The sequence below is a fragment of the Oryctolagus cuniculus genome, chromosome 8, assembly GCF_051225735.1.
Source record: "Oryctolagus cuniculus isolate XC-2025 breed Fujian yellow rabbit chromosome 8, ASM5122573v1, whole genome shotgun sequence".
Lineage (NCBI taxonomy): Eukaryota > Metazoa > Chordata > Mammalia > Lagomorpha > Leporidae > Oryctolagus > Oryctolagus cuniculus.
This window is the reverse complement of record NC_142874.1, coordinates 12,323,762-12,375,921: the sequence shown is the minus strand read 5'-3', so window position 1 is coordinate 12,375,921 and position 52,160 is coordinate 12,323,762. Positions and strand designations below refer to the sequence as shown.

The following is a 52,160-nucleotide window of genomic DNA, read 5'->3' as shown; positions in this document are numbered from 1 at the left end:
TGCCAAAATGTGAGGTAAAATATTTTGCTTAGTATCTTACACTTCAGGTGCACCACAGACCTAAAAAGGAATTGACAGGGCCAGCTTTGTGGGGCAGTTGGTAAGCCACCACCTATGATGCCAGCATCCCATGTGATCACCTGCTTGAGTCCCGGCTGCTCCACTTCTGATTCAGCTCCCTAGTCATGCTCTTGGGACAGCAGTAGAAGATGATCTAAGTGCTTGGCCCCTGAAACCCACGTGAAGACCTAGATGGAGTTCCAGGCTCCTGGCATTGGCCTGGCCCAGCCTTGGCTGTTGTGGACATTTAAGGGAATGAATTAGTGGCTGGAAGATTCCCTCTCCCTCTCCCTCCCTCCCTCTCTCTGTTTCCCCACTGTCTCTCTATAACTCTGACTTTCAAATAAATATTTAAAAATTTTTAAAAAAATAAGATTTTAGAAAAAAGAAATACAGATTCTCTACTTCTTTTCTTACCGTTAACTGAAATAATCCAACTCTGGAAAATCAAAGTTAAATGTTATTCAGCTGGATAGGAAGTGGAGCAGCCGGGTCTCGAACCGGCGCCTATATGGGATTTAGAAGCAGTCTGAACTGGCTGCTTCCCAAGCTTCTGTTTGGTTGCAGGTTTTCTGCTTCTCTTACAGGGTGGATATGTACTTTGAGTCAAGATTTCAGCAAGACAGCTTTATGTGTAATTGTTAATCACATAAAAAATCCCGAGGAATACCTGGTGATAGCCACAGTCTTGGTTATTCACATTCTCATGCTCAGTGTTGTTTGTTTGCATCGAGAGGTAAATAATGGAGTTGTGAATTACTTTTCCTGAAAAGCTTACTCCTTCCTAAGGTAGAGTTCCTGGGTCCCAGAGCGTGATGAGAAGTCATGTTCGCTGGGGAAGTGACTGTAGGGCGTCTTCACAGCACACAACAGTTTCCTGGCTGACTTAGGCCTCGACAGTCACCAGTCCACCCTCAGGTCTGCATCTCTCCGAGTTAAACAAATGAGGAATCTTCACAAGGCGTCATTCATGAAAAAATGAAGTAGGATACACTTTTTTTAAAAAAAGATTTATTTATTTATTTATTTGAAAGTCAGAGTTACAGAGACAGAAAGAGAGAGAGAGAGAGAGATCTTCCATCTGCTAGTTCACTCCACAGTGGCCACAACAGGTAGGGCTAAATCAAGCCAAAGCCAGGACCCAGAAGCTTCATCTGGGTCTCCCACGTGGGTGCAGGGGCCCAAGCACTTGAGCCATCTTCTGCTTTCCCAGGCCACAGCAGAGAGCTGGATCATAAGTGGAGCAGCTGGGACACAAACCAGCACCCATATGGGATGCTACAACATCAGCCTGGGAGACACTTTCATATGTAAAATTTCCTTACAGAGTTATGTCTATTTAAATCTTTTTATATGAACTAAGATTTTAATGCTCTCTGATGGTGACTAGGTATTAATTCCCCATATATATCATCTGTGCCTGAAGTGCCTTAAAAATACTCTGAGGTTGGGGCCGGTGCTCTTTTATTTATTTTATTTGAAAGTCAGTTACACAGAGAGAGAAGGAGAGGCAGAGAGAGAGAGAGGTCTTCCATCCACTGGTTCACTCCCCAGATGGCTGCGACGGCTGGAGCTGCGCCGATCCAGAGCCAGGAGCTTCTTCCTGGTCTCCCATGTGGGTGCAGGAGCCTAAGGACTTGGGCCATCTTCCACTGCTTTCCCAGGTCATAGCAGAGAGCTGGATCGGAAGTGGAACAGCTGGGTCTCGAACCGGCACCCATATGGGGTGCTGGCACTGCAGGTGGCAGCTTTACCTGCTACTGGCCACAAAGAAATAAAGTCTTTAAAAAAATAAAAATACTCTTAGGGAGGGTGCATATGGGACAAAGTTCCACAGAACTCTACTTATGCACCTAACCTGTTGTTTCTGCTTATATTTCCTGAGAATTCATATCAATGACTCTCAGTAACAATTACAGATTTCCCTTTATTTCTAACTTTTGACATGGATAAACTAAACATGAAAGAGTATCTATTCTGGTGTGGCTAGGCCTAAACAACCTCCTAGGACCAGACGGTTCATGTTCCCCTTCTTCCTTCTAAAGAGTCACCCTGACCTTCCAGAGGGCATCCTTTTCTCCTCACTCTATATCCTGGAAGTCAAGGTCTCCTCCTGAACCATACCTCTTAGCCTGACAAACTCACACATCCTCTCCCATCCCATGAAGCCGTGCCCAGTTCAGAATTCTATTTCCTGACACCACTGCCCCCTTCTGGTTTATGCTGGCTAAACACAGATTATTACTATGAAAGTGAGAACACTCCCTTTAGCATACAAAGTTCACCATCTTTTTCCTCCAACCTTCCTTTATTTTGATACTTTTCAATCTCTAGAAAAAAACATGTGCTGTGCTGAGCTATTTGAATGACATAATATTTTAAAGACTTTCATTATTTGAAAGGCAAAGAGACAAAGAGAGTGAGATGTCCCATCTGCTCTTCACTTCCCAAACACCACCACAGTCAGGGATGGGCCAGGTCAAAGCCAGGACCTGCGAACTCATCTGGGTCTCCCACCTGGGTGGCAGGGACCTAAATACTTGAGCTATCACCACTGCTTCCCAGGGTGCATATACGCAGAAGACTGGAATGGGAGCAGAGCTAAAACTTAAACCTGGGCACTCCAATGTGGGATGCTGGCTTTGAAAGTGATGGCTTAACCACGGCACCAAACACCTGTCACTAACACAATATTTTAACATTTTTTTAAAGATTTTATTTATTTATTTGACAGGTAGAATTACAGAGAGAGAGAGAGAGAGAGAGAGAGAGAGAGAGAGAGAGAGAGACATAGAGAGAAAGGTCTTCTTTCCGTTGGTTCACCCCCCAAACTGCCGCTACGGCAGGTACTGCGCTGATCTGAAGCCAGGAGCTTCCTCCTGGTCTCCCATGCGGGTGCAGGGCCCAAGCACTTGGGCCATCCTCCACTGCCTTCCTGGGCCACAGCAGAGAGCTGGCCTGGAAGAGGGGCAACCGGGACAGAATCCGGTGCCCCAACCAGGACTAGAACCTGGGGTTGGCTGGCGCCGCGGCTCACTAGGCTAATCCTCCGCCTTGCGGCACTGGCACATCGGGTTCTAGTCCCCGTCGGGGTGCCGGATTCTGTCCCGGTTTCCCCTCTTCCAGGCCAGCTCTCTGCTATGGCCAGGGAGTGCAGTGGAGGATGGCCAAGTGCTTGGGTCCTGCACCCACATGGGAGACCAGGAGAAGCACCTGGCTCCTGGCTTCGGATCAGCACGGTATGCTGGCCACAGCGTGCTGGCCGGGTGGCCATTGGAGGGTGAACCAACGGCAAAGGAGGACCTTTCTCTCTGTCTCTCTCTCTCACTGTCCACTCTGCCTGTCAAAAAAAAAAAAAAAAAAAAAAAAAAGGAACCTGGGGTGCCGGCGCCACAGGCGGAGGATTAGCCTAGTGAGCTGCAGCGCCGGCCTCCTGTCTGCCTTTCTTAGGCACTTCATTCTCACCCCAGGCAAGCATGGAAACCAGAATTCCTCTCCCAAGGCATTAAAGAACTACTTTCCCCCAAATCCAGCCATAGACCTCAGAATACATAATGCAAAACTCCCTTTCTGTGTAAGAGCTGGACATAAGGAATTGTCTGACCTAGCTGGTCATAACATCCCCACTCCAGAAAGGATTCTGTCCCCCACGGGGAAGGAAGGAATGTTGCAGAGAGGCCAAGAATCAGAGCAGACAGGCCCAGCTGCCTCCTCAGTCTGTTTCCAGTAGATCATACTCTTCTGTCCAATAGTTCTACAGGCTGTTCATTCTAGAACCCTTTGCTCTGTGTGCTTGATTCCTCATTTCTGGAGGCTTCTGTGTCCTGTAAAACTTATATTGAAATGTTAAGCTTGGGGGATTGGCGCTGTGTTGCACCAAGTTAAACCTCCGCTTGCAGTGCCGGCATCCCATATGGGTGCCAGTTCGAGTCCTGGCTGCTCCACTTGGGATCCTGTTCTCTGCTATGGCCCCGGGAGAGTAGCAGAGGGGAGCCCAAGTATTTGGGCCCCTGCATCCACATGGGAGACCCAAAAGAAGCTCCTGGCTCCTGGCTTTGGCCTGGCCCAGCCCCAGTAGTTTGACCCATTTGGGAAGTGAACCAGTAGATGGAAGATTCTCTCCCTGCCTTCTCTCTTTTCTCTGTATCTCTGCCTTTCAAATAAATAAATCTTTAAAAAAATTTTTGTCATCCTTTCCTTTAGCTAACCTGTCTTTTGCTAGAGGACTTTCAGCTGTGATCATGGGAAGAGATAGTATCGCTACAGGGACAGTTTGAAAAACATTGGCCTAGAGTAGTTAGTAAACATACAATTATAATACTATGCTATGATGGTAGTAAACATAGTATTATGAGTTTTCTTAGGTGTGTAATGATTGTCTTGATGAAGGAACTATCCTTACTTTTAGGCAACGGAGTATAGCGTTTCATATTGTCCTCAACGTTTACATGGTTCAGTTACACACACACACAGCAGTTTTGGTATGATATTAACAACTGATAAATTCACATAAGGGGCACATCCACGGATTTCAGGGTACTAGTATTTCAGCATTGCTATAGCCTTGACAATTTTCCAAATATGGAGGGGAAATGCGTATCTAGAAACTTGAGAAAAAATTCACAGAATCTCGGGACTGAGACACCTTCGGACCACGTGGAGTCCGACACCGTCCTTGCCTTTGCTGACATTTGCGTGGTTTCACCACGTAATGTTTTACGTGTTTTCATGTTTCCCCAGCCTTGCAAACAGGACCCCAGTACACGCCATATGCAAATAAGCATTCATCCGGTTGTGGGGGGAGGGGTGGCACTGACAGAAAATTTCACTTTCCTTTTCTGACTACATTTTAATTATAATGTATTATCAGATAATTCCCCAGCCTTCTCTGTTAATTCCTTTAACAAAGGAGCAAAAAAATCCAAAAATTTGTTTCCCACGGTGCCTATTCCGCACACCGATCGTGGTGTGACCCTGTGTAGGACGCTGGTGAAGTTAAACCACTCAGACGCCAGGTAAATCAGGTTTGTTCCGTCCCTCTCCGGGTGGGGTGGGATTTTACCACGGGGTCTCCCTCAGCACAGAGCAAACACCTTACCGCAAAGGGTTCAACTGGCGGACCAGCCACGCAAGCACGCCCGAGCGCGGCCGAGAGCTGACAGAGACGCGGCGGCGCGAAGCGGGAGCCCGCGCTCTCCGGGCGCCGCTCAGAGCCCGGGGCTTGGGCGAGGCCCGCCCCTCCTTCCGCCCCGGCCAATCGGGAGCGAGGGGAGGCGGGGCCCGGGCCTGAGGGGCGGGGCGGGCGGAGAAGGGGGCGTGTCCGCGGGGAGGGCCCGCCGGTCCCTGAAGGTGGAGACTCGTCCTGGGCCGGCGGCGGCCGGGCGCAGGTGGGCAGGCCGGGCTGGCCCGGGCTCCGGTCTCGGGCGTCGGGAGATGGCAGCGGGGGCCCGGACGGAGGACGTGAGTGCGCGGAAGGGGAGGTGGTGGGCGCTGCCTCCGGAATCCCGTTCTTCCTGTGCTGGGGCGCGAGGGGCGGAGACTGGGGGTGCGGCGCGGCCCAGGGCGCGGGGCTGGTTGCGGGCGGCCCTGGAGGCCGAGTGCTGCAGGCTGCCGGCTTCTCCCGCGGGAGGCCGGGTGGGCTTCGGGGGGCGGCCGCCCCAGGCTGGCGCGCAGCCCACGTGCGGCGCGCGTCCGTGGCCCCGGAACTGCGCGCTTCACGTGACGCGCGTCTGGCCCGGGCGCCCTGCGTCCCCGCGCGTGTCTGGGCGCCGCGCTGTCCCCCTGGGCACGCAGAGGGGCCCGGGTCCCCGCCGGCAGGGCCCCTGAACAGGCTGCGGCAGGTCGCGGCGTCCCGTGGGCAGCCCTGGACCTGTCGCTGTCATAGCCCGGAAACCCCCATTGGAGGAAAACAGTGTCACGTGCTGTTTTTCTATGTAAGCATGGTAGCATGAGAAGGGTCTCAAATCTTCGATCCAAGGCAGAGGACGTAAAATCCCTGTGCGTATAGTGCAAAATTGCAGAAGTCTTACTTGCCTGAGTTTATACGAAGACTGTTTATAATTATTAACTGGGTTGCCCATTACACATAATGAAATGCTTGCTCTCTTCGGAACGCAAAGATGGCAGGTACATTAAAGCGCTTGCTTGGGTTAATAAACAAATAGGAATATTGCTATGATCCTTTCACTGAATGGAGCACATTGGGAAAGGCGAAAGACATGGGAACCCTGGTTCCAGTGCTGCAAGACCTTAGGTTGTAGTACAAATAGTGACCATAGTTAAATCATCTTGACAAAATAGAGACCAATTCCTAATGATATGACTAAAAATTTTAGTTCTTTTCTAGCTGAGAAAACAGAAAGCTAATGGTAAAACCTGAAAGTAGATTGGAGACTTGTAGTTAAAGCAGAATCCCTGGTGAATTTTTAAAAAATGTTATTTTTCACTTTTATTTGAAAGGCAGAGATTCAGAGAGAGAGAGGCAGAGAAAGATCTTTCAACTGCTGGTTCACTTTTCAAATGCTTATAGCAACCAAGGATGGGCCAGGCCAAAGCCAGGACCCCAGAGCTGGGTCTCTCACAGCTGGGTCCCCCACACGTGTGGGAGGACCGCAAGTACTGAGCCATCACCTGCTCTCCTAGGATGTGCATTTGCAGGAAACTGAATCAGAAGCTTAGGAGCCAGGACTGGAACCAGGCACTCCTGTGTGGGATGCAGGTGCCCAAGCAGCTGCTTAACCGTAGTGCTAAATGGCCACCACTTTTTGTAAACGTCTAGGGATGTGATTTTTTTTTTTTAAGATTTATTTATTTATTTGAAAGGCACAGCAAGAGAGAGAGAGAGAGAGAGAGAGAGAGAGGGGGAATCTTCCATATCCTGGTTAACTCTCCAAATGGCCACAAGAGCCAAGTCTAGGCCAGGATGAAGCCAGAACTTTATCCTGCTCTCCCACAGGGGTGGTTTCCAGGCCCACTAGCAGGAAACTGAATCAGAAGCAGAGAAAACAGGCACTCTAAAAATATGGGATGTGGGTATCCTAAGCAGTGACTTTAAGTGTGGTGCCCAGTGCCTGCCCCTGTTTATGAATTCTTCAGGATGAGATTAATGAACTGACAATTTATGGAAAAATTGGATATCTAAGAGGAAAATGAGTCTTAGAAAAACACATTAAATGCATCTTGGTTGGGTGCTGGCTGCTCCAGAGATCTTGGGTCTGTGACTTTCGGTTTCAGGATGAGTACAGACCTACCAATCTCCATTTCACCTAGCAATTGTTTCACCAACAGTTATGTAACTATATCTCTTTAGCTCTAAGTCACTCTTTTTGGTAATTATTTATTTTCAATTGAGAAAATGGAAAGACTGTAGGTTAGTTAGGGTTTATTGTTTGCAAACAGTGAAACCACCTATGGCTAATTTAAGACAGGGATTTATTTGGAAAGATATAGGGTGAATGACCAGCAGGGTCTCTGAAATGAACCATAGTCAGCTCAAGGGGTCTAAGTTACAGGAGTTCTTTTAGGGCCTGCCGCAGAATAAATGTGCAACAACCGTAGACTTTGCTGCCCAGAAAGAGTTGGATTGACCCAGCTGCTGTTTGCTCCATGACCACCCCCGGGCCTGCAGAGGGTGAAGAGTCCTGAAGATGTTCCCACTAAGACTTAAGGCAAAGGTACACAGTGGACAGGAACAAGAGATGTCCTTTACAGGTGGTAATGGAATTGTTAATACTGGCCATGAAGAAATATTTGATTTCAGGAATCCTTGTCCCCTCCTCTTTCCCTTGCACATAGTGGGTTCACAGAATGATTGGTCCTGGGAGTATGGTCCTGCTTCATACTTCCTGTTGGAGCTGCTGGACAGTCAGTGTGTGAGTATTTGATACACAATCCAATCATTACAGGTCCTAACTGCTTCAGGAGAATCAAGATATACACATAAAGAAGAAAGCAATACAAGGCAGCATAAGAAATACTGCTAACGAATATTATGAGTACTGTGTTTTACAGTAGTTTAAAGCAGAGAAAAGAAATACTTTAGGACAGATTTTTGTGGAGAACTAGACTGTGAACAATTAATTGAATTCTAAGAAAGATAAAAGAAAGTGGAAGATTTATGGGGCACTATAGGAAGCCTGTATGGGTGAAGGTTGTGGCTGGTGCATAGAAGTTGATTACTGTCCTGCAGTTGAGATCTCAATGTTGGCTTTGTTTAAATTTCTCTGATCCCAAGTAGTCGAGAAGTTGGGCAATCTTTTATTCAGTCAGCACGCATACTGGACTCCTGCAGTGTGTCAGGTGGTAAAGGTGCCAGCCAGTGCTTAGTACTGAAGTTGTGATTGAGATGTACAAGGATGCAGTGGGTACTTCTGTTCCCATCCAAGGTGAAGGACCAGGGACCAGGGACCAGATCTACCCTTGTGCCAGAAACCACCAGAAACCAGATAAAACAGATGACCCACGCTTTTTGAGGTACTGGCATCAGGCAGTGAGGAACTGGGACCTCAGAGATAAGAAGCAAGTGATGTGAGCTGCACCCACCTTGAGAACGCTGGTCAGCTGTGACGAGGAAGAGAGAACGGAGGCAAAGTCTGATAGACCCTCCGAGTTGAGAAGATGGAGCTGAGCGTCTGGGAGCTCAAGGAGAGGAGAGTTCTCAGGACAGAGAGCGGAGAGCTCTGAAGAGCTGAGGGCACCGAGCCCGGGTGTTAGGAGTCCTGATGAGAGGAGGAGGAGACTCCCGGAGGCCTTGGAAGAGTCATGGAAGACGATTAGAGAGAACGGTCCTTCCTGCAGGGCCAGGGACAGTGCCTTCACCCCCCAGCCAGACTGGGAGCCGCAAGACTCACAGGACTTCTGGGCAGAGTGCTCACAAAGGTCTCGCCTCAACAGTGGCCAATAATTAACCCCGGACTAACCCTGGCTGCGTGAAAGGCAAGAGATCAAACTGTTTCCAAGTAACTAAACTGCCCCCCAGGGCAAATGTAGAGCTACAAAAGTGTTCAGCCTCACAGAGGTAAACGTTACTGTGTTTGGCATCTGATCAGAAATAACCAGGCATGCAAAGAGGCAGGACAGTCCGACCTATAGTAAGTCCATTGAAACTGACCAGAATTGATATATGTAAGAAATAGCGGCTGGTGCCGCGGCTCAATAGGCTAATCCTCCGCCTTGCGGCACCGGCACCCCGGGTTCTAGTCCCGGTCCGGGCACCGGATTCTGTTCCGGTTGCCCCTCTTCCAGGCCAGCTCTCTGCTGTGGCCAGGGAGTGCAGTGGAGGATGGCCCAAGTCCTTGGGCCCTGCACCCCATGGGAGACCAGGAGAAGCACCTGGCTCCTGCCATTGGATCAGCGTGGTGCGCCAGCCGCAGCGCACTGGCCGCGGCAGCCATTGGAGGGTGAACCAACGGCAAAGGAAGACCTTTCTCTTTGTCTCTCTCTCTCACTGTCCACTCTGCCTGTCAAAAAAAAAAAAAAAAAAAAAAAAAAAAGCAAGCAAGGCCAGTACAAAATATTATATCTGTTGTCAAAGTGATCAAAAATGTAGAGACATGGTAGATATGAAGTAGACTCAGCTTAAACCTGTAGAGATGAAAACGGGGCAGTAGAACAGGACCGCAGGAAGCTAAGCAGGCATCACAGGAGGTGACCGTTTTTTGCTGTAACAGAAGCATTTGCCAAGTGGGGAACGATGAGTAGAGGTGATGGAGAGAAGAGGTGGAGGAGAGAGACGTGAATGTTCATCTCAGCACTGAGAGGGCCCCAAGGCCAGAACACGAGGAGGCGCTCGCAGAGGCCTTGGAAAATGCTGGGAATACAGAGCAGAGGGCAGCTTTGGAAGTCGTTAACTTGGGAAGCAAGGGAAACGGTAGAATTAAAAGAGGTTGCTCACTCCGTCAGGCACTTTGATGTGGGGTAACTAACTCCTTTAATCTTCCCAGCGAAGCTGCGAAGCAGATGCTATTATTAGTCTCCTTTTTTCAGTTGAGAAAGCTGAGGCACAGGGAAGCAAGTAACTTGCTCTGAAGCCGCAGGCCACCTCACTAAGTATTTGCACCCGGCAGGTTGTCTTAGAAATCTGCCTTCGCTGCCTCTGGTCAGAGTTTGTCCTGCAGCTCCTGATAACCTTTTCCGATTCATAGAGCTCTTGGATGATGTCTGCAACTGGATTAGGGAACTTTGTAAAGACAGGGTTGGGGCATTCCTTCATTCGTCCACGGCATGTTTGCCAAGTGACAGTGTGAGACCCTGTCGGGCTCTAGGATGGTACAGACAAGGTAGGGAGTTGGTGGTCTAGTGGGGAAGACAGATCAACAGAGAGACCATCACAGGACTTGAGACAGAAGAGATGAGCTCTGGGAGCCATGGGAGGTGGCGTGACCAGATCTGGTTTTCCAGAAAGCTACCTGGAGTCAGTCACCCCATCTGGGCAGGGTGGGAGGCACAGACATCAGCTAGGGGAAGAGCTGCCTGGGCTTAGACATCTGCTGATACCAGGGTAGAGGAATACCGACAACAGAAATAAGCAGATTTGTACCGTGAGTTATGCAAACTAAACAGGAAGCTGTCTGGGCGATGAGTAAAGAATTGCAGCATGGCCAGAACGGAGGAACAGGGAAACAAAAGAGAAAGCTGCAGAGCAGCTCGAGATTGGAAATCGAGGCGCCCACCCCAGACCTGGGCCTGCAGCAGGAGATGTGGTTATCCGATGGCTGCAAACTGAAGTCCCCTCGAGGGTCCATCAGGGCACTCTGTTCCCTAAAAGGCCGAGAAGGGTTCTGTTCCCTTTATAAAATGTATTTCTAGCACGAGTAAAAGTTGTTGTTTTTTTTTAAAACAACCTTAATAAAGCTTCCATCAGCTTTGCAAAATATTGTGTAACACCAGAGACAGCTTAATTGTACCAGTGGTGGGGTGGAGGTTAGGTAGTGGGAGATGTGGGTCAGAGGACACAAAGTAGCAAATAGGAGGCAGGCATTGGGTATCCCTGTGTGGCTTGGGAAGCCTGCATCACATATTGGAGTGCCTGGGTTCAAGTGCTAGCTCCACTCTTCATTCCAGCTTCCCGTTAATTCAAACCTTGAGAGGCAGCAGTCCATGGTTCAAGTAGCTGGATCCCTACTACCCATGTGGGAGGCCCGGCTTGAGTATCTGGCTTCTGGCTTTGACCCGATCCAGCCCTGGCTATTACAGCATTTGGATTGTGAACCAGATGAAGGGAGATCTGTCTCTGTCTCTCTCCCTCTCTATCTCTATCTGTCTTTGAAATAAATAAATGCAGATCTATAGCGTGGACGTGGCTACAGATGTGATGTACAACATGAAGACTATAGGTATACAATTGCACTGTATATGTACATGTTAAATGAGTAAATCTTAGCTGCTTTTTCCATAAAAAAGCAAAGTCGCTAAGTGGAATGATGGATATGCAGGTCTCTGCTATGGCCTGGAAAAGCAGTGGAGGATGGCCCAAGCCCTCGGGCCCCTGCACCCACGTGGGAGACCTGGAAGAAGCTCCTGGCTCCTGGCTTCAGATTGGCTCAGCTCTGGCCGTTTCAGCCATTTGGGAAGTGAACCAGCAGATGGAAGACCTCTCTCTCTGTCTCTGCCTCTGTCTCTCTATAGCTCTGCCTTTCAAGTAAATAAATAAATCTTTAAAAAAAGAAATGATATGATGGATATGTTAACCTGCTGTACTGTAGTAAAGAGGTGGAGTTATCACAGGTATTTGGGAGGTGAACCAGTGGATGGAAGATTGATGTCTCTACCCCTCTCTCTTGCTATACCTTTCAAATAAATAAAAATAAGTAAACTTTTTTAAAAAGTTCATGAAAAACACATAGGAAAAACACATATGAAAAAACTATGCACGGATTTCAAAGAAAATTTTGGTACCAACATGAGCTTACCTTCCAGTTGTGTTTTTCCGTGAGCTTTTGGAAATGTCCTTGTATACATATCCCCAAACATCTTGTTGTGTACTCTAAATATATTCAATACAGTTTATTTATGGAGCAGGAATTTGGCGTAGCACTTCACATGCTAGTTAGGGTACCCTCCTGCCATGTCAGGGTATCTGGGGTCAGACCCCAGCCCTGGTCCCGACTCCAGCTGCCTGCTGGTGCAGATGCTGGGAGGCATCAGTGATGGCTGCATCACCGTGTGGGAGAACTGATGTGAGCTCCTGGCTCCAGCTTTGGCCTTGTCCGGTCCTGGCCTTTGCAGACATTTGGGGGAAACAGAGCTGTATCTCTCTTTATGCCTCTCTTGCTCGCTCTCTCTTTCCCTCCCTCCCAAAGAAATAATTTTAAAAGTTTATTTGAAAAAAATTAAATCATATGCAATGACTTCAGTGCTATGAATAATGTTAAATAAATCAATATCTAAGTTTTGGGAGCTTGAAGGGAATGATTTGCCTAAATCTCCTTTTGTATTACCTTCTTTGTGAGATGTAGAAATAATTGAATTAAAATTTATTTTACAGATTTTTCACTCTTCTTGTTTTCACCCAGTTTGATATAGTATTTATATAAGGAGGGTTTTTTTTTTTTTAATTGGCTTTAGGTAGGGATTAGGGTTCTTCTGCATCTAACTTTTTAGTTTTAAATGAAGGGAGGAAAGGAATATCATTATGTTCTTAGAATTGTATCTACAAATCACATGAACTTTTTTTTTTTTTTTTGACAGGCAGAGTGGACGGTGAGAGAGAGAGACAGAGAGAAAGGTCTTCCTTTCGCTGTTGGTTCACCCTCCAATGGCCGCCATGGTCAGCGCGCTGCGGCCGGCGCACAGCGCTGATCCAATGGCAGGAGCCAGGTGCTTGTCCTGGTCTCCCATGGGGTGCAGGGCCCAAGCACTTGGGCCATCCTCCACTGCACTCCTGGGCCACAGCAGAGAGCTGGCCTGGAAGAGAGGCAACCGGAACAGAATCCGGCGCCCCGACCGGGACTAGAACCCGGTGTGCCAGCACCGCAGGCGGAGGGTTAGCCTAGTGAGCTGAGGCGCCAGCCCACATGAACTGTTAAAAACCAATTAAAAATTAAAATTAAAACCATTTTTAAAAAGCTTTATAGTTTAGCAGATTGGTTTTGGCAGTGTAATCAGAAAGTGGTGGCTCTGTGATCCTTCCGTGTTTTGTACCCCAGGGTTCCTTGGAAATCATGCAGAGTGTGGACGACGACCCACTTCTGGACGCCCAGCTCCTGCCGCACCACTCACTGCAAGCCCATTTTAGACCCAGGTTCCATCCTCTCCCTACAGTCATCATAGCGCATCTTCTCTTGTTCATCCACGTAAGTTGGCTGGGAGAGAGGGGCCCACCCAGATGTGATGTTCTTCAACTATGTTTAAGTGCTTCAGGAGGGCATCAGGCTACCAGCGTTGAAGACGTGTGCACGTTTTTACTCACGTCTCTAAAGAATTTATCGTAGATGTATTTGCACGTGTGTAAGGATGTTGTTGATCATAGAAATGTCTGTCCTATCAAGAGAGTGCAAACTGCCTGCTGTCAGAGGGCAGTTTGTACAATGCTAAGAGAACTAGCAGGGATGTGTGTGTGTGTGTGTGAATATGGAATAGTGCTCATGATTACACTGAGTGAGAAATTACCATTTTGTGCAGAATGTTTCTATTTGCAGTTTTTGAAAGGGCTTTGGGAGGGATGGTGAGTACATGCACTCCTGGATATGACAGAACATTCCAGAAGCACTCATAGACCTCGTTAATGTAGGTTGTCACTAAGGTGAAGCTGAGGACCTTGGTGGAAATGATATTAATACATGAAAGTACTTTAAAAAGTTCATAAAAATTAATTTATTTTGGTGCAAAAAAACCTTTGAAATCAGTACATAATTTTTTCATGGACTATTTGAAGACCCCGTATATGTGTGGATTTTAAATTTTTTTTTTTGCAGTAGAAGAAGCCTATCTTTTGTATTTATTTGAAAGGAAGAGTGACACAGAGAGACAGAAATCTTCCACCCACTGGTTCATTCCCTCAACAGTTGAGCCTGTGCCAGGAACTCCATCTGGATCTCCCACCTGGGTGGCAGGAACCCAAGTACTTGAGCTGTTATCTGCTGCCTGCTAGATCGGAAGCAGAGGAGCCAGGACTCGAACTGACACTCCAATATGGGATCCTGGAGTTCCAGGCAGAGGCTTACTCTGCTGCACCATAACGCCCACCCCTAAACATACCTATTTTCCATGAACTTTTTGAAGCACCCTCTTATTTTACTGTTTACTTTTTGTGCTATTATTTATTTATTTATTTATTTTTTGACAGGCAGAGTGGACAGTGAGAGAGAGAGACAGAGAGAAAGGTCTTCCTTTGCCGTTGGTTCACCCTCCAATGGCCACCGCAGCCAGCGCACCGCACTGATCCGATGGCAGGAGCCAGGTGCTTCTCCTGGTCTCCCATGGGGTGCAGGGCCCAAGCACGTGGGCCATCCTCCACTGCACTCCCTGGCCATAGCAGAGAGCTGGCCTGGAAGAGGGGCAACCGGGGCAGAATCCGGCGCCCCAACCGGGACTAGAACCCGGTGTGCCGGCGCCACAAGGCGGAGGATTAGCCTACTGAGCCGTGGCGCCGGCCATGTGCTATTTTTTTAACCATGTGCATGTATCCTTTTAAAGTCATACAAACCAAAGTGCTGTAGATGAGTTTCCATAAGTTGACAAAGTGATTTATCAGTTTACTTGTACTCAGGAAATAATGTTAAACGGAGAACTCAAGTTGCAGCAGAACAATAGGTGCAGTGTTGCCTCGTGTTCCTGTGATGCTAAAATTAGAGATGCCTAGGGACTTTTAAAAACACATTATGTGAAAGGTCTTATTGTAGGCCTCCTTGGAGGTAGCTCTATTCCAGGTCTAATTGGCTTCCTGCGTTTTATTTATTGCGATCAGAAGCACTAGGGCTTATCGTTATTCCGTGCTGCACTGTGACAGATCAAACAGGGCAACGCTTGCTGCTCCTGGGTCGGGTGAACAGGTGGTTGAGGTCAGCAGACTGGCCCAGCAGCTGCTCAGCCGCTTCCTGTGTGCCTGTCGGTCTGCAGAGGCAGCACGCCTGCTTGGGCTGCACGCAGGGCGTGTTTCCACGTTGGCCTGCAGCCAGGGCCCCCCTTCAGTGGGGCGCGCTGTGAGATCCTGCAATTCAGAACTGAGTCGTCCTCCTTGTGGGGCTTCTATAGACGTGGCAGCTCTTGCCAAGGCTTCCTTATCCCTGGGTCTCAGCTGACGCACTTCTTTCCCGGTGCTGCCACATGCAGTGGTGGCCTTGTGGTACCTAGATGTTGGCCTGTTTCTCTTCTTCCTTTTTACATAACATATTGTGTATGTACAAATGCACACATATCACTTTAAAAAAAACTTCAGGCCAGCGTATGGCATACTGGATAAAGCTGCCACCTGCATTAACAGGCATTCCATTTGGGCATACTTTCAAATCCCAGCTGCTCCACTCCCAATCCAGCTCTCTGTTAATGGCCTGGGAAAGCAGCAGAGGATGGCCCAAGTGCTTGGGCCCCTGCACCCATAGGGAAGGCCTGGAAGAAGCTCCTGGCTCCTGGCGCCTGGCTTCAGCCCAACCATTATGGCCATTTGGGGAGTGAACCAGCAGATGTCTCTCCTTCTTTGTCCTTGTAACTCTTTCAAATAAATTAATAAGCCTTTTAAAAAAACCAAATAGAGCATTAGCAAAGTATGTACAGGTGAAACATAATCTCCCTTTTCTCTACTTGGGCCCTTCTCCCCGAGTTAATGATGGGGTCAGGTCAGTTCCTTGCATTTCCTTCACTGCCTTTTGTTAAGTTCCTATAAATATTTCAAAGACATTAGCACATGTCTAAGGGTTTCCCCTCATTTTTTTCCCAAAAATTTGTGTAATACTGTACTTATTACTCTACAATGGTTTTTTTTTTTTTTTTTTTCCCCAAACTTCACACTTCAGCATGCGTCACACTGCCTCTGGAAAGCTTGTGAGAGCACAGATTGGGCTGTACCCCCAGGGATTCTAGCTCAGGCTGGCGAGGGCAGGTTCAAGAATGTGCATTGCTAACAGCGTCTCAGGTGATATTGGTGCTCCTGGTCTGAAACCAGGCTCTGAGAAACACTGCTCTAAATGTTTCTTTTCATCTTAATGTACCATAGAGGTCTCTCCAAACCAGTGCACAGAGATTTAGTTAATTCCTTTATAGCTGCATAATATTTTGCAATTTGTATGGATGTGTCTCAATTAATTTTAAAAGATATTTATTTATTTGAAAGGTGGAGTGACAGAGAGGGAGGGAGAAATAGATCTTCCATCCACAGGTTTACTCTACAAATGGCTACGATGGCCAGGTCTGAGGCATGTGGAATCCAGGAGGCAGGAACTCCATCCTCATCTCCTGGCAGGAGCCCACGTACTTGAGCCATCTTCCACTTCCTTCCCAGGTGGATCAGAAGCAGAGCAGCCAGGACTGGAGCCAGCACCCCAATTTGGGATGCTGGCAGCACAAGCAGCAGCTTAAGCAGCTACAGCACACCAGCCCAGATGTGTCTTCATTTATTGAAGCATTCTTCTGTGTATGGATGCATACTTGAGAAGTTTTAAATTGTTTCGAATACAAAGACTATAATATCTATAGATCCTAGCTCCTCTGCCTTTACTTTTGAGGAATAACGTCCTTAAAGAAGGATTTCTAGGTCAATATACTTAGAAATTATTTTCCAAAAATAATTCCCAATCCATTTAGCAAAATATGAGTGTCTGTTGGCAACAATCATTTAAATTTTTGTCAATCTAATCACTGGTTATACTGTTCTCCTAAAAATTCTTTAAAATTTTTTAAAATTTAAATTTTTTTTTTTTTGACAGGCAGAGTGGACAGTGAGAGAGAGAGAGACAGAGAAAAAGGTCTTCCTTTGCCGTTGGTTCACCCTCCAATGGCCGCCGCGGCCGGCGCGCTGCGGCCCGCGCACCGCGCTGATCCGATGGCAGGAGCCAGGAGCCAGGTGCTTTTCCTGGTCTCCCATGGGGTGCAGGGCCCAAGCACCTGGGCCATCCTCCACTGCACTCCCTGGCCACAGCAGAGGGCTGGCCTGGAAGAGGGGCAACCGGGACAGAATCCGGCGCCCCGACCGGGACTAGAACCCGGTGTGCCGGCGCCGCTAGGCGGAGGATTAGCCTAGTGAGCCGCGGCGCCGACCAAAATTTAATTTTAATATATATGTTTATTTAACACATGAGAGAACATCAAAAATTCATGAAAATTGAATTAAGTGAAACATTTAATATAAATAATTGAAATCCTTGTAAAATTTTTGTAATATATACACATTACCATAAATTTTGTGAGTACCCTTCATATGCATAGATTTCAGGGTTTTTTTTTTACACCAAAATAAATTTATCTTTTAATTCCATTTTCTGAAATCCTTTCATAGTAATTGTAGTATTTATGAGTACAGTGTAGCATTTCAAAACATGTTTTTAATGTATGGTTATCAGATCAGGCTAACTGGCATATCCACATATGCCATTTCTTTCGTGTAGAGAATGATTAAAATACTAGCTATTTGAAAATACTCAGCTGATCCCTGTCAATGATAGTTCTCCTACAGTAGTAGGATGTAGAATGTTAGAAGTTATTCCTCCTATCCAGCTGTACCCATGTACCCATGACCTGTCCTCTCTCCACCCCTGCCTCCCCACCCTCAAACTAGTCTCTGCTAACTACTATTCTATTCATTACTTCTGTGAGATCTGTTCAGCTTCCACATGTAAGTAAGAACATGTGGTAATTTATATATATATACATAATACATATATTATAAATATACTATGTATTTTATATATATACATATATTTCCTTATCCATTCCTCTGTTTTTGGGCATGTAAGTTGGGTCATTATATTGGCTGTTGTGAGTAACACAGCAGTTTTCCCAGAAGTGGGATAGCTGGTCATATGGTAGATCTGTTTTCAGTGTTTTGAGGAACTTCCACCCTGTTTTTCATAATGGCTGTACTAATTTACATTGCCACCAACGGTGTATGAAAGTTCCCCTTTCTCTACGCCCTTGCCAGTGTTTGTGAATTTTTTGTCGTTTCTGTTATAGCCGTTCTCATTGGGGTGGAATGACATCTCACTGTGGTTTTTGATTTGCATTTCACTGATGATTAGTAATGTTGAGCATTTTTTCACACACTTATTGGCCATTTGTATGTGGGTCATTTGCTCATTTTGTAATAAGATTATTTGTTTTGCCGTTTTTTTTTTTTTGCTTTTGTTTGTGTCTGTGTGTGTGTGTATATATATATGTAAATATTCTGGAAATGAATCTCTGTCAGTTACATGGTTTGCAAATATTTTCTCACAATCTATAGTTTGTTTCTTTCCTCTATTGATTCTTTTGCTGTACAGAAGAATCTTAGTGTGATAAAACCCCATTTGTCTAGTTTTACTTTTGTTGCCTGTGCTTTTGGGATCTTACCCAAAAACAACATTGCCTATACTGATATCTGGAAAGTGTTTATTTGTGTTTTTTTCTGGTAGTTTCATAGTTTTAGTCCTTACATTTGGGTCTTTGATCCATTTGACTTGAGTTTGGTATGCGGTCAGAGGTTGGGATCATTTTCTTTCTTCTGTTTGTGGGTACCCAGCTTTCCAAGTAGCACTTGTTGAAGAGATTTTCCTTTCTCCAATTTATGTAATAGCTGCCTTTGTCAAAATCCAGTTGGCTGTATGGGCTGGCCTTGTGGTACAGTGGGTGAAGCCGCTGCCCTACAATGCCAGCATCCCATATATAGATGCTGGCTTGAGCCCTGGCTGCTCCAATTCAAATCCAGCTCCTTGCTGATGGCCTGGGAAAAGCAGCAGAGGATGGCCCAAGTGCTAGGGCCCCTCATATCCACATGGGGGACCTGGAGGAGGCTCCTGGATCCTGGATCCTGAGTCCTGGCTTTGGCCTGGCCCTTCCTTGGCTGTTGCAGCCATCTGTGGAGTGAACCAGTAGATGGAAGATCTCTCTGTGTCTCTCCCTCTCTCTATAACTCTTGGCTTTCAAATAAATAAATAAATAAATTTTTTTTAAATTATCTGTAATTATATGAATTTATTTCTCAATTCTCTTCTGTTTCATTGGTCTATGTGTCTGTTTTTATGCCAATACCATTTAGAAATAAACTCTTTTAAGCCATGATATTTATTATTTACTTTTGAGATGCTAAATTAACCTTTTTTTAAAAAAAGATGTTTTTTTTTTTTTATTTGAGAATCAGTTGAGAGAGAGAGAGGTCTTCTGTTGGCTGGTTCACTTCCTAAATGGCTGCAACTGTTGCAGCTGGGCCAGCCAAAGCCAGGATCCAGGAGCTTCTTTTAGGTCTCCCACCTGGGCGCCCAAGCACTTGGGCCATCTTCCACTGTCTTCCCGGGCTGCCAGCAGAGAGCTGGATCAGAGGAGGAGCAGCCAGGACACAAACGAGCACCTATGTGGTGTGCCAGCCTCGCAGGCGAAGGATTACCTTACTACACCACAGCGCCTGCCCTCTGTAGTAGGTTTTCAATGTGGGTTTCATTGTGATGAAGTAAACAGAATGCACTGGGACCAGCGCCTATATGGGCTGCTGGTGCTGCAGGCGGAGGCTTAGCCTACTACGCCACGGCACGGGCCCCTAAAAGTTCTTTTTAATTGAAGACAGGTGGAAAGGAAACTGCCTTTGACATTAAGTGGTCTGCGAGGTAGGATTGGGGTAGTTTTTATCTTCTCATTTGTGATTTTGTTTGTTTTCCAGATTTTCTGCAAATTTGTAAAATCTGTTTTTAAAGTTTGTAAAAATGTTTAAAATGTGATTAAAATATCCACAAAAGAGGACAGTGAAAGTATGAGCTGGGGTGATGGTGATCGCGTCCTGATCCCAAGTATTGAACATTAACCCTGCCGCTTTCCTGTCCTCCAGGTGGTGTTTGTTGTTTTAGCCTTTTTAACAGGTGTGCTTTGCTCCTACCCTAATCCAAATGAGGACAAGTGCCCAGGAAACTACACCAACCCGCTGAAAGTGCAGACAGTCATCATCCTGGGGAAAGTCATCCTGTGGATTCTGCATCTCCTTCTCGAACGGTACATCCAGTACCACCACCGGAAAGTGAGAAGCCGGGGTTACAGCCTGATCTACCGCTCCACCAGGCGTCTGAAAAGCCTCGCGCTCATGATACACTCGACTGGTAAGCCCTGCTGCCTCTCAGCCTCTCTGCGGGTTGTTGGTGTAGGAGGCAGAAATCAATTTTTCTTTTAAAAAAAAAATTATATTTTGGGGGGCTGGCACTGTGGCATAGTAGGTAGGGCCACCGCCTCCAGTGCTGGCATTCCATATGGGAGCTGGTTCAAGTCTCGGCTGCTTCACTTCTGATCCAGCTCTCTGCTGTGGCCTGGGAAAGCAGTAGAAGATGGCCCAAGTGCTTGGGCCCCTGCACCCACGTGGGAGACCCAGAAGAAGCTCCTGGCTCCTGGCTTCGGATCGGCACAAAACTCTGGCTGTTGCGGCCAATCAGAGTGAACCAGCGGATGGAAGACCCCTCTCTCTCTCTCTCTGCCTCTCCTCTCTCTGTGTAACTCTGATTTTCAAATAAATAAATAAATATTTAAAAAAGATAAATATCTTCTATCCACGGGTTCACTCCTCAAATGGCCATAATGGCTGGGACTGGGCCAGGCCAAAGCCAGGAGCCAGGAGCCAGGAAAACCATCCAGGTTTCCCAGATGGGTGGCAGGGATCCAAGCAGTTGGGTAATCTTCCACTGCTTTCCCCGGCACATTAGTAGGGAGCTGGATTGGAAGGGGAGCAGTTGGGACTTGAACTGGAACTCGTGGGATGCTGGTGTGACGGACAATTGCTTAATCTGCCACGCTGCAGTGCCAGCCCCGAGGTTTCATTTTGTAGTCAAATACATCCTCCTATTTTTCTGAGGTAACTTGTGTTGTGGCTATTAAAATTTGGATCACCTTAATGTCTTGAAGTTTTTTGTTTTTTATAAGCAGTCTTAATTTTCACTTGAAATCTGGATTTGTTCTCAACATGGTATACATGCAACCCTGTTTGAAATATAAAATTTCCTCCTTTTTGGATATCATCAGGTTTTTTCATATTTCTGAGGGTGAGGGCTATGTTGTTTTTTTCTTACTGAAAGCTCACTGCTTTTTCCCAGTAGGAGATGGTGATGGTGAAAGTCTCGGAAGCAGACACTGTTATGTAATGAGATGCATTTTTCAAAATGGAAACTTGGGAAAATGCACAGATCTTTATTTATGGAGGCAAAATCAGAAGGCTTCTAGAGGATTTAGAATACATTAGTGTTCCTTTTCTTTGTTGTTGCAGACATTGTATTTTATTCTTATAAATTCTGTTTGCTTTTATTCATTTGAAAGGTGGGGAGACAGACAGAGGCCTCCTGTCCACTGGGTCATTCCTAAATGCTTGAAGTTGCCAGGCCGGCCAGGCCAAAGCCTGCAGCTGGGAACTCAGTCCAGGGCTCCCACGTGAATGGCACGGAGCTGCTTGAGCCATCACCTGCTGGCTCCCAGTGCACATCAGCAGGGAGCTGAAACGGAGTGGAGCAGGGATTCTGACCCAGGCGTCCTGCTGTGGGATGTGGGTGTCCCATGTGGCTTCCTGCCAGCTACCTGAGAACTCACCCTTGTTGCAGACATTGTAAAGGTTTAATGGATTAATTTGAACTTTTTTGGGGATTTTTGATGTAGTATCAAATTTTCCACCTTTTTAGAAGATCCTCCTCAATTTGAGTTCAGAATGCATCGTTGAAAATTTGAATCCAGAGTAGGAATGACTTCTTCCCCAGAAAACCTGCTGTACAGAATTTGCTTTTCTTCTGTGTTCTTTGAACATGTTTTCTTAAAGGGCAGGCTGCAACTTCAACCCCGCAGTGAAGTTCTCAGTGTAAGCTAAAGGGCGTGTCTCAGCAGAAGGTAGATCCTGACCCTGGGGGCCAGTGACTCCCTGCCTCTTCTGAGGATGAGCTTGGTTTATATATTCAAGTTGTGGTTGTAGCATTCTTTTTTGGCCTAAAGATATCATCTAACCACAAACACAAAATCAAAAACCTCTGTAGCTACTGAAAGACCTTTTATAGTATATGACTGAAGTAATGCCCAGTTTCTCAAGTGATGGTCAGGAAATAGTGTTGTTAGGGTGCACAAAGAGAGTGACCATTGGTTTTTTTCCTGACTTTCCAATTCTTGTTAAACTTGTGACTCTTCGTCATGATAAGTTTCCAAACCACTGGACTGTTAATCAGTATATCAGTTTTATATTGCTCATGTGAGGACCCAGAAAATCAAAGGGTTTGGGGGCAGCTATGTATCTTGTTTCTGTTTTCTTGTAGTCTTTAATTTGGAAAAACAAAAAATTAAATCCGTGGCAGCACAGAACTCTAGCTGAGCAAAAAAATGTGACCATTCTGTTTTCCCATGTGATGGCCTAGCTAACATGGACTAACCTCATCCTGGCCCTTTTCATTGTTTTCTCAGGAGGGAAACAATTATTTTGGGATGGGGGTGGAGATGGAGGGAAGGACCTCACTTTCCTCTTACGTAAGTCAAAAGTGTTTCCCTGATTTATCTGTTCTCCTTTTGTAGACCCACATACATTTTGGACTGTCAGATATTAGTTACATAGAAATTGCGTATTTGAATTTTCCCCTTCTCCCATTGCCCCTGCACTGAAAAACAGTCACTTTCAAACTGTCAGGTGGGCCCATAGAAGCAGCGTTCCTCTCTAGGGCTGAGAGAGGGACCCCAGAGATTAAGGGAGCTAGTCTGGAAGGTAAATACTGGAAGGAATACTATTTATAAAACTCTACTACTGGCCGGCGCCGCGGCTCACTAGGCTAATCCTCCGCCTAGCGGCGCCGGCACACCGGGTTCTAGTCCTGGTTGGGGCGCCGGATTCTGTCCCGGTTGCCCCTCTTCCAGGCCAGCTCTCTGCTGTGGCTCGGGAGTGCAGTGGAGGATGGCCCAGGTGCTTGGGCCCTGCACCCCATGGGAGACCAGGAGGAAGCACCTGGCTCCTGCCATCGGATCAGCGCGGTGCGCCCGCCGCGGTGGCCATTGGAGGGTGAACCAACGGCAAAAAGGAAGACCTTTCTCTCTGTCTCTCTCTCTCACTGTCCACTCTGCCTGTCAAAAAAACAAAAAACAAAAACAAAAAAACTCTACTACTAACCCAGCCTCCTACTAAGGCATACCCTGGGAGGCCGTAGGTAATGGCTCTCCCCTGTCACCCACATGGGAGACCCATATCATGTTCTGAACACCCAGCTTTGGCCTGGCCCAGCCCTGGCTGTTGTGGGCATTTGGGGAGTGAAACAGCAGGTTCGCTCTGTTCAAGAGCTTTCTTAGCACTTGAATTTCCAGCATCATCTTCTTCCCTGAGGTTGGTGGGTAGGGCTGAGGTTTCCAGCCCTCTGATAACTTAGTTTTTCTGGTGACCAGGGCCCCACTCGAAGTAATCTCGTTAACATAACCTCCCATGCTTGTTATGAATCATGAACCATTTGTATCACTTGGAAATTTCCAAGGGTTTTGGGACCTCAGTTCAGAAACTGAATATTAACAACAGAAACATGCTCCTGCCACTCTTACCACCTGGGAAATTTCAGGGTGTCAGGCACTGGGTGTTGGGGAGCAGACGGACACCAAGCGTCTACTGGAGGAAGACGAAGTACGCATTTCCCAGGACACACCGTGTCTTGTGTTTCTCCTTTCCAGGCAGCACGGTCCTCCTCCTCATACTGTGCCTGCAGCACTCCTTCCCCGAGCCCAGCAGGTTGTATCTCGACCTCATCCTGGCTGTGCTGGCCCTGGAACTCATCAGCTCCATGATGTGTCTGCTCCTTTACGCAGGTGGGCATCGCACCCAGGCTGTTCTGATCAAGACCTTTACCTGCCACTGTCCTCCCTGTTTGAAGCACAGCCCTAAGTTATCTTCAGCACCAAGTAGTGACAAAGAAATTTTCCTGTGTAACTGAGAAGCTATTTAGCACCCATGTGTATCTCTCATTGCTGATCACATCCAGACTTCACTCATTGCAGACCGACAGGAAGTTCCAGCCACCACCACACAGTCACATTTCCAAGTCTGGGTCGTCCCTGCATTGTTGTCAGCTACAGTATGGCCCTGCCGTTAAAAAAAAAAATACAAACTTTTGCCTGTCTGCCTGTAGGCAACTGAAATGTAAGTTTGGCATTTAAAAATAACAAAATAGGGAAATAAATAAGTAAACTATAGATGCAAGACTACATTTAGCCCATGACTGCTTTGGGAAAACGCTTGTAGGAACCTGTTTCTCAGTGTAGAGCTGCCTGAGAGTGGGTCAGTCAGTCTCTCTGCAAACTTTTAAAATCAAGTAGGCCTCAGATATGTTAATGTGAAAAATAGTAAGGATGCTTAAACAGAAAAAAATCCAGGCCCTGGAGAAATGTAGATTTCTCTCCTGATGCAGTATTAACATGCAGTGAAATCTGTCCATGATAGTAGCTAACCTGGTGGCATTGAGCTGACATTTGTTTTGTGACACTAAATATTATTTATTTTGAAAGAAATCATTTCTCTGATTATCAAAGAAGTCATGTGGGCGTTAGCTTGGTGTTTCATGAACTGAATGTTGTGTGTCTCTTGAGTCCAGAGGGGAAGGGTATTTATACTAGAAATAGAATGACAAGTTTGTAAATGTGAATGATGTCACATTCTTTTTAAAAAATTATTCATTTATTTATTTATTTATTTATTTTTAGAGAGAGAGAGATGAGAGAGAAAGACGCAGAGACCATCTACTGGTTCACTCCCAAAATGCCGCAACAGTCAGGGCTGGAGTAGGCCGAAGCTAGGAACCAGGCACTCAGTGCAGGTCTCCCACATGGGTGGCAGGGGTCCAGCTACTTGAACCATCACCACTGCTTCCAGGATCTGCATTAGCAGGAAGATGGAATCTGTAGCAGAACCAGATCTTGAACCTAGGCACCATGGGATGCAGGTGTCTTAATGGCCAGGCCAGACTCCTCCCCTGGATGTCATATTCTTACTCATCTTACAATTTGTCTGTATTTGTCAGAAAGTAATTAGCACAGTTAGGCACAAGATTACATTTACCCTTCACTCTAAAGGATGCATACCACCCAAATAACCTCATTGAGTGGAATAAGACTACTTTTAAGGCTAATTTTTCAGTATGTCGAGAATGGCTCAGTGTATCAATAAAGTGATCCATGTGTCATGAGTGAACACTGAATCATATTGATTGAATCAGTTCCATTGTGTGATGTGTCATGTCTGTTCAGTGCTGTAAACTGGGCGTCGTAGTTTAGAGCTACGCATATAATTCAATTAGCTTCTTACTTTTTGGTATCTGTGCAGCTTATGTTTACTGCCGAGAGATGCAGCCTTCAGTAAAGTTTTAGGTGGATACATTGGAAAAACTATTTTCTATGATACCTCCTAAGGCTCTGTGACATAGAAGGAGGTGACAGTGTCATGGAAATGCAGGGAATTAACATGGGTAAAATGAGGCAGGGCATTCGGCTTAGCAGTTAAGATGCCATTTGGGATGCCTGTATCCCATATCAGAGTGCCTGGCTTCAACTCTTGGCTCTGCTTCCAGTTCCAGCTTCCTGCAGATGAGCAGTCTGGGTGGCAGCAAGTGATGGCCCAAGTACTTGGGCCCCTGCCATCCGCATGGGAGGCCTGGATGGAGCTTCCTGTTCCCTGCTTTGTCCTGGCCCAACCCTGGGCCATTTGGGGAGTGAACCCATAGATGGAAGATCTCTATCTGTCTCTCTCTCTTTCAAATGAAAATAAGTACATAAATATTTTTAAAATGCATATTATAAAAATGTAGTCTGAGATTTATTTCTCTAGGATTTACTCCATTAGTTTTAAAGGATTTTCTATAATTAATTATGCTTTAAGTAATACAGATACTATTTAAAAACAGCAACAAGACCCAACCTGAGCCCATTTAAAGGGAGCTAGAGAAAGCAGATGCTGTAAGAGTTCTCGTGGCAGTGCTGTGGTATAGCGGGTAAAACCACCACCTGCGGCACCGGCATCCCTGTGGGCGCTGCTGAGTCCTGGCTGCTCCACTTCTGATCCAGCTCGATGTTAATGGTCTGGGAAAGCAATGAAGGATGGCTCAAGTGTTTGGGCCCCTGTATCCACATGGGAGACCAGGAAGAAGCTCTTGGCTCCTGGCTTCAGAACAGCCCAGCTCCAGCCGTTGTGGCCATTTGGGGAGTGAACCAGCAGGTGGAAAATTCTCTTTCTCCGTTCGTCTCTCCCTCTCTATCTGTAACTGTCTGTTGAATGAAATAAAATCTTTAAAATAAAATCCTCAGAAGAACTCAGTTTTACAGTTGGGCACAGATATACAAGGCTGCTTCAGAAAGTCCACGGAAAATGTCTATTATGATAAAAAGAATATTGAAGACTTTGTGCTAAAATGAACTTATTTTTAATCCATTTTTCCCATGAGCTTTTTGAAGCATCTTGCATTAGTTACATGACACCTAAATTTGAACAAAAAGATAGAATTTCTTCATTAGTATGCAGCGTTTATTTGGTCCATTGTCTCCCAAAGTTAAAAAATATTGTTTTTGTCTATAGTTAAAGACATAGTAACATATTTCATGTTCATTTACATTAATTTTTAAATGTTTTATATGAATGAAATTCACCATTCAAAATTGTCTTTTTAAATCTCAAATTGATAGACTCCCTACTTTAAGAATATCTGATAATCCATAAGTCAGATTTGCAAAATAAATGAAAGATTATTTGTATAAGGAAGGTTTGTAATTATTATAAACTTATGTGATACAGGGTTTATACAAATACAGCATTTCTTTAGGAGGTTTAATGTGACTACTTTTCTTCTACCTTCCCAGTGAAAGGCTTACCTCTTTTTTAAGTATTTATTTATTTATTTGAAAGGCAGAGTTACAGAGAGAGAGATTTTCCCATCTGCTAGTTCATTCGCCAAATGGCCACAATGACCAAAGATGGGCCAGGCTGAAGCCAGGAGCTTGGAACTCCACCTGGGTCTCCCATGTAGGGACAGGGATCCAAGAACTTGGGATATCTTCTGCTCTCCCAGGGGCATCAGCAGGGAGCTGGATTGGAAATGGAACATCTGGGATTTAAACATTTGTTTAAACAGTTTCCTCTTGTTCAGCATTAATTTGCCTTACTGCCTGTACATGGAAAAATGGGAAATAAAATTTAGTTTCAGAATACTAAATTTCATTACCTCTCCATTCATTTAAAAATAAGCCGGGGCCAGCAGATGATGACCCCAGTACTTGGGCCCCTGCCACCCAAGTGGGAGACTGGGATACAGTTCCTGACTCCTGGCTTTTGCCTGACTTACCCCAGCTATTAGAGCCATTTGAGGAGAGAACCAGTGGTTGGAAGATCTCTCCTCCTCTCTTCAAATAAATACATAAATGTTCGAAAGAAAGAAGAAGCAGAGGACTCCATTCCTGCCACAGTTACCAGCCTTTCAGCAGCCCCAAAGTTGTGAGAGCTTCAGTGTGGATCAAAGAACACACAATGAACAGGTCGCTGTGGCCGTGGTCTTCCGACGGTGTAGCACACTCGCTCTGCTTGGCTTAGGGTTTTCACAAGCGGGAGATTCTTTTTCCATGTGGTTGGCCTTGGTGTTGTTGTTAGACCTGATCTAAAAGCTGCTGAATGCATCCAAGTGAATTTATTTATTTATTTTAAAGATTTATTTTATTTATTTGAAAGAGTTATAGAGAGAGGTAGAGGCAAAGATAGAGAGGTCTTCCATCCGCTGGTTCACTCCCCAGATGACTGCAACAGCCAGAGCTGAGCTGATCTGAAACTAGGAGCCAGGAGCTTCTTCCAGACTCCCACGAGGGTGCAGGGGCCCAAGGTCCTGGGCCATCTTCTGCTGCTTTTCCAGGCCATAGCAAAGAGCTAGATTGGAAGTGGAGCAGCCAGGACTCAAACTGGTGCCCGTATGGCATGCCAGCACTGCAGGCTGGAGCTTTAACCTGCTGTGCCACAGTGCCAGCTCCCAAGCTTAATTTATTTTAAAAACTGCAAAAGTTGGGGTGGGTATTTAGCCTCTGGTTAAGACACAGTTAAGGAAACCTGCATCCCACATTGAAGTGCGTGGGTTAGACTTCCAGTCCTGGCTCCTGACAGCAGCTTCCTGCCAGTGCAGACCCTGGGAGGCAGCAGTGGTGACTCAAGTAATTGGGCTCCTGCCACCCACATGAGAGACCTGGATTGAGTTTCTAGCTCCCAGCTTCAGCCCTGGCCCCACCTGGGTTGTTGTGGGCATTGGGGGACTAAACCAACAAATGGAAATACTCTCCGTCTCTCTCTCAATAAATAAATAAATAAACACTTTTTTAAATGACCAAAGTGAGTCTGAAAGATGGACATATTCATATTGTCAGACAATGTGTACGTTTTTAATTTCTGCCCCTTAGTTTTGATAATACTGTATAACTGTTATCCCCTTTCCCCCAATTCAAGAAATTTCTAAGTCTAAGAAGTAAACACATCCCAGGGTTTTTTGGTTATTTAGAAATTACACGGGAGACACCATTTTAGGGAGAAATGATATGAACACACACAGCTGGTGTCAGATTGACAGGCAGCCCCCACCTTACTGGATCTTCCTGTGACAGTGGACACAGCTGGTCACTCGCAGCTTGAAATGGGCTCTGCCCTTGCTCCGGGACGCACTGTTCTGGCTTGGCGAGCCCCACTCGCCATCCTCTTTATTCAGCTTTGCCGCGTGTCCTCTGAGACCCGTCTGAATAAGCCTCAGGGCGCGTCTCTCTCTTCTCTAGCCTGGCAGGGTGGATCTCATGTTTTGTGCCCAGTTCCGTTTGAAGCTTCACGTGCCTCTCATTTCCAGCTTTCCTGGCCTCTGGGTGAAGGTCAGAGGCTTCTGGTTATACGTCTTCACTGTGTTCTTTAGGCGCAGTACTGCCTGCTATTTTCCTGGTTGTTTCTGGTGGTGCCCTAAAAATCTCTTAGTCTTTCCAGTTCTTCATCTTTCTTCTTCAGCTTCTTCCACCTAGTTCTCAGCCACTGTGTGTAACAGCACTGGAGTCCGACAGCTCCTCAAAGGAAGTTTGCAGTTGCACTCCTGCCTGTGTATCCCAGAGAACTGGGAACACAACCACACAAAACATGGATGCGAATGGTCAAAGCAGGGTTATTCATAAGAGCCAAGAGGTGGACACTCCCAAAACGTTGTCGGGATGAGTGACCTGTGTGTGTGATTTTCATACAAGGGAGGAGTGTTCTGCAACCAACAGGGAATGAATAGTGAGTGAAGTTACTACAGACCTGGATGAGCACATGAACCTTGAACAATTATGCTAAGTGAAAGAAGCAGTTACAAAAGACTTCATAATTCTGATTCCACATATGTGAAATGCCCGGAGCAGGCACATCTGAGGAGACAAGTGGTTGATTAGTGGTTGCTCAAGGCTGGCTGGAGGGAACCTCACTTGAGGAGTGACTGCTAATGAGTACAGGTTTCTTTTGCAAGTAATGAAAATGTCCTAACATTTATTATGGATATAACAAGAGAGCAGAACTCTTTGATATCTTGAAACCACTGAATTGTATACTTTAAAAGAGTGAATTATTTACTTGAAAGGTAGAGTTACAGGGAGAGAGAGGAGAGACACACAGAGATCTTACTCCCAAATGGCCACAATGACCAGAGCTGGGTCAGACAGGAACCAGGAGCTTCACGCAAGTCTCCCACGTGGGTGACAGGGGCCCAAGCACTTGCATTCGTTTCCCAAGGCTGTGCAACAGAGCACTGTGTGGCTTAGCAGACATTTATCTTCCTGCAGCCCCGGAGACCGGAAGTCCAAGATCAGGGTATTAGCAGGACTGGTTTCTACTGAGGACTCTGTGGGCTTACAGCTGCCTTCTCCCTGTGTCCTCACAGCCTTTCCTCTGGGCATGCTCTTATAAAGATGCCAATCCCGTTAGATTAAGGGTCCCACCTTGATGACTTCATGCAACCTTAATTACCTTCTTAAAGTCCCCATTCTCAAATATAGCCACACTGGGAGTTTAAGGCATGGACATGTGAATTTTGGGGGCAAGTAATTACCCCATAGCACGATCTCCCAAACACTGCCTGGTTCATTAGTGGCCTCCAAATTGCCGAAGTCAGAAACCCAGGTGTCACCCTGGGCTCTCCTCCCCTTCTCCCCCTTACTCTCCAAGGACTTGATAGGATTAGCAGTCCATCAGTCATCAGTCCTGTGCAGTCCACCTGCCTCTCAGCTCTGTCTTTTTTCCATTGTCACTGCTACTGCCTTGGGTTCTCGTCATTCCTTGCCTGGATGATTCCATTACAGTTTCCCTCTCTGTATCCTCTAACTCCTGCCAGTGTTATCTTGTTCCTAGAGAACTCAGGTCATTAACAGTGTCCCTGCCCGGAGTTTTCTCATGGCCTGTGGAAGAGAAATATGGAATCTGAGTGTGCAGGAAAGACTGCACAGCCCATCCCACCCGCTCCTCAGTGAAGGTGGTGGTGTCTTTCCAATGACTGCCAGTGGCTTTAGGGTAAAATCTGCCTTGGCTCATGTCGTGTTCCCTCCCAGCCCTCCAGCCTCACCCCTTGTCTGTTCCCTGCATCCCCCATGGGTCCCCTCCCAGCCCTCCAGCCTCACCCCTTGTCTGTTCCCTGCATCCCCCACGGGTCCCCCTCCCAGCCCTCCAGCCTCACCCCTTGTCTGTTCCCTGCATCCCCCATGGGTCCCCTCCCAGCCCTCCAGCCTCACCCCTTGTCTGTTCCCTGCATCCCCCACGGGTCCCCTCCCAGCCCTCCAGCCTCACCCCTTGTCTGTTCCCTGCACCCCCCACGGGTCCCCCTCCAGCCTCACCCCTTGTCTGTTCCCTGTATCCCCCACGGGTCCTCCTCTCAGCCCCCCAGCTTCACCTCTTGTCTGTTCCCTGCATCCCCCATACACACACAGGTTTGTTCTCAAGACTGAAAGCATTGGTTCAGGCCCTTCCTGCACCCGAAACCCTTTCTTCTCCACTCCCCTGCTCTGTGTGGTTAATCCCCCCCCCCCCCCATGTTTCCCTCCTCCTCCTGTTGAACCTGCCAAGTCAGCACCGGCTTTCCAGGGATGGTGACTCCTTGTGCAAGCTTGTTTAAGTGACTTTTCCTACTGTCTTAGAATGTAGACTTATTATCTGTATTGTCCCTAGGCCTCTAGCTCCTTTATAAAGTAGTGTCAGTGGTCATGATTCCTGGGTAGAAGCCTGGTAAGTAAAGGACTTGACTTTTGCATTTATGTAACATAGGAGGAGTAAGAGCACCCACCCCATGGTGAAGAGCACCCAGGTGAATCAGTAAAACCACATCTCGCATTGGGTGTGCACAATGAAGATCAGCTGTTTTTATATTACTCTCATATTTTCTGTATTTCCAGAGCTTAGTACAGGCCTGACAGGTGCTGACACATTTGAGCATGTTAATAAACCCATATATTTACTTCATGCAACACTTTTATGCCTGTTAACTTATCTGAACAAAAATTAACGTAATTTGAATAGATGAAAATAAAAATTTTTCCGGGAATTGATAATGTTGACTGATAATGACTTTCTTGTTTTAGAGAAAATTAGAAAATTTAATAGAGCCAAACCACAGCCTGATGTACTTGAAGAAGAAAAAATCTGTGCTTACCCCGGCAACATTACCTCAGAGACGGGATTCAGGTAAGGTTTGGGTGGGATACAAGATTAGAGGAAGAAAAGACTGTTTCCAGGGTGGCCATTTGGCCTCGCAGCTAAGACGCAGGTTGGGACACCCGTGTGCTACACTGGAGTGTGGGCCTGGTTCCACTCCTGTCTCCAGCTCCCTGCTGATGCAGTAGTGACAGCTCAGGTAAGTAGTTGGCTTCCTGCCACCCACTTGGGAGATGAGTTCTGGACTCCTGGCTTAGGTCCCAGTGGGGTGCCATTGCAGGCACGGGGGAATGAACCAGCAGATGGGGCTTGCTGTCTCCATCTCTCAAATTAAGTAATAGTTAATTCACTTGAGGATTTTCCCCCTCTTGGTAATCTAGAAACTGTTCTAATCTTGGAGCTTGTAACTTTCATTTGTACCTTCAGGGTTAGGTCCGGTTTGTGTAATATGTATTCCTTTACCTCATATGGTTAACTTTGAGGTAGCAAGATTCATTTCATGGCCTTCCTTTAATTTTAAAATCTGTATGAATTGCCCCTTTGAAAATGTATCTGGGTTTGAAAATTCGAGTACCATCAGTTAAAGGCTCTGCATCAAGCTACACATACTTACCTCATCCTTTCTCCAGGCTTTTCTGGATCGTAGTGAAGGAACAGAAAAGGCCCCACCACTCGCACTTACAGAGGAACTGAAGGAGGAAGGGGCCGCCAGTGCACGAGTGATTTCTGAGTGAGGAGGGGACAGGCATTTGGCCTAGCAGTTAAGACTAAGCTGTACATGTCCCACGTTGGAGTACCTGGGTTTCACAAGCAGCCGTGGGTCCTAACTTCACCTTCCTGCTAATGTAGCCCCTGGGAGGCAGCAGTCGTGGGCTCATAATTGGGTCCCTGCCACCCATGTGGGAGACCTGGATTGAGGTCCAGGATCCTGGCTTTGGCCTGGCCCGGTCTCAGCCATTAAGGGCACTTGGGGAGTGAAGCAGCATATGAAAACTCTGTGTATCTGTCTCTCTGCTTTTCAAATGAGTACGTTTTAAAAAATGTGTAGGGTAAGGATAGTGGATGCAGGAGCTGTACTTTGTATAGTGTAGGACAGAGCAGCTGCAATTGGAGGATACAGAAAAAGTGAGAAGTGTTAAGAGGTGGCTGTTCGCCGGCGCCACGGCTCACTAGGCTAATCCTCCGCCTAGCGGCGCCGGCACACCGGGTTCTAGTCCCGGTCAGGGCGCCGGATTCTGTCCCGGTTGCCCCTCTTCCAGGCCAGCCCTCTGCTGTGGCCAGGGAGTGCAGTGGAGGATGGCCCAAGTACTTGGGCCCTGCACCCCATGGGAGACCAGGAGAAGCACCTGGCTCCTGCCTTCGGATCAGCGCAGTGCGCCTGCCGCGGCGGCCATTGGAGGGTAAACCAATGGCAAAAGGAAGACCTTTCTCTCTGTCTGTCTCTCTCACTGTCCACTCTGCCTGTAAAAAAAAAAAAAGAGGTGGCTGTTCTTTCTGTGGAGCCTGAAGGCCTTGGGACTCAGAAGTAAGCAGAATGCCCCAGGGAGTGAGAGAGACACTTCCCCCTGTCCTGCTGGAGCCAGGACAGGGAGCCAGGACAGTAGCTGAAAGCATACTGGAGAGTCATCCCTGTTTGTGGCATCCATCCTCAATCCCACCAGGACAGCCTGAAGACCTCCAACAAACAGTGCGTCCTCAGTGAGTAGCCAACCTTAGGGGAAACAAAAAAGCAGTCCCAGGTGCTTTACCATGTTAAGTGGTGAATGTTTGTTGTTACTTTAATTGCTAAGACCAGAGAGTTTATGTAGCTTGTTAAGGTCCCACAACCAGGGAGTAGCAAAGGCAGGATTGGGATTCAGGTTTTTTCCAGCCCACACCTGTACCCCAGTATTTATAAGCTTATGTCTTTTATTTTTTTCACATGGGGCCATTTTATACACAGTACTGTTCACCATGAATACATTTCACTTATCACCCCTTGACATTTTCCCTTTCAACACATAAAGGATAAACAAATACATGCTTACTGTGTTTCCTGGATAGACCATCTGTAGTCACAACATTAAAAAATCATCTAGTATTTTTTTAAAGCTTTTTTATTTATTTGAAAGAGTTATATATAGAGAGAGGTCTTCGGTCTGCTGGTTTACTCCCCAAGTGGCCTCAATGGCTAGGGCAGGGCCAAGCCAAAGCCAGGAGCCTTATCCAGGTCTCCCACGTGGGTGCAGGGGCCCAAGCACTTGGGCCATCTTCCGCGGTTTTCCAAGGCTGATTAGTAGGGGGCTGGGTTGGAAGTGGAGCAGCCAGGACTTGAAGTGGCACCCACATGGGATGGCAGCACTGCAGGCAGCAGCATTACCCACTACACCACAGCACCAGCCCCCATCTGGTATGTATTTATAATTATCATTACTTTGTCTAGTACTCATTTTTCAAATGTAGAAGAAAATTCAAAGTATTTTATTTTAAAGATTGATTTTATTTATTTGAATGTCAGAGTTTACAGAGAGAGGGACAGAGAGAGAATCTTCCATCCACTGGTTTGCTCCCCAAATGGCCACAAAGCCAGGAGCCAGGAGCCTCTTTCAGGTCTCCCACGTGAGTGACAGAGACCCAAGCACTTAGGGCATCTTCTGCTGCTTTCCCAGGCATGTTAGCAGGGAGCTGGATCGGAAGTGGAGCAGCTGAGACACTTATCAACTCCCCTAGGGGATGCCAGTGTTGTAGGCAGCAGCTTTATCCACTTTGCCACAACACTGGCCCCTCAAAGTATTTTATAGATTTTTTGAATTCTTTCTTTGATTTATTTGAGAGACAGAGAGCTCTCACCTGCTGCCAGTTCATTCCCTAAATGCCCACAATACCCAGGGCTGGGTCTGGCCTAAACCAGAAGCCAGGACCTCACTCCAGGTCTCCCAAATGGGGGGGCGGGGGCAGGGACTCCGTCACCTGCTGCCTCTCAGGATGTGCACTAGTAGGAAGCTGGAATCAGAAGTAGAGCCAGGAGTGGGACCCAGGCACTCCCACATGGGATGCGCATCTTCCAAATGGTATCTTAATCCCGCTAGGCCAAACACTTCTAAGGAGTGATACCAAAGTGGGTGAAGAGTAGTGAAAGAAGGAGTTAGATTTGTATTTTATTTTATATTCTTATCTATTTTAATTTTTATCAAATGAATAAAGGGAAAAATAGTGCTATACATTTTTTAAAAATGCTTCCCTTGGTCAAAGTAGTCTGTTATAATGCTAAATCATCTGTCAGTTATTGAGCACATTTTGTCTTTACTTGTCTCTTCAAATTTTACTTAGAGTCAATGATCATACTTTAGCAAATTAAAATGCCTTATAAAATGATGATGCCATTTTATTTTTTTTTATTTTTTTTATCTTTTATTTAATGAATATAAATTTCCAAAGTACGACTCATGTGTTACAATGGCTTCCCCCCCCATACCGTCCCTCCCACCCACAACCCTCCCCTTTCCCACTCCCTCTCCCCTTCCATTCACATCAAGATTCATTTTCGATTATCTTAATATACAGAAGATCAGCTTAGTATACCTTAAGTAAGTATTTCAACAGTTTGCTCCCACACAGAAACATAAAGTGAAAAATAATAGATGATTTTTTTTAAATGATGATGAAATCAGATCAGACCTATTGTCATGTTTAATCCCAGTGAGAGTCAAGTTGGGAATTGATAATTTCTTTTTTTTTTTTTTTTTTTTTTTTTACAGAAGATCAGTTTAGTGTACATTAAGTAAAGATTTCAATCGTTTGCACCCCCATAGAAACACAAAGTGAAATATACTGTTTGAGTACTCGTTATAGCATTAAGCCTCAGTGTACAGCACGTTAAGGACAGAGATCCTACATGAGGAGTAAGTGCACAGTGACTCCTGTTGTTGACTTTACAAATTGACACTCCTGTTTATGGCAGATGATGCCATTTTAAAGTCTTAAAGTTGTGAAAGTTTTTACAATTTCAAATGGAAATATATAAAATAGGTTTGTTTCAGAGATGGAAAACGCATCATGAAAGAGTGTTATGAACATCTTATAAAGGTTCCAGCTATGCTGTGCCGCAAACCAGCAGGGACCTGTTTGCCATGAGACGGGTGAATGCTGGTGAATACAGGCAACCCATGTTTGTCTTGGTTCTCTGCAGGACCATTTCAAGCCTAGAAGAAGTCGTGGAAAAGCAAGGAGACCTAATAGTATACCTGAAACGACACAACGCACTGTTAAGTAAGCGACTGTTGGCTCTCACTTCCTTGGACCCAGGCTCTCAATCAAGTAGAACGTGAGAAAGTCCCAGTCGGCACACAGAGGAAGCGGGGGTGATTCGAGCTGGACCGCCTGCCCGACAGGCTGCCATAGACAGCTGCTGCTTTTGCTGAACAATGTTTTATACTTTTCCTTGAAAACATGAATTTGGTTCTGGTCTGTGTCACTGTTCAACATGCAGGGCTTCTGGATCATTTGAGACGTATTTTGAAGATGCCCTGATAACCTGAAGAGAATGCCTGTTGTGTACATTTTGAAATAATGAACTGCTTGGTTTATCCTAGGATCAAAGGAGTAGTTTAAACATCTCCATGGTCAACAGTTTTTCTACCTGACATAAGAACCCTGTCATAGTTTGGCAGTTTATAGAGGAAAACTGACATGGCAATCTATTTTAAAAACAGGGGTTCAATCAAATAAGTTCTCTCTGTTGTTAAGTTGACGAGAGAAATCATCATTCTTGTGGGGAACGCTGTTGTTTCGTGTAGAGCCTTATCAGATGTCTGAGCTGCCTGTGTGGTACTGGACGGGCACTTAGGACAGCGGATTTAATCAGGAAGCCCCGACTGTAGAGCCACTGTGTCCCTGCGTGCTTCACTATGCAAACACCTATCGTTTTCTCTTCAGAAATAAAATGACTGCTCAGACACAAACCAGGGCTGCCTTTGACATTAGCAGGACCTCCCATTGGCCTGGCTGAGTGATTAGAAAAGAATTTAGAACTTGCACTTTATTTTTGCCCTTCTTCCAGAAGTTGCCTTGCATTTCAGTATTGATTATACCTTACTTGGACCAATAAGTTCACATATAAGAGAGGAATCTTCTCTGGTCATAAATCTAAATAGGAAAAAAAAAAAGACTTTTCTAAGTCTTAGAATAGACTTAAAAACTGATTGGGGCTAAAATATCCAATCGATTTATATAGAGATATTAAACATATCTAATTCTTGAGATAAAATGAAGTATTTTATGAATAAATGGCATTGTTTCTCTGTTTTCTCCCTTTATGAATTTGCTGTCTGCACCTTTACATGATACCTTCAAAGACCTTTGGTTGAAGGCTTAGCGAAGAAAAGCAATATCTGATTATGTAGGCTGTTCACCTTCTTTGGTCATTAGCTGAATACCCGGTAGTTTACTCTGAAAGCTGTACATCACTGGGAAGGCAGAGGGCACAGCGGGCTGAGCCACCACTTGAGACGCCTGCATCCCGTATCAGAGTGCCCGACTGAGTCTTGGCTACTCCTGCTTCTGATACAGCGTCCCACTAATGTGTCTGGGCAGCAGCAGACGATGGCCCTATTATGTGGGAGACCTCGATGGAGTTTATGCCTCCCAGCTTCAGCCAGGCCCAGCCCTGGCTGTGGCAGGCATTTGGGGAGTTGAACCAGTGAATGGAAGATTTCGCCCTCCTTCTCTGTTGCTGTGATTTTCAAATAAATCTATGTTTTAAATGTTATACCTAACTATACTGGATGTAACTGGACAAAGGATGTGTTCATTTGGTAATAACCGCTGTTGCTCCTGGAAGGCAGAAACCTGTTCCTTTAGCTATAGTCATTGCTGGACCATAAAGATGGCCATATGTCATCTGCAAGCAACACAGCCAGACCTTCACGACAATGACATTCACCAACAGGAGCCAAATTGTGGTTGTGTTTTCAGTTCAGAGTGTGTCCAAGTTCCTTCCCTTCTTCCTTTTCTTTTTCCCTTCATTTAGTAAGTCTCAAGCCATTGCCTTCTCTGAACATCTGTTTCAGGGTATTGGAAGAGCCTCTAAACCTTGACTTTAGCTGCTTTCCTCCTCAAAACGAACACACCAGTGGTAGGTAATTAATTCTGATTTCTTTTTAAGCTCAGCTGTCATCAGTTTCAAAGTTTATCAGGGGATAAAATTTGGTTTACAGAGAAAGATACACAAAACAAGTTAGGATGTTCAAGTTCTCTTGTAGGTCTGTATAATCGCCAACACTTTTGTAAATTCAGTAGTGAACATTTCAGACAATAAATGAAAATGAAGCTAGGTATCAGAACAAGAAATGGAAAAGTAAACACAGCAATTTCTATGTAAAGCACAATTTGTGTGTCCAGTGGGCTGGTACTGTGCTAGCACTGTGGATTCAGAAGTCAAAGACTGGCTTCAGGTTACATTCCAGCCCGACAAGAGGATTTCTAGGCTCTGCACTAAGTATAATAATGGAAGGGAAGTCCAATGTACTATTAAGTGTGGGAGGGTACCCTAGGGGGAAGAGTGTTTTAGGAATTTCAGGCAAGTTAATGCGTAAGGAAGCCAGAAGCACTATATGTAGTTTTTTGTTTTGTTTTATTAAATATTTCTTTATTTATTTGAAAGGCAGAGTTACAGAAAAGCAGAGGTAGAGAGAGAGAGAGGTGTCTTCCATCCGCTGGTTCACTCCTCACATGGCTGCAGTGGTTGGACCTGAGCTGATCCAAAGCCAGGAGCCAGGAGCTGCTTCTGGGTCCCATGCAGGTGCAGGGGCCCAAGGACTTGGGCCATCTTCTACTGCTTTCCCAGGCCATAGCAGAGAGCTGGATCAGAAATGGAGCAGCCGGGACTGAAACTGATGCCCATGTGGGATGCTGGCACTGCAGGCAGCAGCTTTACCCGCTTTGCCACAGTGCCAGCTCCTATATGTAGTTTCGACCAAAAAATGTGAGGTGAGAGGTAGACAAGATCAGAACTTGAAGGGTATTGATGCAGTGTGGAGGGGTTCACACTTTCTCTTGTTGAAATCAGAACCACAGAAGGATTTCAAGCAAGGAAGTGCGGTCACTTTGAGGAGAATCCAGTTGTAGTTCCATATGAAGAAAAGATGGCCCTGAACGAGGGCAGATGTAGTGCCATTTTGTGAGTGTAAATATTTGTGTGTGTGTGTATATAGAGATGCTTACCTGTATATGTGTTTTCCAAATGACAATAGCATCATGACTTAGTGTAAAATTAAAAGCGCATTATTTTTAATGACAGTATTGAAAAATATAAACAAAACTATTTCAATTGCCACTACCAAGGAATTGTGCCATTTTAAACAGCTTGTTATCTCATACCTTTGCCAATTGTGGGTGATATCAATCTATGTAACCTAGCCCATTTGGGTGGGTTATTACTTCAAATTGTATTTCTTTGAATACTAATGAGGTTGAGCATTTTTCCCATGATCTCTGGCCTTTTATAAATCTTTTGTGACATGCATATTCAAGTCCTTTGCTTATTATTCTCCTGCAATATTTTTATAAAATTTCTGTCTCCCTTGATATATTAAGGGTGGTTCTCAGTTTAAATTTATTGAAAATGTGTCCTACTTTGTTTTGTTCATTTTGAAGTAATTAGCTTAGCCTAGTATGAGGAGTCAGGTTAATAGGCAGCCAGGTTGGTCCAGTGGGAAATTTAGGGTGCAAAATGCTTTCTTCCCCCCAAAGTTATCTTTTGCAAGGTGAAGAGCACCTGCCCTACTCCTTGGGAGGTTACAGTCTTATCATAAGGGTAGCAAGGGAGTGGTGACTCCACCCTCTGAGCTCCCAGTTTACTGTACAACAAAGAGCTCTTCTGATGGCTCTTGTTTTATCATGAGCAAGCCAGACAGGATAAAAAGATTACAGATCAGGTCTCTTGATGGGTTTGTCCCCACCTTGTACTGATTGACAGTTTCTTCCTCAAAACTGTACTTAGAAATCCCACTATCACCACCCCTTTGGGTATTGCTTTTGTTGGAGCCCCCCTCCAGGCCACTCTGGCTGGAGGTCTCTGACTTAAATAAATCTTGCTTTTAAAACATCTTGCTTTTTTTCTTTGCCTTGTCTGCTTGGAAATTTTTCTTCCATGTGAGACCAAGAACAGAGGTAATCTTTTCTCGGCTGTTTCACAGGTAACACTAGGATCAGAGATAGAATTTAAACATCTCCACGGTCTTTGACTATTTACTCTTCAAACATGGCAGCTTGGATTCTTCCACTCCCGTCACTGGTGGAAAGGTTCCTGTGAATGAATCCCCAGGCCACCGTGGCTATGGAGAGCTCCTGGTGGCTCAAGTGAATCTTCATATACCCAAGCTTCTGCTATAGGCTCTTTTTCTTCTTCCAGGATTTCAAACTAGTCAACCTTTTATCTTTATTAAAACTTTTCCTCAAGTTTCCTGTAAGGCAAGGATTCTCAGCCTAAGCGCTGGACATTTTGGGCCAGGTCAGTCTTTGCTGCAGATGGGAGAGTGACTTTTTTTTTAAACTTTTATTTAATAAATATAAATTTCCAAAGTACAACTCTTGGATTATAGTGGCTTTTTCCCCCCATAACCTTCCTCCCACCTGTAACCCTCCCATCTCCAGTTCCCTCTCCCATCTCATTCACATCAAGATTCATTTTTGGCCGGCGCCGTGGCTCACTAGGCTAATCTTCCACCTGCGGCACTGGCACCCCGGGTTCTGGTCCCGGTCGGGGCGCCGGATTCTGTCGGATTCTGTCCCGGTTGCTTCTCTTCCAGTCCAGCTCTCTGCTGTGGCCCGGGAAGGCAGTGGAGGATGGCCCAAGTGCTTGGGCCCTGCACCCGCATGGGAGACCAGGAGGAAGCCCCTGGCTCCTGACTTCAGACCGGCGCAGCGCCGGCCATAGCGGCCATTAGGGGAGTGAACCAATGGAAGGAAGACCTTTCTCTCTGTCTGTCTCTCACTGTCCATAACTCTAAAAAACTATAATAGCTAATGTTTGGAATCAGTCTAAGGGTAAAAAGGTACCCAATGGGGGAAAAAAAAACAAGAAAAAAATTATTTATAGAGCATCCTTCTGTTAATACAACTTAGAGAAAACATTTAACTTTTGGACTTTGTAATCATTCAGAAATTCAAGTGGAAAATGAATCGTGTGTCTTCCTCTGTACAGATAAGGCTAGAAAGGCATGCACTTGAACAAGGCTGTCCGTTTCTGATATTTCAGAGATATCTCATATGATCAGATGTACATTTTTTTTTAAAGATTTATTTATTGGGGCCGGCGCTGTGGCGCAGCGGGTTAACGCACTGGCCTGAAGCGCCGGCATCCCATAAGGGCACCAGTTCGAGACCCAGCTATTCCTCTTCCAATCCAGTTCTCTGCTATGGCCTGGGTCCTTGGGCCCCTGCACCAACGTGGAAGACCGGGAAGAAGCTCCTGGCTCCTGGCTTCAGATCGGCGCAGCTCTGGCTGTTGCAGCCAATTGGCTTCTGATCTGAAGCCAGGAGTCAGGGACTTTTTACGGATCTCCCCCGCAGGTGCAGGGGCCCAAGGTCTTGAGCCACCATCTACTGCTTTATCAGGCCATAGTAGAGAGCTGGATTGGAAGTGGAGCAGCCAGGACTTGAACCGGCACTCATGTGGGATGCCAGCACTGCAGGCGGCGGCTTTACCTGCTACGCCACAGCGCCGACCATCACAGGTGCTTTTAAAAATGTAGAAAACAGTGGTGGGCTTTTGGTTTAGCAGTCACTATCTCTCTTGGTGTGCAGACATTACATACCACCCATGTCCCAGCTCTGCTCCTGGTTGCGGCTTCCTGCTGCTACACACCATGGGAGGTAGTGTGGGGAGCAACTCGGACTATACTGTTACTGGAATTAAGACTTATTCTATGCATCTGCTCTCCCACAATATGGCGCTGGGAGAGAAGAAAACAGCTTCTACACAGCTGCCTCCAGTTCAGCCAATAAACTGTAGGACTTGCTCCTGATTGGAGGAGAGCAGCGTACTCGGCGTGTGGGCAGCCGAGTTAGGATTGGCAGAGGAGGACTATAAAGGAGGAGAGAGACGGCATGCACCAGGAACATCTAAGGGAACACCTGTGCAGCCCCCGAGAGAGCCGGCTGGCGGTGTGCCGCTCTCCTGCGGAAGTGGGGAATGTGGCAGGGGGAACCGCCCTTCCACGGAGGTGGAAGGGACAGTAGCCAACCCGGGAAGAACCAGCAGCAAACCCGGGGAGGGCCAAGCAGACGAAAGAACAGCGCAGGGTTCAGTGTCGCTCCTCCACGAAGACGGGGAGCGACAGGTAGCAGTTGATGGCCCAGGTACCTGGGTTCCTGCCACTCATGTGGGAGCTTCAGACTGAGTTCCTGACTCCTGGCTTCAGCTTAGCCCAGCCCCGGCTGTTGTGGGCATTTGAGAAGTTAAATAGCAGATGGAAGATTTCTCCGTCTCCATCTCTGTCTCTGTCTCCCTTTCCCCTCCCACCCACCTCTCTTCCTTTAAAATAAATGAAAGTTTAAAAAAGAAACTAGACCCAGGATCTAACCACTTCTCAGCTTCTTCAGTGCTGCTCTCTGGCCACCATCATCTTCGCCTAGATGATGGCAGAAGTCTGGTAAGCAGTCTTTCTGCTTCTAACCACTCGCTACCCCCACTCACATACAAAGATCTGCTTTAACAAAACACTGAAGGAGACCCTTCTAAAAATAGACATGAAGGGCCGGCGCCGTGGCTCAATAGGCTAATCCTCCACCTTGCGGCGCCGGCACACCGGGTTCTAGTCCCGGTTGGGGTGCCGGATTCTGTCCCGGTTGCCCCTCTTCCAGGCCAGCTCTCTGCTATGGCCAGGGAGTGCAGTGGAGGATGGCCCAGGTGCTTGGGCCCTGCACCCATGGGAGACCAGGAAAAGCACCTGGATCCTGGCTCCTGCCATCGGATCAGCGCGGTGCGCCGGCTGCAGCGGCGGCCATTGGAGGGTGAACCAACGGCAAAAGGAAGACCTTTCTCTCTCTGTCTCTCTCTCTCACTGTCCACTCTGCCTGTAAAAAAAAAAAAAAAAAATAGACATGAAGGAGCTGACGCTGTGGCACAGTGGGCAAAGCCACTGCCTGCAACGCCACCATCCCCTATGGGAACTGGTTCGTGTCTGGCCTCTCCACTTCTGACCCAGCTCCCTGCTGATGGCCTGGGAAAGGCAGTGGAAAATGGCCCAAGGGTTTGGGCCTTGGCTACAACATGGGAGATCTGGACGAAGCTGGCCCCTAACTTGGCCTGGCCCAGCTCCAGCTGTTGCAGCCATATGGGGAGTGAACTAGCAGACGGAAGATCTCTCTCTTTCTTTCCTTCTGTCTCTGTAAGTCTGCCTTTCAAATAAATCAAGTAATATTTTTTAAATGGACATGAAGTCATTACTGTAATGGTTCCCTATCATTCAGTAAAGACCAGATTCCTGACTGTGACCTTCAGGGCCCCAGAAATTCTGCCCCACCTCCCACCCTGTCATCCCTTCCATTCTCCTTTACATCCTTTTGGATCACCAGGCATATCCAAGCTGCAGGGCCGGGCACTTTCTGTTCCTTCTGCTTAAAATGATCACTTCTAATAATCTTCAGCTCTTTACCCAGTCTCATTTTCTCCCTGGGCTCTGCCCTGACCACTATTTAAAACTGTAGCCTGGGGCTAGTACTGTAGCATACCGGTAAAAGCCGCCGCCTACAGTGCTGGCATCCCGTATGGCTGCTGGTTCGAGTCCCGGCTGCTCCACTTCTGATCCAGCTCTCTGCTATGGCCTGAGAAAGCATGAAAGGTGGCCCAAGTGCTTGGGCCCCTGCACCCACGTGGGAGACCCGGAGGAAGTTCCTGGCTCCTGACTTTGGATCGGCGCAGCTCCGGCACTTGTGGCCAATTGGGGAGTGAACTGGCGGATGGAAGACCTTTCCTTCTCTCTCTCTCTCTCTCTCTCTCTCTCTCTCAGAATAAAAAGAAAATACACAAGTAAAATTTAAAATTTTAATTTTTTTTTGACAGGCAGAGTGGACAGTGAGAGAGAGAGACAGAGAGAAAGGTCTTCCTTTGCCGTTGGTTCACCCTCCAATGGCCGCCGCGGCTGGCGCGCTGCGGCCAGCGCACCGCGCTGATCCGATGGCAGGAGCCAGGAGCCAGGTGCTTCTCCTGGTCTCCCATGGGGTGCAGGGCCCAAGCACTTGGGCCATCCTCCACTGCACTCCCTGGCCACAGCAGAGAGCTGGCCTGGAAGAGGGGCAGCCGGGACAGAATCCGGTGTGCCGGTGCCGCTAGGCGGAGGATTAGCCTAGTGAGCCGCGGCGCCGGCATAATTGAGTATTTTTAAAAAAGAAATAGTATTGGCCGGTGCCGTAGCTCTGGCCATAACGGCCATTTGCAGGGTGAACCAACGGCAAAAGAAGACCTTTCTCTCTGTCTCTCTCTCTCACTGTCTAACTCTGCCTGTCAAAAAAAAAAAAAAAAAAAAAAAAAAAGGAATAGTATTAATACAAGAGGGAAAAAAAAAAGTAGCTTCTGTCCCTGCCTTGTAATTCATATCTGCTACATTCCAGTTGATTCAAAGACTTTTTAAAAAAAACTATTTGAAAGTCAGAGTTACACAGAGAGGGAAGAGGCAGAGAGAGAGTTCTTCCATCCGCTGGTTCACTCTCCAATTGGCTGCAACAGCTGGAGCTGCGCTGATCCAAAGCCAGGAGCCAGAAGCTTCTTCTGGGTCTCTCACGCGAGTGCAGGGGCCCAATGACTTGGGCCATCTTCTACTGCTTTCCCAGGCCACAGCAGAGAGCTGGATCGGTAGAGCAGGCAGGTCTCCAACTGGCGCCCATATGGGATTCCCGCACTTCAGGTGAGAGCGTTAACCCCCTGTGCCACAGCACTCGCCCCAAAAACTTTTAGCGTTAAAGGGGAACCCATTAAAGTTGAGAAGGAGGGCCGGCGCCGCGGCTCAATAGGCTAATCCTCCGCCGGCACCCTGGGTTCTAGTCCCGATTGGGGTGCCGGATTCTGTCCCGGTTGCCCCTCTTCCAGTCCAGCTCTCTGTTGTGGCCCGGGAAGGCAGTGGAGGATGGCCCAAGTGCTTGGGCCCTGCACCTGCATGGGAGACCAGGAGAAGCACCTGGCTCCTGGCTTCGGATCAGTGTGGTGTGCCGGCCGCGGCAGCCATTGGAGGGTAAACCAATGGAAAAGGAAGACCTTTCTCTCTGTCTCTCTCTCTCACTGTCCATTCTGCCTGCCCCCCCCCCCAAAAAAAAAGTTGAGAAGGAAAGATTTCATATTAATGATTTCTGATTGTCATAGAAATGATAAAAAGGAAGCTTGATATATTTGATTACATCAAAACAAATATTTCTGTTTCGCAAAAGTAGTAACATGAACAAGTCAAAAAATTCTTACTCAGACAAGGGTCACAGACCAAGAGCAGAATTCTCTTACAGAATAGATCCTATAATCCCTAAAGGAGGAGAATTGCCTCCCAAAGAGTCATGCATATGAACAGAGCTCCCAAAAGATGGCAACAGAAATGGTTTGTAAGCCTATGAGATGATAAACTTCATTATAATGAGAGAACTACTAATTGACTTACACTGAGATTGCACACCAGAAAGATGAAAAACGCTAATGGGTCAACAAGCACTCTCCCATAGCCTGCCGGGAGGTGAAAACTGGTGACCTTTATGAAGGCCGCATTGAGAGATATTTGTCTAAATCACAAATGTTTGTGATTTGACCCTGTGGCTTCACTTCTGGGAATTTGTCCTACAGATACGAGTGTATGCCCACTTTAAGTCATTAATTGCATGATTACTTGTGGTAGCCAGAAGTAGAACATAATTCAATGCATATCAGAAGAGGACTAGTTAAATAACACCATTAGAAAGTACGAAGCATAGGGCCAATATTTGGCTCAGTGGTTAAGACTGAAGATGCCACCAAGGAACGTGCATCCCATACAGGAATTCCTGGGTTCAACTCCTGGTTCCACTTGTGGTGGTTCAAGACTTGGCTGCTCCACTCCTGATCCAGCTGCCTGCTAATGCACCTGGGAAAGCAGCCGAAATGGTCAGAGTACAGGGCCCTTGCCATCCACATGGGAGACCAAGATGGAGGTTCAGGTTCCTGGCTTCAGCCTTTCCCAGCCCCAACCATTGCAATCATTTGGGGAGTGAACCAGCAAATGGAAGATCTCTCTCTCTCACACACGCAAACCCTCTTTCTCTCCATCACTCTGCCTTTCAAATAAAAACATAACTCTTAAAAAACCACCTACTGGGGAGACCAGCACCATCCCTGTCTGTTGTGGGTATTTAGAAGATCTCTCCCCCTGTCTTTCTGCCTTTCAAGTAAATAAGAAAATTTTTTAAAAACTTTTTAAAGGTGGACAGGTTGGACAAGAAGAAAACAGTTTTTGACTTATTTCCTTATCATTAAGAATTTTTACAGTGACTATGTATTATTTTCTAATGAATCAATAAATATTCTACATGAAAGTTGTAAAGCATAGCTCAATGCATTTAATAAAATGCATTTTGAGTAGTAATAAATGTCATGCATGCAGAGAAATCCTGGTACTTCCAAGAAAAGACAGCAGCTGAGTGTCGTTCCTCTTGAAACACCACTGAGAATATAATAATGATTTTTTGGGAGCATAAATTCCCAATGATCGAAGAGTGGGAGAAGAAACAACTGTAAAAATGTGGCAGTTTTAGAGAAGATGTTCCAGAGCCCCAGGCAGACTGGTGCATGCCCACCAAGGGCCACCACCTGTGAGGAACGAAAGCTCTTGGGGCAAATATAAACCAACACTTTCCCCAAAACACTATTTACATCAGCTGGATTTTTTTAATAGCAAGATTTCTTAGTAAAAGCAGCACTTTGCTGGTTTACACTCTCCTGCGAGCTTATGGTCTCCTCAGGGACCAATAACAAAGAGCTGAAGATGCCTGGCACTGTGAGAAGCACTGGTCTACGAGGATCTTTAAAAAGTTCATGAAAGATGCAAGAAAAAACTCCATGAATTAAAAAAAATTGCACCAAAATAAATGTACCTTTTAATTCTATTTTCTCACAAACTTTTAAAAAACATTTGAAAGGAAGAATGACAGAGGGAGAGAGGGAGAGGGGAGGGAGGAGGAGGGAGAGAGAGAAAGAAGCATCTTCTGTTTACTGTCCTGGTTAACTCTCTAAGTGGCTGCAATGGCCAGGGCTGGGTCAGGCCAAAGCATGGAGTCCTGAACTCCATTCAGGTCTCCCAAACGTTTGAGACATTTCCTCTCCTTCCCAGGATGCAGAAGCAGGGAACTGGATGGAAGGCAGAGCAGCCGAGACTCGAACTGGCACTCCAATATGGGATGCTGGCCTCGAAAACACAGCTTAACTCACAGAGCCACAGGGCCAGGTCCCATACAAACTTCTTAATGTACCTGCATATGTTAACTATCTTTACTTCCTCTTCTCCGATTCTCTCTCACACCCACATCTGAGTTTTGCCTCTGCTATTCCACAGACAACAACCAACCAACCTGTCGTGGTCTCACCAGAGGCTTCCTTGCTGCTAGACCACCTCTCACCCCTCAGATCCTGGATCTCAGTTGCATTTGAATTCATCACACCCACCTTAAATGCAATCTTTTAGATTCCTCTCATGTTATTGGTGATTTCTTCTCAGTCCCCTTGTCTGTTTCTTGTCTGTTTCTGATTTTCCTATACCATGTGTTTTTTTTTTTTTTTTTTTTTTTTTTTGACAGGCAGAGTGGACAGTGAGAGAGAAAGACAGAGAGAAAGGTCTTCCTTTGCCGTTGGTTCACCCTCCAATGGCCGCGGCGGCCGGCGCACCGCGCTGATCCAACGGCAGGAGCCAGGTACTTTTCCTGGTCTCCCATGGGGTGCAGGGCCCAAGGACTCAGGCCATCCTCCACTGCACTCCCGGGCCACAGCAGAGAGCTGGCCTGGAAGAGGGGCAACCAGGACAGAATCCGGCACCCCGACTGGGACTAGAACCCGGTGTGCTGGCACCGCAAGGTGGAGGATTAGCCTAGTGAGGCGCGGCGCTGGCCCCTATACCATGTTTTAACACTGTGCTCAATACAATTTGCTGTTGCTACACAGTTCTGTGACTTTTGAAACACGGTCACACATGGTTGTGTAATGAATACTCTGGTAGAATAGGCTGAGACTAGGGATGTTGAGATGAGTGGGACACATGTGACTCAGGCCAAGATGCAGACTGTAGTAAATAAAACACCCTCCCCCAAAGTTGTTCATGTGTCAATTCCAAGACCCGTGAATAATTTTACAAGGCAAGAGACTTTGCTGATGTGATTAAATTAAGTTTTGTGGGATGTGGAGATTATACAGAATTACCTGAGTGGGCCCGGCATACTCACAAGGATCCTTATAAGGCAAGGGTGGGGAACATCCAGCCCACAAGCCATATAATACCCACAAAATCATCTGGTCTGGCTCTGTCAAGGCAACCACAAGCAGGACCCAAAATTCAATAAGTCTATAGCAGGCTAAATTTCAAGTTGATAATTTTGTACGGCCTCTGAATGATGTTGTAAATATCCCAACGGCCCATGGCAGGAAAAAACATTCCTACTCTGTAGAGAACTAGGAAGGCAAGAGAGTCTCTGTGGAAGGCCTTGGAGGTGGAGGAAGGGCCAGGAGCCAAGCGCAGGTGTCCCTGGAAGCTGGAGGAGGCAAGAAGGAAAGAACCCATTTCTCCCTTACAACCTCCAGAAGGAATGTGGCTTTGCAACCATTTTGACTTTACCATTATTGAACTCCAGAATTTTTTTAAAGATTTTATTTAATTTATTTGAGAGGTAGAGTTACAGACAGTGAGAGGAAGGGACAGAGAAAAAGGTCTTCCATCTGCTGGTTCCCTCCCCAAAACGCTGCATCAGCCAGAGCTGTGCCAGTCCTAAGCCAGGAGCCAGAAGTTTCTTCCAGGTCTCCCACGTGGGTGCAGGGGTCCAAGGACTTGGGCCATCTTTGACTGCTTTCCCAGGCCACAGCAGAGAGCTGGATCAGAAGTGGAGCAGCCAGGACTAGAATGGGCGGCCATAGTGGCCACATAGGATGCCGGCGCCACAGGCGGAGGATTAACCTACTGTGCCACAGCACTGGCCCCAAGCTCAGAATTTTTAGATAAGAAGTGGTTGGGGTCAGCACCGCGGCTCACTAGGCTAATGGCACACCGGGTTCTAGTCCCGGTCGGGGCGCCGGATTCTGCCCCAGTTGCCCCTCTTTCAGGCCAGCTCTCTGCTGTGGCCAGGGAGTGCAGTGGAGGATGGCCCAAGTGCTTGGGCACTGCACCCCATGGGAGACCAGGATAAGTACCTGGCTCCTGCCATCGGATCAGCACAGTGCGCCGGCCGTGACGGCCATTGGAGGATGAACCAACGGCAAAGGAAGACCTTTCTCTCTGTCTCTCTCACTGTCCACTCTGCCTGTCAAAAAAAAAAAAAAAAGGGGGGGGGGTTGGGTGAAGCCACTGATTTATGGTAATTTGTTAAGTAGCAACAGTAAACTAATACAACTGTTGACAGGGAATGGGTTCATTCCTCTTTCCCCCTAAATTCCCAAGTTTTATATTCCCTTTGTAGTCAAACCCTCCTCCAGACTTTAACCACTGGCAAAGACTGATCTTGATACCTATTCTTTCTTGATACCTATTAGTCTTTTCCAGAATACCATATACATGAAATCATATATAAGTTTATAGCCTTTCCAGTTAGATTTCTTTTTCCTAATATAATGCACTTGACATTCATCCGTGTTGTGAATGTCAGTAATTCATTCGTTCCTTTTTATTGCTGAATGTATTCTTTGGGTACACCAGTTTGTTTGTCCACTTCCCAGTTGAGGAATTTTGTAGTTGCTCCCAGTCTGCAGCTAGTATGAATAGATCTACTACAAACATTTGCATGAAGGTTTTTGCACGAACACAGGTTTTTGTGTCATTTGAGTGGATGCCTAGGAGTGGGGTTACTGCGTGGTATACCTTTACCTTGAAACTGCCAAGTTGTTCCCAAGTAACTACCATTTTTCCTTTCTACTAGAAACACACAGGAGCTCAGTTTCTCTGCATTATTTCTAATACCTGATATTATCACTTTTTTAAAAAATTAGCTATAAAAAATGAAAAAGCAAAACAAAAAATTATGGCTGGCGCCACGGCTCACTTGGCTAATCCTCCACCTGCAGTGCTGGTACACCGGGTTCTAGTCCCAGTTGCCCCTCTTCCAGGCCAGCTCTCTGCTATGGCCCATGAGTGCAGTGGAGGATGGCCCAAGTGCTTGGGCCCTGCACCCCATGGGAGACCAGGAGAAGCACCTGGCTCCTGGCTTCAGATCAGCGCGATGCGCCGGCCGCAGCACCCATTGGAGGGTGAACCAATGGCAAAGGAAGACCTTTCTGTCTCTCTCACTGTCCACTCTGCCTGTCCAAAAAAAAAAAAATTAGCTATCTTGGGGCCTGCACTGTGCCAGTGTAGGCTAAGCTTCCACCTGTGGCACTGCCATCCCATATGTGCATCAGTTTGTGTCCCGGCTGCTCCTCTTCTGATCCAGTGTTCTGCTTGTGGCCTGGGAAAGCAGTGGAGGATGGCCCAAGTGCTTGGACTTTTGCGTCCACGTGGAAGACCTGGAGGAAGCTTCTGGCTCCTGGCTTCAGATCAGTTCAGCTCCAGCTGTTGCAGTCCTCTGGAGAGTGAACCAGCAGATGGAAGACCTTTCACACTTTCTTTCCCTCTGTCTATAACTCTTTCAAGTAAATATGTAAAGTCTGTTAAAAAATTAGCTATATTAATATCTGATTAGATCATCATTTTTGTTGCTTCAATTTTTAATGGAGGGGCCGGTGCTATGGCGCAGTGGGTTAACGCCCTGGCCTGAAGCGCCAGCATCCCCTATGAGTGCCGGTTCTAGTCCTGGCTGCTCCTCTTCTGATCCAGCTCTCTGCTATGGCCTGGGAAAGCAGTAGAAGATGGCCCAAGTCCTTGGGCCCCTGCACCTGCGTGTGAGACGTGGAAGAAGCCCCTGGCTCCTGGCTTCAGATCTGTGCAGCTCCAGCCATTGCAGCCAATTGGGGAATGAACTAGCAGATGGAGGACCTCTCTCTCTCTCTGCCTCTCCCCTCTCTGTGTAACTCTTGACTTTCAAATAAATAAATACGTAAATCTTTAAAAAAAATGGATCCACATAGCTAAGTAGAGTTGGGATTAAGGGTACTGTTTAATGTACTTTAGCTGATTAAGTTTAGTTTCAGGTCTATGGCAAATCTCCTATGTAGGATGCAAACATGATGGGGAAATGGGCTTATGAAAACAAAGTACAGTGATAAATTTTTAGTTTTGAATGAACAGAGTCATTTCTTAGTAATCCAATTACATCAGAATTTTTAGAAAAAGATTTATTTATTTGAAAGGCAGAATTAGACACACACACACATAGAGACAGACATCTTCCATCTTCTGGCTCACTCACCAAAGTGCCATAATGGCCAGAGCTGGACCAGGTCAAACCCAGGAGCCTGGAACTCTGTCCAGGTCTCCCACATGGGTGGCAGGGGTCCAAGAACTTGAGCCATCTTCCACTGCCTTCCCAGGAGCATTAGCAGGAAGCTGGACCAGGAGCAGAGCAGTCACAGCTTGAACAGGCACTGATATGGGATGCTAGTGCCGCAAGCAGCAGTTTACTCTGTACCACAATGTCAGCCTCCTCTTACTGCTTTTAATTTGCAATTCAACAATGGGTAGGATGTTGGGCATTTTTCCAGGTACTTTTTTTTAACCATATGTATATCTTTTATGATGAAGGGTCTGCTATGATCTTTTGTCCATTTTCAATGGACTTTTTTTTTTTTCAAAGATTTATTTATTTTATTTGAAAGACTGAGTTACAGAGGGGCAGAAGCAGAGAGGGAGAGAGGGAGGTCTTCCATCCTCTGGTTTACTCCCCAAATGGCTGCAACAGCTGCAGCTGAGCTGATCCGAAGCCAGGAGCCAGGAGCTGGGTCTCCCATGCAGGTGCAGGGGCCTGAGGACTTGGGCCATCCTCCACTGCATTCCCAGGCCATAGCAGAGAGCTGGATCTGAAGTGGAACAGCTGGGACTCCAACCAGCACCCATATGGGATGCCACTGCAGGCTGCGGCTTTACCTGCTGTGCCACAGCGCCGGCTCCTTTTTTTTTTTTTTTTTAAGTATACTTTTAAAATTTATTTGGAAAGCAACGTGAAATAGAGAGACCCTCCATCTGCTTGTTCACCCCATAAATGCTCTCAATAACAAGGGCTGGGC

General features: G+C 46.5%; 1 protein-coding gene and 1 long non-coding RNA gene across 8 annotated transcripts; one reads left to right on the top strand and one right to left on the bottom strand.

The window, feature by feature from the left end:
- Positions 1–1,517: 1,517 nt before the first annotated feature.
- Positions 1,518–5,296, bottom strand: LOC127487136 (uncharacterized). Of its 2 annotated transcripts, none has more exons than XR_007913672.3 (2): positions 5,159–5,296; positions 1,518–1,841 (listed from the first exon to the last, which is right to left on the bottom strand). It is a non-coding gene; the product is annotated as an uncharacterized LOC127487136 (long non-coding RNA). The 2 variants fall into 2 exon arrangements; XR_016211573.1 differs by having other exon boundaries at positions 1,518–1,817; positions 5,159–5,291.
- Positions 5,297–5,376: 80 nt separating this feature from the next.
- Positions 5,377–39,902, top strand: TMEM192 (transmembrane protein 192). 6 transcript variants are annotated; one of them, XM_002720555.6, is made up of 6 exons: positions 5,377–5,520; positions 13,206–13,352; positions 20,003–20,267; positions 23,827–23,961; positions 31,747–31,849; positions 35,988–39,902. In XM_002720555.6, the coding sequence occupies exons 1-6, from the start codon at positions 5,494–5,496 to the stop codon at positions 36,124–36,126; spliced, it is 816 nt and encodes a 271-aa protein (XP_002720601.1). In that variant the 5' UTR covers positions 5,377–5,493; the 3' UTR covers positions 36,127–39,902. The 6 variants fall into 6 exon arrangements, with proteins under 6 accessions (XP_002720601.1, XP_017205623.1, XP_089158016.1 ...); XM_017350134.4 differs by lacking the exon at positions 23,827–23,961; XM_089301890.1 differs by lacking the exons at positions 31,747–31,849; positions 35,988–39,902 and adding an exon at positions 31,337–31,359.
- The last annotated feature ends 12,258 nt before the right edge of the window (positions 39,903–52,160 follow it).

Bases quoted from the DNA above. Each gene is read 5' to 3' on its own strand.
- TMEM192 (XM_002720555.6), top strand. From the start codon at position 5,494: ATGGCAGCGGGGGCCCGGACGGAGGAC. The intron at 20,268-23,826 runs GTAAGCCCTGCT...TCTCCTTTCCAG, and splicing joins GCTCATGATACACTCGACTG to GCAGCACGGTCCTCCTCCTC. The intron at 31,850-35,987 runs GTAAGGTTTGGG...GGTTCTCTGCAG, and splicing joins ACCTCAGAGACGGGATTCAG to GACCATTTCAAGCCTAGAAG.